This window comes from Centroberyx affinis, unplaced genomic scaffold (genome assembly GCF_046629955.1).
Source record: "Centroberyx affinis isolate AG114_WGS23_722 - 3 ecotype Tasmania unplaced genomic scaffold, CSIRO-AGI_Caff_v1 ptg000655l_1, whole genome shotgun sequence".
Classification (NCBI taxonomy): domain Eukaryota; kingdom Metazoa; phylum Chordata; class Actinopteri; order Beryciformes; family Berycidae; genus Centroberyx; species Centroberyx affinis.
In genome coordinates, this window is record NW_027279281.1 from 382,011 (window position 1) to 454,099 (window position 72,089).

Here is a 72,089-nt window from a genome sequence, read left to right on the forward strand (position 1 = left end):
TGTAAAGTATTATCCAAAGTCACATGTTCAAATCAATTCATGCACAGAATGCATAAAAGAAACTTACTGCTCTCTACCTCTAAGCTGTAAGGGCCCACAGTCTGCTTTATAAATGTTCATTGCATTCTGTAGTGAGAACACATTCAAACATACAGGCTCCAGACCAGGATGATCAACACGCATGTAGGTGGATCCTGAAGCTGCTTCATTCTTCTGGTAACCTAAGGAATGAGAAAGGGTAACTGTTACTGAATTTTGCAAGCTTTATACGAACATTACACTGACAATTACGTTTATCTATATTATATGTTTATTAGCACAGACAATTTAGAGTAGATGTGAGCACTACAACCTAATGTACAGGACAAACAAAGGTGTCAACTCTAAAAGAGGTAAGGTGTTATGTACAGGGGGAATGACCAGCAGGCCTCCATGAGATGCAGTTTTTGAATATTTCAGCTATAGTTCTAAAACTGTTGAGCTAGCGTTATAGCTGAGTAACACTGGCATAAATTACGACAGTCATATGTCCAAATGGTAGATAGCATGGGACATAACCATATGTTTGCCGGTGTCGTGACAATATTTGTATGCACTGCAGATGACTTCTTTTGCGTAACGTAATAACTACATAATGTCTGGTGTGGATTTGTTTCCTATCGCTAGCCAGTACAACGGCAATTGGAAGACACTCCATGGAACAACATTACAGCAGCTATCCAAGTAGCCAGCTAAAAGCTACCGACACCTACTGTGTTGACGAGCTTACTAGACAGCCTCAAACCACCGGCACCGGTGAACGTCAGGCTAAAAACGAATCAAACAGACCATACGGTATAGTTACAGTGCGAGACACTCCGGCAGGTAACGTTAGACATCGTTTTTATGGGATACAAATTTGTCCGCTATGGCTATCCAGAAAGACCACATAACGTTAGCCGACGCAACCACATACACACACACGGTGAGAAAGTAGGAAAACAGTGAAATTTCAACCTACCAGTCAGAGACATCCTGCTGTAACCGTGTCTGTAAAACTTCGGCAGTTGCATCCTCTTGTTCGGTTGACAGATTCCGCCTCAAAACTGTAGGTTTTACATGTTCTGTCACGGAGTTTTCTTCTACAAGCAGCTGCCATGTTGGTCTTGGAGTTTTTCCGCGTCTGCACCAAGGAGGTTCTGCACCCTCCCCCCTCACCCAGCCGATCAGGCGGCCAATCAGAGCAGCGCCTCATTACCAGAGCATCCCCGCCCACTCAGAACAGTGCATAGTTAATGAGGGGAGAAACTGAGAGGATGGAGAGGCCCCATAGAGCCTGGATTTGGGTGTTTTTTTGCAACAGAATTCATAACCTTATTTTAAAGACCACTGAGAAATGTTTTAAACAGCTAAAAAGAGCATAATATGGGACCTTTAACGTGTGCAACGGAATTATTATTAACGGTTGGAATTATTCAGCGTTCCATGCAGCAGTGATATTACGATGGTAGTGAGAACAAGCTACTCACATTTTCTTCATGGACACTCATGGACACTCATGGTCTGATGTTTGAAGCAGCCGAGTGGTGTAGTTGGTAAGTTACCGGACGTCAGTTCCGACAGCCAATAAAAAATAACAATAACGTTGCGGCGAAAATTAGCGTGTGCACCAAGCCCCCAGGAACAGCTCTGGGCTGTGCGGCGATTTTGGCGTAGTGGCCAAGCTCGGTATTGCAAGTCACGTGATGCCATGGGGCCCAAAAATACTTTTTCCCATAGAGATACATGGGGAAAGAAACACAAAACTCCAGAAAAAAAATTCTGGGTATCGCACATAGTCAAAATGGAGTCTTTGAATTATCAATTTTTAAATCATTGGGTCCATTTTTCTTTGGAAGCCACCAAGAGCCATATAAAGCAGTATTTTCTGGAGCTCCGTGAACGCGCCTCCAGGCCACGGGAACACTCCATGCGTATTCACCGCTTCTACTTCCACCGTTGACAAGCTATACAGCTAGCTGGTTGTTAGCAGAGGCTAGCTGTATGTGATCAAACTAGATCACATTAAACTCAACCTACAAGTCCGCCGACACTTAGGTTTAACAGGCAAGACTTAAGAGTAATAACGGATGGTTTCTAATTTGTTTTTGTTTCTCTCTTGAATAGGTGGCTTGCAAGCTAGCTAACGTTATAACATTGCCGTAGTTAACCAGCTACATGTAGCATATGCAGTTCTATGCACCTAGTTACTATTGTATATTTATTTACATCAAGAAATTCTCCGTTTACAGACTATGCCTATGTACTTTTCTTTATCCTATTAAAGTTATGAATATATTTGGGCTTTGATGGTTGTTCTAATTTCTTTTACTGTCTGTAAATGTATATTTAGATGTCTAATTTGAGTTAACCTGCTTGAGTTACTGATAATGTCTATTATGTAAATGGCATTGAGTCTTCTTCCAACCACTGCATAGGGAGATCAAGCTTATAGAAATTTTGCTATGACAGAGTCTAGATAGTGTAACACTTGCAAACTCAAGTAAACATTGGTGTGACACAACAAACCTAGAATATTCCCAATGATAATAATTTAACTGCTTTTTTTGTCACTAGCAAACCTTACATCTAAGTTGCATAATGCAAACCTATCTTCATACACTGTTTATATAGGACTGTGTTTGATAAGAGTACCAATATTTATGTCATGACTAAATGTTGTGAGGTGACCCACCTTTGATCCAGTGTAGTCCAGTCCCATGGATTAAATCAATACATGCAGCAGAATAATGGCTACAAGTAATACTATCTCTACATTGAGGCAACAGCATGTTGGTTAACTTGCACTATGTGGTCTAGATGTGTGGCTTTAGACAATATTGTCAGAAATTACTCACACTGTTAATAACATAATATTGATATATGTGACTAGAAAAACATAATGCTGATAAAATGTAATAACCAAGGTAAGATGGAGATGGAAAAGTAATTTGAGGGCAATGGACTACAGAGTGATGACAACTAAGACTTATTTAAGAGATGATTCAAGACAAACTGTTATATGTAAAGTAAAGATTTATTTCAAAATACGTTCCATTCTACATGTTAAATACATGAAAAGTTGAGCTAAGCTAACGTCGGTAATAACGGTTAGCATAACGAGACGGAGTCAGCTAACACATCCAGAGGTTAACATCAGGCAAGTTAACTCAGTTAAAGATAGAAATGTTCGTTAGATCATAGACTAAACTTTACATTTGTGATTTATGCTCCACTCGTGTTGCTCCACTTGTTGTGTTGAATGTTATCTTGTGTTTCTCACAGGGAGGCAAGTTCATGCCACACATCGCTAGCCAGGTCCATGTCAAGGGTTTACTTACTTAACCAGGTGAGGAGATTTATTTTGAACTTAAAGACTCTATAGACAACTTTTTTGCTTTAACTTATCATTATGAAGTAAATGATGATTGCACAGTGTAATGGCTATAGAATAATGACACCATCGGCGTTTAGAGTGGTTCCCTATAAGCCTCGCTTTCACTATGCAATTCTGTCTGCCACCGGGTACGATCTCCCGGGACAAGGAAGGCTCGACTTACGGCACAAAGGAAGTGCGTCATCCATTGCGCAACCAACAGAGGTCTCCCCAGTAAGAAAGAAAAAAAAAAAAAAAAGTAGCTATCCCCAGTAGCGGAAATGGCGGACGGTGGAACAACCGCAGTGACAGTGGAAACACTACCTTCTATAATCACACTGAGATCGGGGTTTCTAGTTCAAATTGGGATTGTTTCTTACTTTGGACAGTAGTAGTTTGGACAGTAGCAGGCTGCTGGTGGTAGCGTTAGCCATGTTGCAAACGTTTCTGGCTGCTAGCGGTAGCGCTAGCAGCCAGAAAACGAACCAGGAGCTACCAGCCCCCAGGCGGCAGGTCTAAGCCTTGCAGCCAATTTGACATGGTGGCCAACGGTGGTACTGCAGCCTAAAATTCACCTGCGGCCCAAAAAGCGTTTTTCCCATAGACGGCCATTGTAAAAGACAGTCCTCTAAAACTGTTCAGAAGATACCTACAACACCACACAAGACCTTAAAACACTCTTTCAATTATGTATTTTTTAATCATGAAGGCCGATTTTTTTTTAAATCACTCAGAGCCGTTTAAAAGGCTGTTTTTTGTGTGTGACGTCACCCCAGGGTACGAGCTAAGCACGCGCCTCTGAGCTCTGCATCGGGGACGAGCGTCCTGCTTCCTCTGCTGCTCCGTCTGTCAGCTGTGTTCCTACAGTCCGGCTTCGCTTTTATTAAGATATTAAGTATTTTACATCAGTAGCCCACCGGTATTTAATATATACAGATAACAACTGATCACCGAAAACTGAGGTTTGGGATTAGGTGTGTTTTCTGTGCTTGTTCATGACATGGAGATGTAGACAGCAAGCTAACTGTTAGCCTTGTTTTTAGCCTAGGCTACTTGACATGTACTCCACAGTCTGTCGGGCGAACCCAGCTAGTCTGACATTACATGCTATTCATCACTTTTGTATTTCGTTGTGAATTAACGTTATGTTATTTTAATTTTTTTTTAAATGAACGATTTTAAATAACTTGCCCTGCACGTGATTTCTAATTCAGTTTCATGACAGTATTGTATGGTGCTGTGTGGTGAACCTGCTGCATGGTAGTGACTGTGAGTCTAGCTGCCAGTCAGAGTTACACTGTGTTTCTAAACAGAAGCGTTTGTGGCTGCTGTGTAGGGAAGTGAACCAGGTCCACATTTAGTTTTGACAGATAAACTAACTGTATGATGACATCTTGTCAAACTACCATGGCAAAGTGCTGTAAATGTTTGTACAAGGATAACTTACAGGGCCAACTCGTGATTTTCATTACCTAGTTCTGCTAAGTAACTAAAATAGCAAGGAACTGAAGCTGCATTTAAATGTCAGAATGTAATGTATTTTCGATTGGATTGGATGCCTGTTTGAGTCGAAGATAACAACTCCATCTTGTATATAATTTTCTAAATCCTCTTACAAAAATTGAATAGGTTATTTAAACTAAATTAGATCTACATGTTGAAGCTGAATGAACATTAAGTATTGAGGGGCAGACGAATATGAACTTTAGGAGATTCCTTCTCTCTCTCTCTCTGCTCTCTCAGCCGCCCCTCCCCCACCAAACTGTCCGTTCCCACGCTCCCACCTGCACCTGCTCGCTCCAAGGAGGTTCTATATTGCTCGCTCCCGACCTGCTCACTTGATTACGAGAGCGCGACTGGGCTCGCTCGTGGGCCCGCTACTTCTGGCGGGAATACGTAAGCAGACACTACTGCGCAAGTTCCGTGGGCCGCACATCACGGAAGTAAACCAGGAAGAAAAAAACTTTTTTGGCGTATGCGCTGGGTGAGCAGCTTACGTTCAAATGAATGGGCGGCCATTTTTCCGTTCAGCCTCCAGTTAATATAGAACCTCCTTGGGAGCTACAAGGAAGCCAGGACCAGCCAGAAACAAACATCTATGTTTGTTTCTAGAACAAAAGAAACAAACATCTAACTATGTTTGTTTCTGGCTGCTAGCGTTAGCTATCGTAGCTAGCGTTAGCAACGTTAGCCATGTTGCTAACGCTAGCTAACGCTAACGCTAGCAGCCAGAAACAAACAAATGATCCATTGTCCGTTTGATAATCTAAACAAAGAACACGTTTTCTTGCAGTGGCCTTTCTAAAATGAGCAGTGGTGAAAGTTACTATATTGTGTTATGATCAAGGAGTTGATAAGCAGACAGATGGTTTGTTCTATTGCACAGAGCTAGGCTCTAACAGAAAGAGATCCGGTTGTCTTTGCAACAGCAGCGCAAACAACAATACCTCTTGGAAACACTAGAGGGGGACAACGGGGGGAAAGTTGAAAAGTTGTCTGTATCCACTTTAATTTAGAGCATTTTCGATGTGAGATGGTTCACATCGGTCACAGATAGTAATGACTTGGTAGCACCTTTTTCACCTCTACTGGAGCCAGTGCTTCACAAATGAAGTACTTTTCACCCAGTGCTGTAATCATCATCATGATGTATGCTAACTTTTCTATCAGACACTGAGTCACAGATACTTACTGCAGTTTCTTCTTTTACAGAAACTCCTACTCTTCAAGAGCCACTGACACTTCTCTGGAAAATACTCCCAAAGAAATTAACTTATTTATGATGTGTTCTGGCCTTTTCACTAGTTTCTTTCTTAGATTTCTTAACCCCTTGCTTTTACTGAATCTCACCTTGTACTGACATATTACAGCTGCCCTCTGTGGACCGGGGCTGTCTAAATATCCACCTGTTATAAACTAGTGTTCCAGTTCAAAGATGATTTTTTTTCCTCTTGTAATGCTTGATACTCCTGAGAATGTTTCACCCATATAAAATGGAACATCTAGAATGGAACTTTACTTACTTTACATATAACAGCTTGTAACACTTTTCTCCATCTTACCTTGGTTATCACATTTTATGAGCATTATGTTTTTATAGTCACAAATATCAATATTGTGTTACTAACAGTGTTTTTATTTATACAAGTCTTACAGAATATACACTGATAATTTTTTTTAATGTCTCTTCCTTGTGAGTAATTTCTGTCAATATTGACTAAAGCCACACATCTAGACCACATAGTCCAAGTTAACCAACATGCTGTTGCCTCAATGTAGAGATAGTATTACTTGTAGCCATTATTATTATCATCCCCGAAGAGCCGAGTCTCCAACTTTCATTGGAATGAATGGGCCGCCATCTTTATCAGTGTATCAGTGTATATTCTGTAAGACTTGTATAAATAAAAACACTGTTAGTAACACAATATTGATATTTGTGACTATAAAAACATAATGCTCATAAAATGTGATAACCAAGGTAAGATGGAGAAAAGTGTTACGAGCTGTTATATGTAAAGTAAGTAAAGTTCCATTCTACATGTTCCATTTTATATGGGTGAAACATTCTCAGGAGTATCAAGCATTACAAGAGGGAAAAAAATCATCTTTGAACTGGAACACTAGTTAATAACAGGTGGATATTTAGACAGCCCCGGTCCACAGAGGGCAGCTGTAATATGTCAGTACAAGGTGAGATTCAGTAAAAGCAAGGGGTTGAAATCTAAGAAAGAAACTAGTGAAAAGGCCAGAACACATCATAAATAAGTTCATTTCTTTGGGAGCATTTTCCAGAGAAGTGTCAGTGGTTCTTGAAGAGCAGGAGTTTCTGTAACAGAAGAAACTGCAGTAAGTATCTGTGGCTCAGTGTCTGACAGAAAACAGTTAGCATACATCATGATGATGATTACAGCACTGGGTGAAAAGTACTTCATTTGTGAAGCACTGGCTCCAGTACAGGTGAAAAAGCTACCAAGTCATTACTATCTGTGACCGATGTGAACCATCTCACATCGAAAATGCTCTAAATTAAGTTCAAAATAAATCTCCTCACCTGGTTAAGCGAGTAAACCCTTCATGGACCTGGCTAGCGATGTGTGGCATGAACTTGCCTCCCTGTGAGAAACACAAGATAATGTTCAACACAAGTGGAGCAACATGAGTGGAGCATAAATCACAAATGCAAAGTTTAGTCTATAATCTAACCAACATTTCTATCTTTAACTGAGTTAACTTGCCTGACGTTAACCCATAGATGTGTTAGCTGACTCCGTCTCATTATGCTAACCGTTATTACCGACGTTAGCTTAGCTCAACTTTATCCAGACTGAATCACTTCACATCGGATGTAAGATTTATACAAATAAAGCAAATGTTCTGTGATTGAATAAATGATAGAGTCATACCTGGACGATGAAGAGCCGAGTCTGCAGCAGCAACAGTCAATCAGAACCTCAACCTAGAAAGCTGCTTGGTGTTTTAAAAATAAAATGTTAAGTTGGATGAGAAGTGAACTGTAGATCAGTCAGGTGAAGCTGGAGCCTTCACTCTGTTATTTTGGCCACACAGTATCTGTGTTTCAATTCAATTCAAACTTTATTTATAAAGCCCACTTCATCTGACCGGTCAAATTCAGCATGCTTTCCACTGGTGGAGAATCGTTATAAAGAGTCAGCAGGAGGCTTGGAGTCTGACTGGAGAGATTTGAACACTGATATCCTACACTACCTGATACTTTGAACCTTCAAAATAAAAGCACAATCCAAAAAGACAAAAAAAAAAACCCCAAAAAAACAAACAGCAACAACATCATGAAAAAACAAACAAACCTGAACTCTAAAGCCAAAAAACTAAAATCAGCTGAGATCAATAAAATGTAAATATCTAAACCATTTCAGAAATAAAAGCTCACATTCAGTTTTCAGTTACATTATCATCCAGTTTTAGTGTCACATGATGGTCAAAATGTTTCAGAGGCTTTTCCCTCTGGAGAAACACTGAATATTTATATTTTGTGGATTTTTTTTATTTTTATATTGAACTGGTCAAAATATTAGCTGTCAGCAGCTTCTGTTTGGCAGTGAGTAAACCTGTGTGTCTGTGTGTGTGTGGGTGGGGGGTGGGTTAGTTGTCTTGAGACAGTACCCTGCCGTTGGGACAGAGACACTCACCATGACAGGGAGACAGTTTCAAAACTAACCACACCAGCTTCCTCTTTCTGCCATCTGTCATTTTGGCTGATGTGTTTTGGATTGTGCTTTTATTTTGAAGGTTCAAAGTATCAGGTAGTGTAGGATATCAGTGTTTTCTTTAGATTTTTTTCTTCAGTACCCACCTTGTTTGTGTGACTCACCTTGTCTGAAGCCTTACATTAGATATCTGAACTGCATAATCTGCAAATAATAATTCACAGAATCTGGGAATATTGTGAGTTGAATGAAGTGGGGAACGAAATTCATTTCATCCTATACTGTCCTTTATATCATGATTTATGACAAATATTGTTTGAAAAAGTTCATGTTCCTGATTTAGATTTGACAGGTATTGAGAATGGAGCTTTAATTGAATACCTTTTTGATAATGTTTTTGCATTCTCTGAATATCTCTCTAAAGCATGGGATAGGAGGAGAAAAGTCACATATGGTAGATAAATTCCTCATACTCTATTCTATATGGATTGCAAACTATTGGTTTATGAACTGGATCAAATATACAGTGTTTGGCACTAATGGATGCAGATGCAGATTTTGTCCTGTTTGGATTTGTGTATTGTGTCTTGTGCTTAGGGGCTGTGTTTGTATGTTTGTATATTTGCTGTTTTTCCATTGTGGGATATCTCCTGGAGCATTATTTGTGGGAGGTTTATGTTTATGTTTGGATGATGTTTATGTTTTTGTTTATGTTTGTATTTATGTTTGGATGATAACTATGTATTGTGCTGTTAGATGATGGAGGGTTAACATGCCGGAATGTTTGGTTTGTTGTTAGTTAATGTGTCTGAATAATTCCATGAGGGATGGGTCATGTAAATGACCAGACACGAAAATAAAATATTCATTCATTCATTCATTCATTCATTCATTCATATGTGTGAGTGTGTGTACTGTGAGGTGAGTTTATGCTATGGGAATGAGTCTGGTCATACATGTATCTAAGCTGTAGTCTGTGTGTGTGTGTGTGTGTGTGTGTGTGTGTGTGTATGCATTTTCCATTTGGCTAGTCGGGCCAGTAGGTCAGAGCTCTACTTGCCTCTAGTCTATTTTTGCTGCCGCAGTAGACAAACCACATTTAAAATAAAATAACCACATTTTTGTTGTAAGCGGTAAGTTGTTTCATAACTAATTCATTACTATAAAATGAACTAGGAGAAACTGAGACAGTCTGCACTGTCTATACCAACTATCATGCACCACATCTGCTTTACATTGATACAGTACTGCTTGCACTGTTATGTCTTCAGTATAAACATTGCCTGAATTGGACCAAAAAAGGTGCCAGTACCCTAATTCAGCAGTCACATGACATGAGCATCGCATGTGTCTTGTGTCATATTTATATTTATACGCATATCTTGGTAATATATCCCACTTCAAATGTATTTTTGTATGCATTTCATTACATACAAATATAATATTGCATATATGCTACAATAAAACCAACTGAAAATGAAACAAGACTGCAGTCAGGTTAGCTGCAAAACAACTAGTCCTAACCTACCTTGCCATTTAAAGAAAATCAACACAGAAAAATGTGCTGGGTTAGTGCTGTAATAATATCAGAGAAAGATTACATCAGAGAAAGATTACATACTTACAAGCATACAGAAGACTGATGCAAATAGACAGAGGCCAATATTGTCTTTATATAACTGACGGACAGAGCTGTCTGTGCTTTTTGGAGGTAGTGGCAACAAAGCAACATTGACCTGTTGTTGTTGACAGTCATGATAAAAGAAAACTAGCATTATGTAACTTTTTACATACATTTATTCCTCCTTGGTGCAATAACATACCTTTAATTTGTGCTTGCACATCCTCTACCTTCTTTTCTCTCTCTATTGGCACCTGACCAGTAGTGTTGATTGGACATATTGGCGTTTGATTACCATGAATTTCTTCATGATTGACACTTTAACGGCCCTGTGCTCCACTGACTGCTCTGCTCCATCAGATCAAGTGAAGAGGCATCACTCTGCTCACAATATAAATGTATTTATTTTTTCTACACAATTAAAATCATTCCATTGTCGTTTTGCCCACAAAGTCCTGCATCAGAATGTAAGCCATTATAGTCTTTACAATCTGCCTTTGCGGGGCAAAAAGTCAGTAGAATGGTTTTAATAGTGCAGAACACGTAATTACAAGAGGCTATTTAATTTAGGGACAGAGTGACACCTCTTCACTTGATCTATGCAGCTTTGTTTTCGGCTGCAGTTTGACTCACCGTGTGCGAGCGGAGCGCTGCCTTCAGTCTGTAGGATGCTGTCTGCTTAAATGAAGCCCTGTCAAGTCTATGGCGCACTTTTTTCATACAGAGATACTCTCTTCATTCAACTAAGGCGTACCAGGAGGTAGCGGTACGGTAAGAAGTAAGGGTACTCATATGGACAAAAATCAGAAGTGCTGGTACTCAGTACCGGTGAATACCGGCCCATTTCAGGCACTGGAATGTACAAAATATGTTCTGATCATGAGCGTGTGAGTGTCCATACTTTTTTCACATTTTTATTCACACATTTCTACTTACCAGTTTGAGTGTTGAAACTGTCCATTGCATATGTATACACAGACCCCACTTGCTCTATTGTTCTTTATATCCTATTGTTCTTTGATGTATCCTATAACTACTTACTGCTGCAGGTCTAAAAATATTAATGATCTGTTTGATTTGAACTGAAATGAAATGCATAGATTGGTGATCGTTTGGCTTCTGATCATCGATTTATGCTTCTAAGTGTTGCCCTGCTGCGTAGCTGTAGGCTGAAGCACTCAATTGGTAAGTCACCTAAAACTATGAGGTGTGTGTGTGTGTGTGTGTGTGTGCATGTTGCACTCTATAAGTAAACCTAGCAGTCTAGAAGTTAAAACATGTAGTACTGACAACAGGACAACTCTGACTTTGTTTTTTGAATGAATGGGTTTATTTTTGAAGGGGAGAACTCTTTCATTCATTCATTTTCTTTTACGTTTATTCCGTCTCAGGGTTAACGGTCTATACTGACTTTTTAGGAGTTTGGCCCATTGGTCACCTTAAGCTGGGGACGCATTAAAAGATGTTTCCATTGAGCCGTGCACATTTAACAACTGAAATTTGCAGGTGTCCGGTCTCTTGTGATGCAAATCAAAAGACCATAGGCCGTATACAAAAGAAGTGGTACACCTGCACTGGCGAGAATGTATTTTTAGCCCAGTGACAGCAGGGGCTGTATGGATCGCACTATCGGTCGGTCGGTCGCTCTGTTCACCACTTTATGGTCACGTGGGTGAAAGTGTGCCCCAGTGAGTTACACTGCAGACTCTCGGTCGGGAGACCCGAGTTCCATTTTCCTAACGAGAATTCAACGTCGCTAGACTGTTAGACTCTTAGTTTTGTTCTGCAAACAACTAGCAAACAAACATGCAGCCCATATGGCTCGCAGCAGTTATGGTTTGTGCTGCAATTTGCATGGAAAAAAAGACTGAAAACACGTTCAGGTTTCTTTTACTATCCCGGCTCAGCTCGTGCACGTGGGATCTTGTGTTTACACTTATGTATTTTTTCCCTCTTGCTTCGTCTGTCGCGATCTCCATTTTAATCGGCTGTTGAAAATTGCCGTTAAGATGCGAGTCTTTGACGAGCACAAACCACGTGATCATGCGAAGACGAGCCCCGATAAAATCAAACACGTTTGATCTAATTGCGACGTTGCGGATTGGGATCATATAGGAGAGATTTGACACACACATAACGGTTACAGGTGCGACTAAACGACGACTACCCTGGACGACCACTGACTCTACCTGATCTCAAATTGTTGCCAAATCGGTCTTCAAAAATGTGTCGTGTGTCCCAGCCTTTAACATGTGACAAGAGGCGGGGTCCTGGAGGCTGTTTTAGCTTTTAGATCTATGGGCAATTTAGAGTTTCCAATCAACCTGACCTGCATGTCTTTGGACTGTGGGAGGAAACCGGAGTACCCGGAGGAAACCCACACAAACATGGGGAGAACATGCAAACTCCACACAGAGAGGAACTGTCCCTGCTGTGCGGCCACAGTGCTAACCACTGAGCCTCCATGTTGCCCGCAAAAAGAACTATGAAGGTTTTTAGCAAAACTCCTGAGAACTTGCATGATGGATTTTACACTCAGAAAATATGCAGCCACCTGTGTTCTTAATCTGAAGTCACAGAAAAGATTGATTTGTCCAGTTTTGAATCACACATTTCCAATGAAGACCGCCATCATTCATTGGAAATGTGGAATGTGCTTAATATTAGGCTATATATAATATTAGGCTTGTTTTCTGCTGTCTGTGTGATACCAGGGGTAAGTTCCCTTATTAGTCTTCAGCTCAGTTGATGTAACATTTATTCTCCCAACATTAGCAGTTATGGGCTTGAACCCTGACATTGCTGAAGCTTGTAGCTATATTTCAAATACTGATCTTTTCTGTGACTTATGAGTGTTTTCTGAGTGTAAAATCCACCATGCAAGTTCTCAGGTGTGTAGCTAAAAAACCTTCATAGTGCACCTTACTCCACATCTTTGTCCTTGGACGCGAAGCATCGGCGAAGTGCCTTCATCATACCAGAGAAGAAGCGGCGGATTCCCTTCTTCTTCTTCTTCTTCTTCTCCTCCTTCTTGGGCTCGCTGACCTCTGAAAATCAAAAGAGCACAGTCAATGCCTCAGTTAACCTTAATTCAATTAACTTCAGTGTGGAAGGACTGGACAATTCAGACACAAGTTGAGGTGAATGTCTCCTACCAGATGTGGAGTGCATGGACTCTTTGTTGTCCAGGTGGTCCATCTGGTTCATCTGGTTCAGAGCAGCGGCTTCACTGCTCAGGTGAACCGATGCGGTGTCCACAGCGGCAGAGTCCACAGCTGGAATAGCTGGAACTCCGACCTGAGAGGAAGTTGTTATTATTAACAATAATCCCATTCATTATCGGTCGAGTCCATTTCTCTACAGTACCATATTGCTAATATATGAATCACGCTCAGCAAGCGGTGATTCCTACCTCTGTGGCGTTCAGTGAGGGAGTCGCTTCAGTGAGCGACTCCGACCTGAGAGGCACGGCAGCAGCCATGGCGGGTTCACTGAGAGACACGTCAGCGGCCATGTCAGCATCGGTGACAGACTCCAACTTGAGAGCCATGGTGTTCACCGTCTCCGGACAGCTGGAGGTCTCGTTCAGAACAGCCCCGTCCTCCTGCATGCTGTTGATGGAGGACGCAGGCTGAACCAAGATCACACGTGGCTGTGGCGTAGTGGAAGTTCCACATGGTTCCGTGCTGGTGAATGAAGACACATGCAGTTAACATATACTGCTCCCTCAAATTTGCTGTTCAGCTAAATTCTGCAATAGATTCAGCAACATCAAAAGGTTTGAATCTGAACCTTGCCACTGAACAAAGTATCATCACAGACAGTGCCTGCTGTACACTTACTGAGAGCTGTGGCTGGAGCTGTTGAGGTTGCCCATCGTGATGAAGGGATGGGCGAGGATTTGAGCGGGGGTAATCCTCTTCCCTGCGTCAATTTGAAGCATCTCCTTCATCAAATCCACAAACTCCCTTCTATCATCATCCGTGTTCTCCGTGTGCTCATCCGGGCACCCCTAAATGTGGAAACGATAGGAAAAATCCAACCAAAAATCAGACAAATCATCATCCTGACAGATGAAAAGGGAGTCAGTGAAAGTCATGAATTCAGTCAATGCTATCTCTTCACTTTTCAGCAGCTTCCACCTGCTTGACCACCTACCTCCTTCATTTCATCCAGAGAGTGGAGTTTGTGGCACCTGATGTCTTCGGATGGTCTGCCATACTCCTCTGGAGTCTGAAAGAACATGCAGTCTATTTGAGATACCTCTTAATCACTTTAGTGTATTTACTGTTTTATACTTCAAACAAATAATATTAAACTGAGGAAAAAATGCTCAAGAGAAAATGATAGCCCAAGAAGGGGTGTTGTGGTACCAGGAGCCTCCAGCGTTGACGCAGAACATAGAAAGGAGTTTTGTGGAAAAACTTCTTTGTGTACAGCCCAGCGTCCAGGAGATGGTCTGCAGGCTGACCCAGCATCTCAACGAACAATCGCATCTGGAAACAAAACATAGCATCATCTTTCTAGACTATCAAGACTCCATACACTTTTGGTGATTTGTCTGTTGTGATCATCACCTGCTGCTCTTATGATAGCTACTGTAATCGGTCATCTTTTACATAGTGAACTGAGCAGGGCCTTTCAGGAAGAGTGTATGTGGATGCAGCAGTACTAGATGTATTAGGAATAGTGTCCAGCTATAGTAAGGTACTGACCATGCCATAATCACCCATCCCGGAGAAGAGTGGATTGGCGAGATACAAGTCGAACATCACGCAGCCCAGCGACCATATATCAATGGCCTCAGAAATCGGCAGGCCCAAAATGATTTCTGGAGACCTGAGTGTGGAAGAACAGCAACACACAACATGAGAAACATTGTCATGTTCTAAAGAAAAGGAATACAACATGGGAGATGGCAGAAATCCCTCACAAACAAGAATGCACAGCATCACTACAAGGTTGTCACAGCAGCTGAGAATTATGGAGCCCTGAATTCATCATTTGTCCTAACAAGTATGGAGAGGAAACACACACTCTGCTACTTATTTACAGTAGAACTGAGAAACTATAAGCACACTCCAGTAGAGGAGTGATCCATGTTTCTATAGACCTCACCTCCAGTGACTGGTCTGATGATTAGAGCCAGTCTCTGCTTCACTCTTCTGAATGGAACAGCCGAAGTCAATGAGCTTGACCTTGAAGGGCTTTGTCAGACGATCCACCAGCATTATGTTGTCTGGTTTCAGATCTGCGTGGATCATTCCGATACGCTTCAGGGCGTCGAATGCTATGGCCAGCTGCAAGTACAAAGTCGGTCATAAAATATACAGCATGTGCTACAACTGAACGTTTGAATTTGGCTTTCTATCTGATAGTATCTGTACCTGTTGGACGATGACTCTAATGTCAGTCAAAGGCAGAGGGAGAAATTGTCTGTGGGTCAGGTAATCATACAGACTGATGTCCATGATCTCAAACACCAGACTAGTGGCACAGCTCGTGTGAAAGAACTCGTGAAATCTCACGATGTGACACTTGTCTGGGTCCAAACCTCTAAGCCTCTGCAGCATTGCCACCTGGGAAAAACGTGACGAGAAGTTTAACATGCTTATGTTATCAAAAGATAGTGCAAGTGTTACACAGCAAATGAATGGCTAAGGCAAAATCTGACCAGCTAAGCAAATGCAACAAAATCTTTTGTAAGTGTAAACATTCAAATCAATAAAGTGGCCCACCTCTTTTAGGGCGGTGATTTGTCCATCTGCACATTCGATGGTCTTCACAGCCACAGTCTCGCCAGTGTCCTTTTTCAAACATCGGGCCACTCTTCCAAAGCCCCCCACTCCCAGCACGTTCAGTTCTTCATAGTTGCTGGACCGGCAGCCGCCGCTGGAGTCCGGGAGGGGAGGAGGGGCCAGGAGGTGACCCGGAGCTGAATTCTCTTTCACGTCGTTTAGTAAGTGTTTTTGCATAGCAAACTGGAGGAAAATACAGAAAAAAGAGAGAAAATAGGTTGCTTTCAATCATTCAATCATTAATTAGACTATCTATCTATCTATCTATCTATCCATCTATCCATCCATCTATCTATCTATCTATCTATCTATCTATCTATCTATCTATCTATCTATCTATCTATCTACCAGCCCTAATTGCATAGGAGCAAACATTTACATTGCATTTTTGAAGCATTTTCAATGACTGAAATAATTTAATTAGTGTTTTGGGAGTCTGGAGTGTAGTTTTAAGTTTAGGAAGCACTTGTCTAAACAGCCTAGTAGGCTACATACAACTTAGTAGCTATATAGTAGTAGTAGCTATATTCTCTCTCTGACCTCCGATCAGCAAGCGGCTACTATAAACTGAATCAATAACTCTTCCTTTCTTCAAGTTGGAGGTTGGAGTTGAATATACTTGTCTAGAAAATTGTTCAAGTCAAATTAATATCATAATTGACTGAAAATGTGAATTTCATGACTTACCTTAATTGGTTGCAACAGTAAACTGAGAAAAATCCACATTTGCACACCCTTTTATTGATGCATTAGTTCCACAACAGTTTATGATGAAATAATCTAAGAATTCCGTTTTGATTCCGCAATGAAAATTGGTTCCAAGCAGTAGGCTAAGACAGTATTCTCACACCTAGATCACATTTAGCCCAATAATAATATAGTAAATCATGTACTGTTAGATAAATTAAGCAGAAATAACTTTTCATTCTAATAGAATTGAGAAGAAATGCACAAAGTGGGTGGGGTGGGGCAGGGCATGAATACTTTTTCTTGCCATTATACTTGATGAATGTTCACTATATTGAATAATATCCATAAAGTGAGCCCTTTATCCGCCGCTTGTGGATTTGAAATTAATATAAGGAAAAGTCAATCATTGACTAGTACATTTTTTTTCAATAACATAAACATAACGTAACATTTCATGGAACATTTCAGTCATTGAAATGTAATAAAGCACCATGCAAGTGTAGAGTGTGTGTGTGGGATTATATATTTTTTTTCCCTTTACACACCCATGTAAATTAATGTGAAACCAATAAGTAACCACAACACTGACTGTTCATACAGAATAAAATTATTTTATTATAGAAAAGGCATAAAAAAGGCACATTTCAAAACATAACAATGTTTGTGCAGGACCATACTGGGGTGCTGTTATGTTACAAAATCTAGATTGTGTGTGTGTACACAGAGGAGTGTTCCACTGTAGCAGTTACTGCAGTGTAGTAAAGTAGTGCAGTATCAATCACAAAAATGATTTATAATGTTTTGTTTTTAGCTATCTGTTATGTATTTATGGAACACACCCAACTACAACCTGACCTCATGTCAGTTAACCAACACAAAGGAAGAAGAGATGAAGTATTCAAATGAAATTTCTAGGTTGCAGGGTCAGAGTAGTGATACCAGTGTGTGTGGTGCTGTACTGTACCCGGCTACATCGGGTTCAGACTGCCTCTTGATTGAACTGAGACACAAAGCCGCAATGACATGACAATGACATGGCCTGTCAGGCTGGGCGCACGGGTCTTCTGGGACGGGGATCTTCAAAACCTGGCTCGCATAAGGTGCAGGGTCCTGGAAGACTTGATCAAAGATGAGGTCCATCAACTCATGGACGTAATCTGTGGAGTAACAGAAACACAGAAATCATCAGTTGTTCCATTACAAAAGAATGTACATCGCATACTACTGTGGCCTGACACTGGCAAGCAGCAACATGTGCAATTTTGATTTATAAATGATTTTATACTATAGTTTATACTTTGTTATGACATTTGTATATTTATTTTTATATTTACGTTTTGTGTTTGCAGTAAAAATGTGTGTTGGTAAACATACTGAAAGTTGACTCAGGGGGTCGGCTCAGCTGACCCAGGGTCCTCCTCATCCTCATCTTCATCCTCATCCTCATCATCCTCCGTTAGGTCAAGACGGGTCTCCTGGATGGTCTCTTGATAGGTGGGGAGGTCAGGCTAGGTTGTGGAGTAACTAACGAGACAGTTGACCTTGTATGCACAGAAGCAGATTTTGAAAATCCTGTCAGTGACATCAGAATTTAACCGTTTTTTCATGTCTGAGCTGCACTGAGTCATTCCTGTAAAAAAGTCTGAAGACAATAACTGGAGAGAAAAGAAATGTTTAATGCAACCAATTATCTCAAATGTTTTTTTAGGATATTGCATCACGAATAATACATCTTACAATATACTGCAATCCAATACTACATTACCGCAAACTACAGCCTCAATAATTATGTAGTTGATTTTAAATGTCTCCAACACAGTCTCAAGGAAAATAGACATCATAACCTCCAGAAAGGTAGCATTTATTGTAGTCTCAGTGTTCAGGTTTTCTAGTTATTTTTTGCCACAACCCCAGCTGACAGTTTACAAGACTAGAGTTACTAGGCTAGGTGCAAAGACATAATGTGAAATGTCCTTTTCATTCATTTGGCGTTAGAAGTGAAATGTTCATGGTGACAAAAGTCCCCGATAAACAAAGCACTGTTCGAGTTTTGCCGTGTTACAGGTGAGGTTGTCTCGTTTAAGGAGACGTGTCCGTAAAGTGAGCCAGAGGAGCTAACCATAGCTAACGCTAATGGTAGATTGGCTTGCTGCTTGCGGCACTAGCCCCTAACCTTGATGATAGTAGGTTTGTCCTTTCGGCACCGCGTTAAAAAATTTAACAAACCGTGGGTGAGAAATGAGAGTGTTGCTATCCCGGTGGCGAACAAAGCAGAAGTTCACTGGAGCTGACCCTAGCAGGACCTGTTGGGTTGCCAGTTGTCATGTTGCCCCATTTAATCGTAAATATCTCTGAAACCTTGTGACACATCTCTTAGAAAAATACAAGCGCTCGCCCGACGTAGAACGCTTGATGTGTGATATGTCTATGTAACGTAAAAACTGTAGACGAAGAAAGTGCGCAAATGTGAATCAATTTGAAATGTATGATTTCCAAGTCAAAGGAAAAATCGGCCCTTGTTGCACTTACTGAATTTGTGGATGGAGCCTCATAACGAACTGATTGAAGCTTTTCTGTTAAAGTACCCATCAAGTTTTTTGTTCCACAGTGAAAATTGATGAGGCTGGTAAGTCTCTATTCATCCATCTTGCCAATACATTAATCAGACCTGATGAGGTTCTGTCAGCTAGCCGCTTTGCCAACATACTGGCTAGGTGCTGCCGGCTGTTGTCACGGGCATGGAGTGTGTGTTTGCAGTAATTATCGGTGCCTTTAAAAGCGAGCCAGCTCGATGTGACTCGCTCTGAAATCGCCCAACAACCAGGGGTTAAAGTGGGCCGGAACCTTCCATTAATAAGTAAATAAATGAGTTCACAGGGCTGCCAGCTCTCACGCATCGACCGAGAGACTCACGCAATTGACATTTATCACACGCTCTCACACCACAAGTCCATTTTCTCACGCAGTGAAAAACAAATTTATAAACATCACGGCGCAAAGACAGAGCAGCACTGTGCAGCAGAGAGTTATTCAGACCATCTGAATAGTGAGAAATATACACAAATGTATTATATTGTCATTTATTCCCATGCATGCTGCTCAGAGTAATCTCAGTCAGCGGCTCTTGTCTCTCCCTCTCCTCTCGCGCCGTGCGCACGCAGGCAGGAGTGAGAGTGAGTTGCTATGGTTACGGGGACGCTCTGTGTCTCTGTCGCTCTGAAACGTTCTCATGGTTCCCAATAATAGGTTTTTAGGTTAGTATGCCTATGCAAAATCATGGTGGTGTAGTAGAAATGCAGGAAATTTGTTTCAAAGTACTATTTTTTTCTAACAATTTGTGTGTGAGTGTATGACTGTGTCGTGTGTGTCTAGTCAGACATGCAGCCTGTTCTGTGTGTGTGTTTGCATGTGTGTACACTCGTAAGTCAGCGCACACTCTCATCATTCCTGTGCATGCAGAAACTCTAACCTGTGTGTGTGTGTGTGTGTGTGTGTGTGTTGTACTGTGTTCAGTCAGGTGTGTGTGTGGGTTCAGGCCTGGTTGAACGACTCCAGTACGGCAGCCTGCTGGCCAAACTGGGCTTCCACAGAGATAAGAAAGAGAGAAATGGGCCATTTTCGGCCCATTGAAATGAATGGAGAATCGGGAAAAAAAACGCAGAAATTCATCAAACCGGCCCCTCTTTGGAGCCATGCCACTTGGTCATACTTTGTCGCAGAAACATGATTAAAAGTTTACACGGGTCACAAGACTTTGAACTCTGTTGGTCTAAAGAAACTTTTCAATAGCTACTACGGTTTTTACGCAATCGCAGTTCACGTTTTATAAGATTTTTGGACAGTTTCAGATTTTATAATGGGTGTGTATTGCGCGGAATGTTCAGACCTAGAGCACGTGATGTCATCACACACTCTAGCGCCACGCCTTCAAGTTTTATCAGAAATCTTCCAAACATTATCATCTTAGTCCCACAGCTTCCACTCTACAAGCAAGATTTATACACCAAATTGTAGGCATTTTTGGCCTCTCTCACCCAATGTTACTTCCATTGAAATAGGACCCACGGTTTTTGAATAAATCGCCCAAAAGGGCAGGGAGTGCTGTCCAACACTCCCATCTGCTTCAATGTAATTTGACCGCTCAAACCCAGAGTGAGAAGAAGAAAAGAAGGTGATTTATATTTTATCACAGCTCCTTTTTTTTAAATCGTACAGACACATGTCATACATCAGTGTCGCCAGTGAAGTCTTGGGACGCTCAAAGTGAAAAAACATTTTTGATGCGAGCTTTACTTTTCGAGATACAGGGATTTGTTCGGGGACAGTCTTGGCTTATTGTGAGAGCTAATGAAACATTAGTTCAAAGTTTCTCGCCTCAGTGTGCCTGCTTTGCAATGCAAAAGACACTCATATTCTTTGTCATACTGTTTGTGTTTGTGTGTGTGCGAGGGATGGAGATGCGCACCAAGCAGCAGGCACACTCAAAATTTCCTGAAATTTTCTATTCACCTTATTCCGCCCGCCCACTTTTAATAGCATAACATAACATCTGGTCAACTTTCGGTAGCTAGCTAGTCAGAAGAATTATACATCATTACGGAGCTAGAATCTAAAATGACAGCTACATCAAATGTGTCATGGGAGCACACAGAAAACAATATAAAAAGGTCGGATGGTCTCATATTGTCCCATCCGTCGTCAGTTATAACGTGGGTGGACGATATGAAGAAGTGGCCAGAGGTAAATTACGGTGACATATTTAATTATTTCGTCCTGTCTCAAGGAGTTGATGGCGCGGCTATGCGAAATTATAAAAGTACCGAAGCCTACCAGTATTTACACAGCGGGAAAGTGGGTCGTGTACTGTTACACACAGAGGGCGATTTCATCTTTTTGAAGGCAGATGTGAACCCTAGCCAGTCGAGCTGCCCGAACCACTCGGCGTGGGTGCTAGTTACCAACCTGGGATCTGTGGAGACTACTGGATGTTCATGCATCGCTGGCTTGGGAAGGTCATGCAGTCACGCAGCCTCAATATTGTGGAAGGTAAGACTCATACCTATCACGCACATTATTATTATTATTATTATTATTATTATTATTATTATCATGATTATTATTATGTATATTGTACTTAAAGTTTCATGATAATTCATATCTTGCAAAGTTCGTTTGTGTTGTTAACATAAGTATATAAACATAAGTATATTAACATGTGTTTGTTGACATATACACAGCTGCTGAACTGATGACCATCTGTAGGCTAAGTATCTTGTCAAATCTCTTAATGGTACAGTGGAGCAAGGTAAGTGAATGGAGTCCAGGTAAGTATATGCAAAAGGTAAGGTAAAGGTAAGGTACGGTAGGTAAACATTACGTGTAATATTAAGTCAAATCACTCTTTATCACCTGATATGAGAAATATGCAAAAGGTAGGTAAACATCAAGTGTAATATTAATGATTATATGATTTTGGATAAAGACAACTGTGAAAGTTTTGAATTATTGTCTTTTATCTTTTGAGTATATAAACTCATCCACTTGTCATTCATCATATGTCATACACTTACCTGCACTATTTATGCTCTCACATACCAATACATATTTATACTACTGTCCATACTGTATATATCTGACCTAAGTGTATTCGTATCTATACTACTGTCTATACTGTATATATCTTGTCCATAGTGTATAGACCGTATTCATATCATACCTCCAGCTGTTTATTCTGTATATAATGTCTACTAGTAGCATTACTTGTACTTACACCTGCACTATATATTTTATGCTTATGCTTATACCTGCAGTGCTTACTGTAACTGCTGCACATGCTCATACTGTATATATCTCATATACAGTCTCTATATCTCTCAGCTCATCCTGTTTCTTAGTATATTCACTTCACACTGTACAGTCTGTCAATACTGTTCATACTGTATATATCTTAGTGTATTCATATTTACCCCTCACTGTTATTTATATATTACCTCTATACATATGTACATACTCTGCACTTTACTGCTTTTTGCACTTCTGGTCAGATGCTAAACTGCATTTCATTGTCTCAGTACTTGTACTCTGTGCAAGGACAATAAAGTTGAATCTAAATATCTAATAATCTAAATATGTTTGGTCTCAGGTCGAAAATGCAGTGTCCAGTGGGCTTACTGGCATTGCCTGCACCGATGAGCAGCGGCTCTGGAATGTGGGGACCCAGAAGAACCTTGCCCCGAAGCGGTTGATGAACATCACCTTTTCCCACCACCGAGCCACTGATGTGCTGCTGACGCCCGAGATAAGGCCCATCCATGTACCTCTGCCTCCCACTCCTACATTTTACACCCAGGATGAGCTGAGAGAGGGTCTCAAACATCTTAAACTGCCTGTGTCAAGCCTTCTGCACAAATGTCTGAATGCTGCACAGGGACAGGAGCCAGAACAGCCTGCATCCTCACCACATGCTGACCACGATGGCACCAACATCTGCCAGAGGTGTATGTTGTTTTACGACACTTTTGTGGCCATTGCTCCCAACAAATGTACAGCATTGGAGCGTGTAACCCTCGAGCAGAGTGCCTCTCACTTGTGGCATGACTCTCGTAAGGTAAGAATCACTGCGAGCACAGCAAAGAAGGTCCCCATCAGAGGCAACCCTCAAAACTACATCAGAGAGCACCTCTACCCCAGGTTCCATGGGAATGCGGCAACTCACCATGGTACAGAAAGCGAGGCATCGGCCTCCCAGTGGCTAGAGGGTTGTGGGTATGCAGTCAGCCGCAGAGGCACAGTCGTGTGTGCAAGTGAGCCCTGGCTGTCAGCAAGCCCTGATGGAGTTTTGAACTCGGAGGAACTGCTGGAGATCAAATGTCCTCTCCTTAAGAGCAATGAGTCTCTGGAGGACCTGATCAGAAGCCAGAGGTACGACGTAAAGATGGTGGAGGGGACGCCTCAGCTGCAGCCAAATGGTCCACGGGGCTTCTACATGCAAGTGCAGCTTGGCATGTTCTGCACAGGGCTGAGGGCCTGTAAGCTGCTCATCTGGGCTCCATCACAGCAAGTTTTGCTACAAGTCCCATACAATGAGCAATTCTGTGCCAAGAGTGTAGCTAGACTTAAAGCCTTTTATTTTAAGTATATGCTCCCTCATGTGTCAGATGAGTTTCAGGCAGGCCGCCTGTTGCTTTCCGGAAGATACTTGCAGCTTTGTAAAGAGTGAATATTTGTTGTCACCTCCTGAACTGTCTCTTTTCTCTCTCAGGAGTCAACAGGCAAGAACAGGCATCTCATTTCAACATATTGTTGTGCCCTGTTTCCCCTGCCCCCTTGTGTCCGTCTACATGTATGTATGTATGTATGTATGTATGTGCATTACGTCCCCCCCTCCCCTCTGTGTCTTGTCATATGTCAATCAATGTTTGATGTTTTTTTGACTGGGGCGGGAATAATTAGGACTTAGGATAGGATAATAGGTAACCATTTTAAATCAGTTGTGATGAGAGTTGAACAAGAGATACGTTTGTGATGCGTTTTTTAGTAAATGTTAGTTGTATAATATGTTGTAAGAAGGGAAGTGTGTTTTCGGGAGCCTCCTACCAACCTTCATGTACAGATTACTATTAAATTCTTATTATACTGCATGTAATAAACCAAGATGGAATTAATTTGCAAACTTGTTGACATGACTTATTTCTTCAAATCACAAGAGTTTATTCCTCTAAATCACAAGGGTAATCAACAGAGCTCACATTGTATAGGTTTGTAAAAAACAAAAAACAATTTCCAAACAGGTAATATCTTGTCGCATTGTACAGATTGTAAAAAAAGAACCATATCCAAACCGGTATATATCTTGTCACATTGTATAAGTTGTAGAAAAGAACTATTTCTAAACAGGTAATATCTTGTCACATTGTATAGGTTTGAAAAAAATAACTATTTACACTATTTAGCAAAAACACACCAACATGTATGGACAGAAGTGAAGCGCGCCTTAACGGCAAATTTACACTCTTATTAATCTTCTACATCAGAAATGATATCACCACGAAGGTTACACAGGGCTGCACAAATTCTCAAAATTTTGTCAATTTTAGGGGCGAGGTTAATTGGAACTGTTTGAGAAATGATTTTGAAGTTTTTCAGCTGGCATATGACCCGCTCAACATGGACCCGTACATTGGCGATGCGCCTAGTGTTGGTGGTGTCTTCTTCAGAGAGTTGCATGCCTCTCTTGGTGAACGCTGGAATGACAAGTTTCACCTTCCTTTCATAGAGGAGATCTTTGATGGTGAAGCCTCTGTCGGCCATGACTTCATCACCTGGACGGAGGTATTCCAGGAACCCTGAATTTGCAGTTATGAATTTATCACTACACCTTCCTCCATATGCTGGTGAGATGAACATGATCAGTCCACATGGTGCAGTTGAGACAAGGTATTTGATGGTATTCTGGCCGTAGTAATGGCTGTAGGACTCACCTCTCGAGTCAAGGTTACGTGGCTTTTGAAGGGGTGTCTCTGAACAGTCGATCACACACGTTGTGTTTGGGTAATGTTCTCTGAAACTTACAACAGATTGAGAGACGCCAAACCTTTCAGCAAGGTCCCCCTGCATTAAATTCAGATGCAGCTTCATCAGGGTCATCAGGAGCTGATCCCAGGGGTGTAGCTGGAAGCTGTTGTTGTACCCTTTGGTAAGGTCCTCGGCCACGGAATGGAATGCATCCAATGACAACCCTGTGTAGAGCTGACAAAGGTGGTTGTTCCTCAGCAGAGTTATGTACAACGCAGCTGGCACAACGCACTGTGTTCCCATATCAGAGGTAGGGGGCCTCAGGTGGAGTGGTGTTTTTGTAGTGTAGTTGTGGTCAGAGACAGATGGATCCTCCCATTGTGTTTCTGCATCACAGTGTGTAGGCATGTTGACGTGGTCATCCTCACAGTTCTCCACTGCATCGCTGACGGCCGTTGATGTATCTGTGGAAATAATATAAACCATAAATATATTTTCACAGTAGAACCTCAACCAAGTGGTCCCACTAGTCAAGTGAGTGTTTTTTAAGGTCCATCATCATAAGAATTAATATATTATAGGATGGCAACCACAATTATGCAAAACAGTGTGAGAGAGATGAATGCAAAAAAGGAGACAATATACACACACAATATTGTAATCACCAAGATGAAGGTCAATATCAATATCTGAGTGAGAGACACTTAACGTTACTGATCGTGAAATGTATTCAGAGCACGGATTTCACCTGCGTTAGCTAACAAGCAATTGAATATAGCTAGCTAGCTTACCTGTATCTGACAACCTCCTCATCACCCGATGTGACTTCTTTAACGGAGCATCGTAGCCGAGCCATTTCTCGGGGTAAGGGTGTTCATCTGTCGGCTTCCCGTCCACGAAATGGTAAGAGCACACATATGGGCGCTTCGGTGGGTGCTTCAAGTTTAGCGCCTTCAGCCATAGCCTCAAGTGCTCCTCACCTTTAGGGGGTGGGTGCAGGTTGTAAAATGCCCCACAACACTCCGACCTCTTCACTTTATGGTCATAACACTGTTGTTGTAACTGCTCTCTCCTCTTTATCCAATTGTTATGGCACCCCCTAACTGCACATAATACACTTGACATCGTTTTTGTTTGTCGTCGGCTAGCTAGCGCTCTCTCAGCCGGAAGTGAGATGACAAAAACGAACGCGATGACGTCACCGTGGAAAATAAGGTGAATAGAATGTAACCAATTATTATAATTATTAGATTAGACTCCAGAGTGTGTCTCTCTCTCTCTCTCTGTAACATTATACTGGATCATTTCTGCAATGTCCATTCCCACATGGAGCAGCTTTGGCTGAGGAGACAAACTCTTTGTTCTTTGTCTGGTCAGTCAGGAGCCCAATGTCGACGTTTTCCTCTTGGCCTTGACCTGTACATCAGACAATAACAAGTGAGGACACACACAAATTCTATTTATAAAATGTTTCAAACTAGGAAAAGCAAATACCTTGTTGTTTGGTTGGGCAACAACGCTGACGAGTGAATGCTACTAGAGCTGCTAGAGCTGCTGCCACAACTCCGAAGAGACCAAACCGTCCATGTTGTCTCTGCTCTGGATCCTCTGGTAGATCTGGGGCAGATCCCATTTTCCCTGGAAAATAAAACACGAGTATCCTGATCACACAGGATGTGTTTTTAGCAGCAGAGGACGGCCTTTTTCTTTTTCCAGCGTGAGTGAAGCTTTTTGTGCGCTGCTTTTGTGTTGCTTGGAGTCTTGCAGTTTTCCACTTTTGGTGCCTTTTTTGGAAGAGCTCATTCAGCGCCCCAAGTTGAAAAAACAGTCATTTGGTCAGAATGGTGGAATGACATTCACAGCATACAAAATTGAAAAATCACATAAAATGATCAAATATGAAAAAAAATATAAAAAATATAATTAGTGATAATCTATATACTACATATCTAAAACCAGAGCTTACAAAATGGAAAAGTGCATAATAAGGAAGTGCAATATTTGCATGAGTTCAAAAGTGATTAAACAACAACAAAAAAAAACCCACCACAAGATTAAAAGTGGGAAATCAAAAACAATATTAAAAGCATGTCAATAAAGTGCTTTTGATTGGCCCACAGTTCCTTATCCACAGACTGACTCAGTGCAAGTCATACGGAAGAGGATTAGGGCCACATGTGAAAAATTTATTTGAGTTCTGAGTTTAAAGTCAGAATTCTGAGAATAAAGTCAGAATTCTGACTTTAATCTCAGAATTCTGACATTAAAGTCAGAATTCTGACTTCTGACTTTAAAGTCAGAATTCTAAATTTTTCACATGTGGCCCTAATCCTCTTCCGTAAAGTCAACACATCTCAACTGTTCAGTTAGCATGTTGACCAGGTGGCTCCCTGCTCATATCTACATACTGCACAGAACATATTACATAGGTAACATGTTAGCATGATGGAGCATGATGTTAGCATGGCAGAACTTTGTTTGGGACCCCCGTACCCCCCACACTGTAATAAAGGCTCCAAGTATACAAATGGTGATAAAAGAGATTCGGTATGTGCAGTAATAGAATTTCAAACAGTAATCTATAGACATTAAATACTGAGGGAGATATGAATAACAGCACACTGAACAAAATAAAGCAAGGTAAAATAATACAATGGAACATAAATATGAAATTAACATGTAAGAAAAAAGAAACTCAACAATGGTGCCCCACTACACAACTGCATAGTCAGCATATAGGGAAAGCTTATGGCTAAAGTTTTGTCCAGTTACATCACAAACCAAAAATCGATTATTGCAAAATATGACAAAGTGCTAAAATAAGAAAGGCAAATATATCAGATTTTCATCCAAAATCATGGTCTTTCTTTCATCTTTAACAGATTTCCCTGTGAATATGGAGGCAAAGAGGAGGAGGTTGTTCCGCTCTCTGAACACAGAGTCTCTGCTCAAACAAGCTGGAACAGTTTACAGTTACAAGCTGTGACAGCTGACTTAGTTACTTTGAAGCTATGACAATTTACAGTTTACAGTGTACTGACTATATAGATTAACATGAAATTTCCCACTCAAGGCAATAAGGTCTTATCTACATAAAGTCAAGTACAGAAACCTCCAGTCTACTTTGACAGTGAAGTGAACACCATGACCTCAACACATGTAGGGGATAAAGAACTACAAGTCCCAGACTTCAACTCTACCGACACCTGAAACATCTGAACTACAGCAGGTTGGGAGCCGGTGAGTTCAAAGGCATGACATCATCTGTTCTATATAAACAGCTGTTTACAGTCACACATCCTCTTTAGACTGCGGCCCAGCTGTGATCACCAAACTGTTTCTGCAGAAATCCCAGGACAACAGACCATGAGAACCAGGTCCTGATCAAGGTCCAACTGTTCTCTAACCCAGTCTGTAACATCTGTCCAGTCTTCACCAACCTGAAGGAACAGAACACCAATACAGCTGCAACCTGCAGAACGTGAGGCGACCGGCTTCAATAAACATCAACAAGCATCAACAAACTCTGAATTGTGACTAGGAACATGTGCATGTACCTTAGTAAGTGACGGGTTCTGTGAAATGTTTCTCTGAGTGTTTCATAGTGAATGAGTTGTGGTCAGCAGTTAGCTGTGCGGGTGAAGCAGGTTTGGCACACAGAAAGCCAAAGATGCCACTTTTTCCCCAAACAGTGGAGATTTCATTTGAGCAGTCTCCTCATGCAGAGTGGATCGCATTGTGAGGAAAAGTGCGGCAACAAAAGCACCAATCCAGCAAAGAGAGCAGTCACTCCCCGGCTCTGCGGCTCAGTTTTCTCAGCTGTGGACTGAAGCCTGGCTGCTGTTCAGAGATCAGACAAATACTGAGTCATTAATGTGAAGAGGAAACATTTTACTGTAACAATCTGACAAGAGAACAGAAGAACCACAGCAGATCAGTCAGGGGAGCGAGTCCCTCTTCACTTACAAATAGTTTTACTGAGTTCTACTAACCAGTGATGTTGAGTGAGCATTCACCGAAGTTCCCTCCATAATCAGTGAACACTTCACACAGGTAAACACCTGAGTCATTAGTCCTGAGTCTGGACAGATGGAGCCTGATGGTTCCTTCTCTGAGTCTGGGTTCGTCACATCGCACTCGTCCTGTAAACTGCTCATGTTGAGATTCTGGGTCTTCAACACCATTTTGTAGAAGATATAAAGTCTTTTCGTCAGTAAGATACACCAGTGCACAAACGATGCTGAGTGAGGAGAGAGACATGTTGGGTTTGGGTGGGAAGATCCATTCCATCGGCACATTTCCGTTCTCCTCTGCCTGATAGGAGATCTGCTTCACATTCACAATGAATGTTCCTGTTGGAGAAAGAGAGGAAAGTGAGGAACAGAGAGACTGAGAGTGTTTACATGCTCACCAATACTCTGATATTAATCTGATTAAGGAAACACTCTGTCTATATAGGTTTTGTTGGAGAGTTGTAGTGTCCATGATGGTCTAAATGCTGTTTCAGAGGCTTTTCCACCTGACAAGAAGAAAACTCTGGAGGAAACATCACAATATCAGCTGATTTACTGACAGTAATTGGAGTATTGGTGTGCATGTAAACATACTCAGTGTGGCACAAAGTCTACAGTCCAGTGTCAGAGTCTCTGGTGCCTTGTGGTATCATCATGTTGTCTCCATCTATCTACATATCTGTCTAGAGACACGATTAGAAGATGAACTTCATTGATCCTGAAGAGGAAATTGGGTCGCTACAGAAACAAAGAATAGAGGAGTAGGCTGGAGAGTAAAACAGTACTAAAGTATATGAATGAAAATGTAATGCATGATACCAGTAATAAGTACAATGAAATTAAAGCAATAATTAAAGATAGAGCGTTGTCGTAATAATACGTTTCTACTTGCTTATGTCATTTACATCCCTCTCTCTGACAAAACCCCTCTACTGTTTTATCTGTGCTATCTGTACTTCCTGTTTCAGCTGAGTCAGTTATTAAAATGCAGGTGTCGGTTTTAGACTCTGGCATGATTCTGGTTGGGCAGGTTCTTTGTTTTCTCTATTGTTCCTATAACTGAAAACGGGAAATGGGCTGAATGAAACCCTGGTAACCTGGCAACCAGTTTTTTTTTTGCATACAGAAAGGTTGCTTTGCCTACAGTTGCAGATCTGTATGCTCCTTTCTCCACCAGCTGCCTGTATGGACTGTAGGAGAAATCCTGTTTTTTTCTGGATGTATTGGATCTACTGGAAATACAAACATTATTCACCTAAATGTAATCTTTCTTGATCCATTCCTTGGCCATTTCATTCATGTAGGTTAAAACTTTATATGGAGTTTTGCCTTCTGGTAGATAAACAGACTGCAGGCAGGTGCCTTGTTCCTCCTTATTAGTTTGGATTGTGTGAGTAAGTTTTATTTATTTATTCAAGGATGATGACTTCTGTTTAGTAAATATATGGTTTGTTTCTTTGTATATAATGGCCATTTATTCCTGATAATTGTTTGTTTAATTAGAATGTTTGATCATGACTCAGGTTGGCAGGGCTGTATATATGGATCCTGCTGAATTAATGATCCAATGTAAAAAGGAATATTTAATGTTGATGTTGAAATTCCTTGAAATTGTGAACAGCCTTTTGTTACCAGCCAACCAATCCAAGCTAATGTAAAATGGTGGAACGGATCGTCTTTGCCAGGTGCTCATCTGTCCTAATAGACAGCCCACGGTCCGGAGTCAGCAACAAGTGGAAATACACTCATCATTCCAGCCGTAATATTTTACAATCATAAGATATTCATATTGGACATGGTTAGTTAAAAATTGGCTGGCTGACAGACCCGATGAGAGAAGAGAACCAAACTCCATTCAAAAAGTTTAATGTTTCCTTATTTATCATCAAATGATGCACACATCGTAGATCATCACTTGAGACCTTTTTTGTATCTTTAGGAGCCGCTGGACAATTCGGCAATAAGTGATTCACCAAGCAGAACTTAATTTCTATAAAATCTCAATTTCTCTATTTGGTTCACCTGCTGTTCCCACATTCTTCTTCCACCAGCACATCATGGAGCATCATAGAGGAATTACTGCTGTGCCAATTTTAACTTCAATTTCAATAAATATTCATTCTATTTTGATGTTGAGCTGTAAGTTATTTAATGCAGCTGAGCTCGTGACTTGAAAAAATCCCTTAATTACGAGTGTCTCTGTGAATCAACCCATGAATAAATCCCTTATAAACCCATGATACTAACCTTACTTTTTTAAAGCTATATGTTATTTTTAATGGATAATTAATGTTTATGTAATGAGAAATTAAGGACATTTCAGAGATAAAATTAAGGGGCTTGGTTTTGTACCCATAGACCTTCAACTCTCTGCAGTCTGCACTTCAACTCCCGTTGTTTTGAGTTTCTAGTCACATTACCTGGCGCCATCTCGTGGTAAACAGAGAAACAACGGAGGTTAGAAACTTGGAAGATTTTTACAATATTGCTTTGAATTTATTCAGAGAGAACCAAACCAAACTTTCTACAAAAAAATTCTGCAGGAATTTATTTGTGGAGGTTCTGTCCTGCAGAATCCTGTAGGAGCGACCAGATCCTATAGGAAGCAGCTGCAGGATTCCTACAGGACTGTGACCTGTCCTGAAGGAACTCTTTAAGCCCTGTGCAGGTAATTCCTGCTGGAGTCCTGAAGGACCATGACCTGCAGGATCTTAAATTCCTGCATGATTTAAATAAATTCCAGCAGGAATCACTCAAGGAAAACCATGAAATGATCACGAAAAAAGTATCAGTGTAATAATCAGGATAAAGTACAGGGAGCAAGTACTTCTTCCACTCTCAGCTCCAGCAGGTGAATCAGACCCAGACTTCATATCTCACATGGCTCAGTGTCTGCTGTTGGTCCACAGGACAGCTGGAGGTGTGAAGGGATCTGAGAGGCTCTACTGCCTGAGATGACTTAGGTTTCATCACATGTTCATGACTCCTCCCCCTCTGTCCTCTGCTCTCACAGGGAGAAGATGATCTGGATCCTGCTGCTGCTCTTCCTCACATCCTGTGTCTCCGGTCAGCTTCCACCTTCAATTCATTATCCAGAAATATAAAGATATTTTCAGCCTCAGTAACAGATTTTCTGACTTCATTACCCTCACAGCCTCTTTGTCTTTTTAATACAACTGTATGTTTACATGCACCCCTATACTCCAATTACTGTCAGTAAATCAGCTGATATTGTGATGTTTCCTCCAGAGTTTTCTTCTTGTCAGGGTGGAAAAGCCTCTGAAACAGCATTTAGACCATCATGGACACTAAAACTCTCCAACAAAACCTATATAGACAGAGTGTTTCCTTAATCAGGTTAATATCAGAGTATTGGTGAGCATGTAAACACTCTCAGTCTCTCTGTTCCTCACTTTCCTCTCTCTCTCCCACAGGAACATTCATTGTGAATGTGAAGCAGATCTCCTATCAGGCAGAGGAGAACGGTAACGTGACGATGGAATGGATCTTCCCACCCAAACCCAACATGTCTGTCTCCTCACTCAGCATCCATTGTTCACTGGTGTCTCCTACTGAAGAAAAGACTTTATATTTTCTACGAAATGGTGTTGAAGAACCAGAATCTCAACATGAGCAGTTTGCAGGACGAGTGCGATGTGACGAACACAGACTCAGAGAAGGAACCATCAGGTTTCATCTGTCCAGACTCAGGACTAACGACTCAGGAACGTACTTGTGTGAAGTGTTCACTGATTATGGAGGGAACTTCCATGCATGTTCACTCAATGTCACTGGTGAGTAGAACTCAGTAGAACTCAGTAGAACTTTCCTCACTAGACTCATTTCAGCAGCTTCTTTAGTTAAAACAAAAACTACTGCAGGGTGGGACTGTTACCAGTAGCACTGGGCGGTATACCTTATTTTAATGTATACCGATATGAATTCATGTAAAAGTATGAATTTACAGTGCTGTCGGATTTGCAAAACCAGGAAATAAACAACTGTCCAGCAACAGCTGGTGACCCGAATACCTGAACTGACCTCCCTGTTTTTTATTTTCTTCAATCAGTGAAGGACACTTTGAACTTCTATTTTTAAAATAACTAAATTACAGATTTTTTACAAACATTATTTAACATTGAAATAAACACACACAGTTATCTACTGTGGCCGGATGAGCCAAACCTGTAATGAACAACTAAAGACAACAAATGATCTAAAACAAATTAAATATTGTCTGAATATAATACTTAGCTTCAGTCAAATTTATTTGACCTCTGAGAGCCAGATCCTTCTGTGGCAGAGTTCTGACTCTCACAGGTCAATAGATTCTGAGATTAATCTCAGAACTCAAATAAACTTCCTGTTGGCATTTGGTTCACACAACTTCACAGCTTCAAGTTGGCTGTCTCACCTTTGTCATTTTAGCTAAATCCAAAATATTCCCAAAAGCAGACAGACATGTTTTCCTTTCTTACAAGTTAATCACTGGACATTTTCTTTCTTGCTACAAGGCCTTTCACAGTTCAGTGGTGATGTAGGTGCCTCATTGGTTGAAGTAGACTTTTTTTTCAACTTGGGGCGCTCAAGGAGCTCTTCCAAAAAATGCACCAAAAGTGGAAAATTGAAAGGCTCCAAGCAACACAAAAGCAGCTCACAAAAAGCTTCACTCACGCTGGAAAAAGAAAAAGGGCATTCTCTGCTGCTAAAAACACATCCTGTGTGATCAGGATACTTGTGCTTTATTTTCCAGGGAAAATGGGAACTGCCCCAGATCTACCAGAGGATCCAGAGCAGAGAGAACATGGACGGTTTGGTCTCTTCGGAGTTGTGGCAGCAGCTGTAGTAGCTCTAGCAGCTCTAGTAGCATTCGCTCATCAGTGCTGTTGCCCAAGCAAACAACAAGGTATTTGCTTTTCCTAGTTTGAAACATTTTATAAATAGAATTTGTGTGTGTGTGTCCTCACTTGTTATTGTCTGATGTATAGGTCAAGGCCAAGAGGAAAACGTCAGCACTGAGCTCCTGACTGACCAGACAAAGAACAAATAGCTTGTCTCCTCAACCCAAGCTGCTCCATGTGGGAATGGACAGAGAGAGAGAGAAAGAGAGAGGGAAACAGAGGGTGATGGGCGGACAGCAGCGCAGGCCTTTGCCTGAGTGAGTTGGATGAAACTGAAACTGAAACTGAAGTCATAAGTTGAATGAAAGTGAGGAGGAAAAGAGTTCTGCTCGTGCTACAAAGACTCTGGAGTCCAGTCTAATTAATGGCAGAGACTGTAAAGGGGAATAACACAAAGTTTCCTCAGCAGTGCGGCGCTTTTGGGCCTGAGCCAGATGTCCTGGAGTTTGGAGAATTCATGCAGAATTTCATTGATGGGAGTCATGTGAAGGAAGAGGGAAGCCGGCCGCCTCACGTTCTGCAGGTTGCAGCTGTATTGGTGTTCTGTTCCTTCAGGTTGGTGAAGACTGGACAGATGTTATAGACTGGGTTAGAGAACAGTTGGACCTTGACCAGGACCAGTGGTCTGTTGTCCTGTTATAAACAGCTGTTTATATAGAGCAGATGATGTCACGCCTTTGAACTCACCAGCTCCCAACCTGCTGTAGTTCAGATGTTTCAGGTGGCTGTCCTGAGACGCCATTTTGAGAGAGGTGAAGGCTGGGACTTGTAGTTCTTTGGTCCCTACATGTGTTGAGGTCATGGTGTTCACTTCACCCTGTCAAAATAAACCGGAGGTAAGACGTGGAATTCCGTCTGCACGGTTCTTTTCTGTGCTTGATTTTATGCACGTCAGACTCCATTGCCTTGAATGGGAAATGTATTTCATATAGTCAGTACACTGTAAACTGTAAATTGTCATTGCCTGTAAGTTACTGTTATACACTTGTAAGTAACTGTAAACTGCTCCAGCTTGTTTGATGAGAGACTCTAGGTACGTTCCATTTGGTCCTCTCCTCCATCCTCGCGGCCTCGTCTCCAGCATCCAAATATTTGCCGCCATCATCAAGGATGTTCCAGCTGGTTAAAAAACACATGGAGGATCCTTCCTGTCTCCTCACTTCTGTCCTCCAATGAGGCATGGTCAGGGGATACTCAGGTGTTTCCTCAATACGGAAATAAAGACTGAAGATGATTCATGTGCCTGTTAGCCTGTAGGCTAAACCCAGCTCCATACCGTCAGAAAAGTGTAGGAAAAATTACAGATAAAATCCACAGTTGTAAGTAGCCTTGATTTGTCTCTCATTCAGTATTCATCTTTTTATGAATTGTGTTTGTGTGTGTGTTGCCATGGAGTTTCTCTTTGCTGAGAATACATTCCCACTAAACCTCATTAACAGCATTTCATTGTCTATGTTGCACATTATGTTCTTACAGCTAGATCTATGGTCAGTTAGGGGAATAAAAAAAAGAGTAAAACTTTGTTTCATTGCTGTGAGCTGTGAGCTACATGATCATTGCCTAACCCAAGTCGGAAAGATATAAAAGTGCGACGATAAAGCACAGAAGACACGTCAGCTTAAGACATTTTTTTTAGGTGTTCTGCCTCCATGAGGATGTGGCTCATTAGGGTCGGACAGAGATGAATTACACATTAATGTTAACTTTGTGAAACGTTTCTATGTGGATAAAACTAAACAGCTGCCATCCTTGGAGGGGAACGAGATACTGTGTGCGAGGAGCCTCAAACGCCACACTTCAAACGTCACTTCAATGTGGCGCATGTGAGGACTTTCCAACTGACAGGACATGGTTCACTCGCTTCCTCTTCTCTTGTTAAATATGGCATTAACTTACTTGTTAATGCCATATTTGTGTTCCATCGTGCATTACTGTTTGAAATTCTATTACTGCAAATATTGAAACTATTTTATCACCATTTGTATACTTGGAACCTTTATTACAGTGTGGGGGGTACGGGGGTCCCAAACAAAGTTCTGCCTCGGCCCCCTGTAGTGTAGAGCCGGCCCTGCCATCTAAAGCCTTAAGCACTGAGCTGATATATCTGTCTGTCAGTCAGTGTGTCATCCTGTGTTCATGTACAATGTGGCATCATGCTAACATGTTACCTATGTAATATGTTCTGTGCAGTATGTAGATATGAGCAGGGAGCCACCTGGTCAACATGCTAACTGAACAGTTGAGATGTGTTGACTTGCACTGAGTCAGTCTGTGGATAAGGAACAGTGGGCCAATCAAAAGCACTTTATTGACATGCTTTTAATATTGTTTTTGATTTCCCACTTTTAATCTTGTGGTGATTTTTTAAATTTATTTTTAATCACATTTGAACTCTTGCAAGTATTGCGTTTCCTTCTTATTCTGCACCATTTTGTAAGCTTTGGTTTTAGATATGTACTATATAGATTATCGCTAATTATATTTTGTATCATATTGTTTAATTTTATATGCTTTTAGTGATTTATTTTACTTCAATTGTATATGCTGTGAATGTCATTCTGACAAACTATCAAATTAAAGCTCATTCCAGATCCAGTCTCTTCGTATTTATAATTAAAGGATATTAAAGAACAGGAATAGGCTACAACTAGCCTATTTGTTAGTCTTTTCTAAACATTTCACATCAGGACCGAAGTTCCTCTGATAGTTTGGTGACTTATGGCTGCTAGTTTATCACTTTGACCAAATACTGATGAGGTACTAATAATAAACTTTATTTATACAGCGTGTGTGTGTGTGTGTGTGTATGTGATTATAGCACCACTTGCTGGACATTGTGTGTAGTTGTATCCAAGCTGTTCTCCACTGTGTGTTTATTAGAGTTTACTAGAATCTGGAATAAAAACCTGACTTCTATTTACAGGAAAGTTTTTTTAACAACTTTAATCATTGTGTGTATGTCAGCTCTTCTCTACTGTGGTTAAAGCAGAGTCACTTTGGAATACAATCTCATTTCTATTTAAGCTTCAAAACACAAAAGTCATGAAAACAGAAAGGATTGTGATAACGTTATTAATAAAATACAGGTTTCATGTGTTCAGGTCATTTTCCTCAGAGGTTTCCTGGTGGAAAACTGAAGTGTTGCTCAGTTCACTACAAACCCTGAACTCATATTTTTTGCACTGTATATTCTTATTTATTGACAGAACTCTTTGCTTTGTAATTTGCTCACTTCTTATTTAAATGTGAAGAAGACAGAAAGCTGCTGAGAGAAGAACAGATGGAAAACAAACTGATCTGCTCTTCTGACCAGAAGAGGAGAGCAGATGAGACATTTCTGTCCTGCAGCAGATCAAACTGCAGTCTGACTGATCTGAGAGCAGCAGCTCTGAAACACACTGCACATGTTGTTACAGTTCAGTCTGAAGAGCCTGACGCTGTTTCCAACACATCTGCATCACTAATGTTGTTATAGTCATGTGACTGACAGCTGACTGCAGGTGGACCTGCTTCACATACTGAAAAATACATGACATCATTATAGAAATATACTGTAAATAAATACACATACATAGACTAAATATACTTTAGATTAATAGGCTCATTGTCTGTCCATAAAATAAACCACAAGACAGAAAAAGGTAATAAATGATAAAGTATTGATTGATCCTGAGGAGTCAGATTGATTTGATCATAACTCATGTAGTCAAGCTGTTCTGGTTGAATCACAGCAGTTAAAATCACTCCGCAGCGACAGATCACCAGTGTTTTATTTCTCATTCATTTTAACGGAGCGGTCGGTCTGAGTTCATCTCATGACGTCACACCGCCCTCTGCTGGAGAAAACACGAAATGGATTTTCAGGCTCACTGGACCAAATGCAGCACACAATATTACATTTTAATATCTAATTATTTACAGGTTTTTATGTTTTACACATTTGGAGAACATTTACATTCAGAAGCTTTTCCTGATGGGCAAACAAAACTGATCAAAATGTTTAAAATAAATGTGTCCTGCACTACACAATGCACAAACATACACACACACACACACAGGCTGAACATCAGAGGAATGAAACAAGAAACACGTCAACTTGATTCAATCACCACGTGAAATAATGCGGGTGAGTGAATGAGTGAGTGAACGAGTGAGTGAGTGAGTGAGAGAGACTCCACACACCCACACTACATAAACACAATACTATAGGGTAGATAATGCATTTATGTATTAAATAATTTAATCAGATTTTGTTTATTTTTCTTATTTCTTCACTTGTAATAATTTATTTTATTGTCATTAACATTGTTATTGTTATTGTTATTAACATTCTCTTTCTAGCCTATTTTCTCCTCTATGCTTTGGCAACACAAGTGTATTTACATGTCAATAATTTAAATTGTGAGAGGTTGTGTGTGTGTGTGTGTGTGTGTGTGTGTGTGTGTGTGTGTGAGAGAGAGAGAGAGAGAGAGAGAGTGAGTGAGTGAGAGAGCGAGAGAGAGAGAGAGAGAGAGAGCTGTCAGCTGCAAGAAACGTTATATCCCGCTAAAACTACACGCTCCGCCTGAGAAGCTCCGCCCAACAATACAAACTTCATCTGCACCGCCCATTCATAGTTTTCAGTCAGTTTTCCGCTCCGCTCACAGCCTGTCTGTCTGTCTGTATGATCTCTGCTCCTTCTCTTTCTGTGCGGACGGCAGGAGAAATCTCGTCTCTCTGGATGTTTGTCACTGGAAATACAGACAGTGTTCACCTGAAGGTAAGAGACTCTTTCCTGGTCTCACTTCCCAGCTGATCCAATGCTTGGTCTTCTTATTCAACTATAGGTTAAAACTTTACCTGTTCACTGTGTGTTTTGGTTTGTTTCCATTGTATGCCATGTTAACAGGCACCGCTGTAAAAGAGACCTAGGTCTCAGTTGGGCTTTCCCTGTATAAATAAAGGATAAATGAAAATGGTGAAAAAATGAAGGAATCAGGTTTTTATTGTCCTGGATCTGTCAGCGCGACTTCTCTGCTGTTGTCTTCTGATGAGTTGCAGCTTGAACTTTCACTGATCAAACGTTTAAAAAAATGTAACACAGTGCACACAGCCAAACTGTTACAGAGTTCTTCTTCTCACTCGTCAATACTGTCAACAATTCACACGGATGGAATTATAATATCATCTGCATATTATAGGGTGTAGATAGACTATACAGGTGGACCTGTGCAAAAACGCGCGCAGAAACGAGCATATGCATAGTACAGAAAGACAAAGTCAGAAACAACAGGAACAACCAAACAGGAATCAATACTGGCCTTCGGACCTTTAACAGTTTAAAGGTCCAAAGTGTTGATTCCTGTTTGTGTCCCGCCAGTTTAATAATAAGACTTCCGGTCTGATTTTTTCAGAATAAAAGCAGATTTTCTACAAATCCACAACACCCAAATAATGACTAAAAAATATATATTTTTTGCACATAAAACAAATAAATAAGCAACAAAATGCAACTATACAATGTCTACAATGATTTTACATGATAGGAATTGTTGTAATCATTTAGTTGAAAGTTCCCCTCTACATTTAAAAAGAGATTTGACATTTTTGGACTACAGCCATACTCTAATACTGTGACATTTGTAGAATAAAGTGGACACTGTAGAGTTTACCTTGCATTGTAACAGCACAAGTTCTGTGTATGTCTATGTTCTATGTCTGTCTATGGCTGACTTTGAGTACCTGCCATGCTTTAAACAGCTTGGACTTTTAGTGTGTAGTGAAAGTACAGGTCTGCAGGAGTGTTTTGACATAGAACTTGTGCTGTTACAATGAAAGGTGAACTTAGTGTCCAATTTAGTCAGAAAATGTCAGAAGCTGATGAGGACGCTCTCTATGGTTCCTCTGTAGAACATAGTTAAGATGGGTGGGGGGGGGGGGTCAGGAAGTGGAGACGCTGCTACATTTTCTTGGCTGTGGAGGAGGTGTTGAGGGACCAGCTGAGGTTGTCAGCAGAGGGGTGAGGTCAGCGCGGACTCTCCTGAAGTCAACGATTATCTTTTCATGCCTTTTGTGCATGGTTTACAGGGTTATGAAGTTAACAGAAAGGTTTAAGGTGATTTTGCATGTATTAAGAATGAATGTAAATGTAAGGTTATTTTAAGGGATCACTTGTTCGTAGAGTCACTGTTCAGTATTTATCATAAGATATTCATATTGGATGTGGTTAATTAAAACTTGGCAGGCTGACAGACCCGAGGAGTTCTGCTCTTTTGGAGGGAACGTGTCGCCAAACTCCATTTAGGAATCTAACTATACTAAAAACTACTACTAATACTAAAAATTAAATCATTTAAATGAATATTTGGTGTCAAATGAAACATGTGTTTGGTAAGCAGCAGTGTAATAATCGGGATAAAGTACAAGGAGCCTGTAATTCTTCCACTCTCAGCTCCAGCAGGTGAATCAGACCCAGACTTCATATCTCACATGGCTCAGTGTCTGCTGTCGGTCCACAGGACGGCTGGAGGTGTGAAGGGATCTGAGAGGCTCTACTGCCTGAGATGACTTAGATTTCATCACATGTTCATGACTCCTCCCCCTCTGTCCTCTGCTCTCACAGGGAGAAGATGATCTGGATCCTGCTGCTGCTCTTCCTCACATCCTGTGTCTGCGGTCAGCTTCCGCCTTCAATTCATTATCCAGAAATATAAAGATATTTTCAGCCTCACTAACAGATTTTCTGCCTCTTTGTCTTTCTCTCTGCCAATAGCAATACAGTCACAATTCTTTTTAGCAAGTAGAAACTCCTTATTAGGATTACAAAGACATAATTGCTTTGATTTTATTGTATTTTATTTGTATCATGTATTACCATTTTATCCATATTTTAGTACTGTTTTAGACTTTGTTCATCAACCTACACCTCAATTGTTTGTTGCTGTAATGACACAGTTTTCCCATCAGGGTCAAATAAGCATTCAGGGTCAATGCTTATCGTGTCTCTCTACATCAGGACGTAGACAACATGTGAAATCAGCTGCTGTATGGTTGGAATGAAAACCTGCAGACTGTTGGTTCTTACAGACACATAATTGCCTGTCCCAGCTCCAGACAGATATGTAGATAGATGGAGACAACATGATGACACCACAAGGTGGCACTAGAGACACTGATACTGGACTGTAGATTGTGAACCACACTTGGTGGTGGAAAAGCCTCTGAAACAGCAGTTAGACCATCATGGACACTAAAACTCTCCAACAAAACCTATATAGACAGAGTGTTTCCTTAATCAGGTTAATATCAGAGTATTGGTGAGCATGTAAACACTCTCAGTCTCTCTGTTCCTCACTTTCCTCTCTCTCTCCCACAGGAACATTCATTGTGAATGTGAAGCAGATCCTCCTATCAGGCAGAGGTGAACGGGAACGTGACGATGGAATGGATCTTCCCACCCAAACCCGACATGTTTCTCTCCTCACTCGGCATCCTTTGTTCACTGGTGTCTCCTACTGAAGAAAAGACTTTATATCTTCTACGAAACGGTGTTGAAGAACCAGAATCTCAACATGAGCAGTTTGCAGGACGAGTGCGATGTGATGAACACAGACTCAGAGAAGGAACCATCAGGTTTCACCTGTCCAGACTCAGGACTAACGACTCGGGTGTTTACCTGTGTGAAGTGTCCACTGATTATGGAGGGAACTATGGCGAATGTTCGCTCAACGTCACTGGTAAGTTGACTCAGTAGAACTCAGTAGAACTTTCCTCACTAAGTTCATTCAGCAGCTTATGATAAAAGAAAAGAGTGATGTTCTACCATGGCTACCTCTATAGCACTACAGTTACCATGGATACCATTGTAGTACTACTGTTACCATGGTTCCCACTGTAGTACTGCAGGTCAGGTGGGGTATAAAGTCTGTTTTGTTGTTTTACTTGTAAGTGAAGAGAAGCTCGCTCCCCTGTCTGATCTGCTGTGGTTCTTCTGTTCTCTTGTCAGATTGTTACAGCAAAATGTTTCCTCTTCACATTAATGACTCAGTATTTGTCTGATCTCTGAACAGCATCCAGGCTTCAGTCCACAGCTGAGAAAACCAAGCCGCTGAGCCGGGGAGCCGCTCTCTTCGCTGGATTGATGTTTTTGTTGCCGCACTTTTCCTCATAATGCGATCCACTCTGCATGAAAAGACAGCAGCTAAAACGAAATCGCCACCGCTTAGGAAAAAAGTGTGATCGACTGTAGGCACACTTTCCAACCTTGAGACCTCAAAAATAGGGAGGATTTCGAAACCAAAGTGGGGGTCTGTGGGTCCTCCCCCAGAAAAATCAGAGTTTCAGAAACTTTGTTTCCTGCATTCTGGTGACTTTTAAAGAATGAAGAAACTTGTTACCATGTTATTGGACTGCTGATATCAGGGATGTTTGTACTTGGATTTAAATGATTAATGTTGCAGCACTTTTTGTTTTCCTGGCACTTTAAATTATCTGGCAGCTCATCCTGTTGATGCTGGAAGAATGTTTATATATTTCCACTAATTGCAATAGTTTGCACTAATTTTAAGTCACTCTGAATAACAGCTCACATAATTATAAGATATTAGATAAGATATAAGGATAAGAATTTACTATTTTCCTTCCCTAAATCACTCAGTCAACAGTCACTGACAAATCTGTACGGTTTGTGCGATATGGCAGATTTGGAAACAATTCTGATGTTATTGTGAATACTGATGCTCTTACATGACTTAGTGTGAAGTTTAATCCCTCATGTTTTTATGACAGCTCACTGGGAATCAGACCTGTTTATCTGTAGCATAATGTTAATGATAATGTTATATATAATGTTAATATAATGTTAGTATAAATATATAAATATAATGTTAGTATGTTTATAAGGTATTATTCTTCCCATGTCACTGTTAATAAAATTGAAAATTTTGCTTCAATTACATTACAGTCAGGAGAAATTATAACATTTCATTTCAACACTTGTTGGTAAATATCCTACATTATAACTTGAGCTGATGTTTGTTTTATTTCTGTAATGAGGGGAATTTATTTTGCAGTAATTAAACCAATTACACTTCAGTCAAGTCATGGTCGCATGACCACATCCTCTGTTCCTGTATAGGTCAATGAAACTGTTACTGTGTGGTTCATAAATATCTGACTCAGTGCTCTCACATGACAAATTCCTGTAAAAGGCTAAATAAATGAAATCTGAAATGTATAGGCTTTTAATAACTTTTAACGTTAATCTGCCTGTTTACTGTAAACAGAAGTCAGGTTTTTATTCCAGATTCTAGTAAACTCTAATAAACACACAGTGGAGAACAGCTTGGATACAACTACACACAATGTCCAGCAGGTGGTGCTATAATCACATACACACACACATGCTGTATAAATAAAGTTTATTATTAGTACCTAATCAGTATTTGGTCAAAGTGATAAACTAGCAGCCATAAGTCATCAAACTATCAGAGGAACATCGGTCCTGATGTGAAATGTTTAGAAAAGACTAACAAATAGGCTAGTTGTAGCCTATTCCTGTTCTTTGATATCCTTTAATTATAAATACTAAGAGACTGGATCTGGACTCAGGATTCAGGTTTGGCTGAATCCTTGTTAAATCCACCTGGCTGTGTAAAGTCAAACTGACTCTGGGTCCGACTTTATTTGGATCGTCCAGTGTTGATCCTCAACTATCAGGAGACAGACAGTCTGTTCAACAAAGAGTCTCTACAGACTGAGACTCTAAACCTGATCTGTTTCTGGTCCTGATCCGGGAGAACAGGCAGCTGAGTTTGACATTAAAATGCAGATGTCAACTATAGACAGTTGGTGCTGATGTCATATTATAGAGATGAAGCCTTTAAACTGTTTGCAGCAGTTGTGTTAGCATGTTGCTAACACAGGAGGAGTTCCACTTCTTTCCTCCCTCTGGTCTGCTGGCAGGGTGAAGTGAACACCATGACCTCAACACATGTAGGGACCAAAGAACTACAAGTCCCAGCCTTCACCTCTCTCAAAATGGTGTCTCAGGACAGCCACTGGAAACATCTGAACTACAGCAGGTTGGGAGCCGGTGAGTTCAAAGGCGTGACGTCATCTGCTCTATATAAACAGCTGTTTATAACAGGACAACAGACCACTGGTCCTGATCAAGGTCCAGCTGTTCTCTAACCCAGTCTGTAACATCTGTCCAGTCTTCACCAACCTGAAGGAACAGAACACCAATACAGCTGCAACCTGCAGAACGTGAGGCGACCGGCTTCCCTCTTCCAACAAATAGAATAGAATAGAAAGAATAGAAAATACGAACAAATTTTTTCCTGTTCTTTGATCTCCTTTAATGATAAATACTAAAAGACTGAATCTGGACTCAGGATTCAGGTTTGGCTGAATCCTTGTTAAATCCACCTGGCTGTGTAAAGTCAAACAGACTCTGGGTCAGACTTTATTTGGATCGTCCAGTGTTGATCCTCAACTATCAGGAGACAGACAGTCTGTTCAACAAAGACTCTCTACAGACTGAGACACTAAACCTGATCTGTTTCTGACATTAACTCTCAGATTAACTCTATCCCAGACACTGAAGATCTACAGAGACTTTCCACTCTGTTCTGAGTCTCAGCTGAAACTCTGCAGACTTTTTAGTGACACATTATAATCTCTTGATAAGAAGCTGAGTATCAGCATTGGCCTGTTAGGTGTTTCAGTGTTGGTGATACTCACAGTCTGTCTACTGCCACAACAACACATCGTTTCAGAGGGCATTACATTAAAAAATATTTTATTTATTATACAACCACTCAGAATACCAAATCAATTTTAAGTCTTCTTGAAGAAAGGATTCACAGTTTCTACAAAATAAACGCATCATAAAATACTTCCAGAAGATAATTTCTATGATGGAAAACATGATCATCTCACATAGTTTATCTATTGTTACGTGACACATGTCCATAGGAACAGACAAAACAGGGCTGCATCTCAAAACTTATGGAAATCCAAATGTTAGTGTTGTATTGTTAAAAAAGTTAAAAAGTTTACATACAATACAAATACAATACAAAAATATTTTCTACACAAGTTCAATACAAATGACAAAATACTCAAAAGTAGGCTAATTAAAGAGAGTACAACAGTCCAGCTGAGTTTGTTATTAAAATGCACATCAGGTCAGGTCAGGTTTAGACGTCATAATACACAGATGAAGCTTTTACACAGAGTACCAACACTGGCCTGTTAGGTGTGTTTCAGTGTTGGTGATACACACAGTGCTAACACAGTTAGATGTGTTAGCATGTCTGCTAACAGGCTACGGAAGCTGCTTTGCTCAATTCTGATTGGTCAGCATTCCCTTTGTTTTCTCCGCCCCTTCTGAGAGAAATGGGGAATCACAGAGCGTCACTCCATTCTTAAAACAGTTTGTCGCCTGCAATGAAACCTGGTAAAGTTTGTTTTTGTTGCTCCGCTCACAGCAGGACTGTATAATCTCTGCACATTTCTCCTCACACTGTCAATACAGACTACAGCAGGAGAAATGTTGTGTTCTGTGGATGTTCACCATTGGAAATACAGACATTATTCAGTGTTTTCTACAGGTTCACAAATATTAGCATTATAATATTTAATGTAGTATACAATGTAGGCCTACTTGTGTTGGTGGTTGTTTAGGATGAATTACTTGTCTTTACCTACAGTGAGAGCGGTGAGTCCAGAGGAATCCAACTGGTGATCAATGGAAAAAAAGAGGGTTGACCGGTGGCAGAAATCTCCTTTTAAAAAGTGTCATGTTACTGTTTACAAATCCCGTTACTAACACGGGTAAGTTTGGAGCAAACTGTGGAATGTTAAGTTTCACTTTATTAAATATTGAAAATATTGGTTAGTGGAGAGAGAAAACTGATGTTGAAGTTAGTCAACTGGAAATGGAGCAATTATGGTTTGAGAGGAGTAATTCCATTTTCATACCAGGGCTTGAAAAAGAAGGTTTTGCCATTAATTCTGAAATATGGGTTATGCCAGATAGGGGACATGGTGCATGTTAACTTTGGACCAGGCCTCAGTCACTAAAGAAATAACTCCTGAAGAAACAAGTCTTTCTTGATAGACTGCAGAAGTAGAAGGTGATTAAGCCTGAAGAGTTAGAGGGAATTTGGATGCCAAGATATTTAATGGAAGAAGTCGTCCATCTGAAGGGAAAGTCCTGTGCTATAGCATCCCATTAAAATCATGGCTGATTTTTTTCCAAACGGTGGAGATTTCATTCTAGCAGCAGTCTCTTCATGCAGAGTGGAGCGCATTATGAGGAAAAATGTGGCAACAAAAACACCAATCCAGCGAAGAGAGCGGTCACTCCCCGGCTCGGCGGCTTGGTTTTCTCAGCTGTGGACTGAAGCCTGGCTGCTGTTCAGAGATCAGACAAATATTGAGTCATTAATGTGAAGAGGAAACATTTTACTGTAACAATCTGACAAAAGAACAGAAGAACCACAGCAGATCAGACAGGGGAGCGAGCCTCTCTTCACTTACAAGTAAAACAACAAAACAGACTTTATACCCCACCTGACCTGCAGTACTACAGTGGGAACCATGGTAACAGTAGTACTACAATGGTATCCATGGTAACTGTAGTGCTATAGAGGTAGCCACGGTAGAACACCACTGTTTTCTTTTAAACCAAATAAGCTGCTGAAATGAACTTAGTGAGGAAAGTTCTACTGAGTCAACTTACTAGTGACAGTGAGGGAACATTGATGGAAGTTCCCTCCATAATCAGTGAACACTTCACACAGGTAAACACCCGAGTCGTTAGTCCTGAGACGGTTCCAGTTCCACCTGTAGTCAGCTGTCAGTCACATGACTATAACAACATTAGTGATGCAGATGTGTTGGAAACAGCGTCAGGCTCTTCAGACTGAACTGTAACAACATGTCCAGTGTGTTTCAGAGCTGCTGCTCTCAGATCAGTCAGACTGCAGTTTGATCTGCTGCAGGACAGAAATGTCTCATCTGCTCTCCTCTTCTGGTCAGAAGAGCAGATCAGTTTGTTTTCCATCTGTTCTTCTCTCAGCAACTTTCTGTCTTCTTCACATTTAAATAAGAAGTGAGCAAATTACAAAGCAAAGAGTTCTGTCAATAAATAAGAATATACAGTGCAAAAAATATGAGTTCAGGGTTTGTAGTGAACTGAGCAACACTTCAGTTTTCCACCAGGAAACCTCTGAGGAAAATGACCTGAACACATGAAACCTGTATTTTATTAATAAAGTTATCACAATCCTTTCTGTTTTCATGACTTTTGTGTTTTGAAGCTTTCGCATGAATATAAATGAGATTGTATTTGAAAGAGACTCTCCTTTAACTACAGTAGATAATAGCTGGCACGCACACATACACACACACACACACACACACACACAATTAATAAAGTTGTTGAAAAAACTTTGATCTGCCTGTTTACTGTAAATAGAAGTCAGCTTTTCATTCCAGATTCTAGTAAACTCTGATAAACACACAGTAGAGAACAGCAGCTTCGATACAACTACACACCATGTCCAGCAGGAGGTGCTATAATGACATAAACACACACACACACACACACACACACACACACACACACACACACACACACACGCTGTATAAATAAAGTTTATTATTAGTACCTAATCAGTATTTGGTCAAAGTGATAAACTAGCAGCCATAAGTCATCAGAGGAACATTGGTCCTGATGTGAAATGTTTAGAAAATACTAACAATTTTTTTCCCCCTGTTCTTTGATCTCCTTCCTTTAGAGACTGAATCTGGACTCAGGATTCAGGTTTGGCTGAATCCTTGTTAAATCCACTTGTAAAGTGGAAAGTAAAACAGACTCTGGGTCAGACTTTATTTGGATGGTCTAGTGTTGATCCTCAACTATTAGGAGACAGACAGTCTGTTCAACAAAGAGTCTCTACAGACTGAGACCTAAACCTGATCTGTTTCTGGTCCTGATCCGGGAGAACAGGCAGCTGAGTTTGATGTAATACAACCACTCAGAATACCAAAGAAATCCCAGAATTAATGAGATTCATAGTTTCTGCAAAATAAATCCATCATAAAATAGGCTACTTCCAGAAGATAATCTGTCCGATTGAAACCATAATTATGTCACATAGTTTAGCTAATGTTATCTAAAAACGCCTCATGTTTGGTTCCATGTTTGACAGTCACAGCTGTCTTGCACACAATGGTTAAATTAAAAACAGTCGTGCTTTTTTCATAAACAAAATCGCATTATAAAGGCAGCAGAAACCACTTTAACCGTTGGTTCTAAATACATAAAGTTGCTAAGTGGAGCCAAGATGGCGGCCACACGGTCCCTCTCTGTGACAAAACCCCTACTGTTTTATCTGTGTGATATTAAACTTCCTGTTTCAGCTGAGTCTGTTATTAAAATGCTGTCAGCTTCAGACTCTGGCAGCCTCCAGTTTGTGTTTACATGTAACTGCAAGTCCGTTAACGGTCGGGAAGTCAGGGGGCGTCACTCTATTGCTCCTATAACTGAAAACGGGAAATGGGCTGAATGAAACCCTGGTAACCCATGTGGTAACCAGGTAACCAGTTTTTTTTGCGTAGGCCTACAGAAAGGCTGCTTTGCCTACAGCTGCAGATCTGTGTCTCTGCTTCTTTCTCCACCTGTATGGACTCCAGGAGAAATCCTGTTTTCTGGATGTATTGGATCTATTGGAAATACATTATTCACCTAAAGGTAATGTTTCTTGATCCATTCCTTGGCCATCTCATTCATGTAGGTTAAAACTTTATATGGACTTTTGCCTTCTGGTAGATAAACAGACTTGTTCCTCCTTATTAGTTTGGATTGTGTGAAAATGCAGTAAGTTTGATTTATTTATTCAAGGATGATTACTTCTGTTTAGTAAATGTATGGTTTGTTTCTTTGTATATAATGGCCATTTATTCCTGATAATTGTTATTGTTTGTTTAATTAGAATGTTTGATCATGACTCAGGTTGGCAGGGCTGTATATATGGATCCTGCTGAATTAATGATCCAATGTAAAAAGGAATATTTAATGTTGATGTTGAAATACCTTGAAATTGTGAACAGCCTATTGTTTTATTACCAGCCAACCAATCCAAGCTAAAATAAAATGGTGGAACGGATCGTCTTTGTCAGGTGCTCATCTGTCCTAATAGACAGCCCACGGTCCGGAGTAAGCAGCAAGTGGAAATACACTCATCATTCCAGCCGTAATATTTTACAATCATAAGATATTCATATTGCACATGGTTAGTTAAAATTTGGCTGGCTGACGGACCCGATGAGTGAAGAGACCGTGTCGCCAAACTCCATTCATAAAGTTTCATGTTTCCTTATTTATCATCAAACGATGCACACATCGTAGATCATCACTTGAGACCTTTTTCGTATCACTAGGAGCCGCTGGACAATTCGGCAGTAAGTGATTCACCAAACAGAACCTAACTTCTATAAAATCTCAATCTGGTTCACCTGCTGTTCCCACATTCTTCTTCCACCAGCACATCATGGAGCATCACAGAGGAATTACTGCTGTGCCAATTTTAACTCCAATTTCAATAAATATTCATCTGATTTTGATGTTGAGCTGTAAGTTATTTAATGCAGCTGAGCTCGTGACATCCAGCAACGCATTTTGAATGTCGCCCCTAAATAAATAAATAAATAAATAAATAAATAAATAAATAAATAAATCGTGCTCTCCGCCTAATATTTTGGGGGGAAGGTTCTGTGAAGAAAGTGGAGGCATTCTGTCTGTTATTTCTGTTTCACATTTGTTCATGTAATTAAACTCCCCTTAATCTTGACTCCTTACTGTAATGAAAAATGCAGGGAAACAGGAACTTTTCCATTAATTTCCTCTTAATAACCCTGTAAACCTGCATAAAAGGCATAAAAAAATCCCTTAATTTAGTGCCTCTGTGAATCAATCCATGAATAAATCCCTTATAAACCCATGATACAAACGTTACTTTTTTAAAGCTGTTATTTTTAATGGATAATTATGTTTATGTAATGAGAAATTAAAGACATTTCAGGGATAAATTAAGGGGCTTGTTTCGTCACCCGCTTCGGGTGTTATCAGCCGATTAAATGGCCGTTATCAGTCGTTATCAGGATCTTGACAGTCACGTGACGTGGACGCAGATCAACGTAGCCAGTCTCTGCGGTGATCCAGTTTACCAATCCATGATAATAGCCTACTGAGCCAACTAGGAGGTAGAGTAGGGCCATCCCTGCTAAAAAAAAAAAAGGCTGGCTGGCACAGTGGTCGCTGATGGTGTTGAACAGTCTGATGACCGCTGACAAAAAGGAAGGCCTGAGGCGGTCCGCCGCAGCGTGGGGGGGAAGGAGCCTGTGGCTGAAGCTGCACCTCAGCCTCGGCTCGTCGTAGAGAGGGTGAGAGGGGTTCTTCATGGATGAAGCTGATCTTTCCCCTTATCCTCCTCTCTGTCACTGCCTCCAGACTGTCCAGCTGGAGTCCCACCACAGAGCTGGCCTTCCTCACCAGCTTGTTGGTTTCCCCTGCCTTGAGAAAAACAAAAAGGAAACTCTCACTAACAGTAGTAATAATAATAAAAAATAATAATAATTCACCGAACACATCAACATCAATTATCATTATTTTTAATTTTGGGCACCTTTGAGAGAGCACTGTAGTCTCAACCACCCCGACCTGTAACGTAAAAGAGAGAATGGGTACATTATATTCATTGTTATTTATACACACACACGCATAAGAGCTGGGTGATACAGGCCAAATCAAAATGGTAAATGGACTGCATTTATATAGCGCTTTTATCCAAAGCGCTTTACAATATGCCTACATTCACCCATTCAAATCAAATATCACAATATTTGTGAACAAATGCCTCTATATTGATGTCACAATATTTTGTGAATTAGGCTACTACTGGTTTTTCCATAAGATATTTATACAGAAGAAAATCTGAGAAATAATCATTAGTAATGTGGATATGATGAACAAACTGGTAGAGATGCATTATTAATTTCACTTAACTCAGTTTAATAAATTCATAAAATGTTATCACTTTAATGTAATGCAGCCTTTAAGGACAGGAAAAGGCAATATTTAAGCTATATCACCATATTACTATAAACAAAATCCCAGACCAAATCTAGTCTCATATTGATGGTGGGAGTAGTGCTGAGGCAACCAAGGAGCCAAGACCCGGGAGGTGGGTTCACAAGAATTTATTACAACAACTAATAAATACAATCTGTTAAAACTATAAACAGTGGTTGTTTAAATAAAAATATTTAGAAGTCTTTTCGGTTTCTGGAAAGAGGAGAGTCACGTCCTTGGAGACCCAAGGGGATTCCTGGCCGTAGGCAGTGGCGGCTGGTGAAAAATATTCTAGGTGGGGCTGTGCCATATTCAGTCAGTTTCAGTAACCATAACATTACAATGTAACACAAACTGCAGGATACCAGTGCTCTGTGAAATAGTCAGTAATTATTTAATGCCAATATTAAAAACTTGAGGCATTCTCACACAAAAACATAAAAAGCATATTGCACAAACATATTGCTGGATGACTTATGCTAAGGTCAACTACAATATATACAAAGAAAAATGGGGTCAGGTGAACTGGTTATCAAAAGGCATTCTGGGAAGTGTAGGAAATCACTAACTGAACTAGAAGTAGACAAGGCAGGTTGAGGGAAAGTGGGTACACCAGTGGTTCTCAATGTGGGGTCCGGGGACCACCAGGGGTCCTTGAGGGTGTTCCAGGGGGTCCTCAGCATATTGATGAATTGTTAAGTTGTAAACTTCACCATTCTTTCATTTACAAGAAGTTAACACAATTAGAGTATGTAGAAGAAAAGATTTTGATCATAGTTTCTCTGTTATCTCTCTACCTACAATACAGATAGTCATGGGATCCTGGACAAAATCATATCTAGCAATAAAAATATTCTCAGATTTGGGTCCGAGAGACAAAATCTCATCAAATGGGGGTCCGTGGCCTTATTGTGGACTAAACTAGGGGTCCTTGATATGGAAAAGGTTGAGAATCTCTGGGGTACACCAAAAAAGTTAATTAAAACACTTCATCACAAAATAATTCCTGGAATGCATTGAACATAAATATCTACAAATATACATATGATATATAACAGGATTGGATTTTTCCTTTAACACCGCGTGCGCTCTCTGTTGTGCAAAGAACCCTCATAACAGCTTTTTATCTGTTTGTGCTCTCTGACTGCACTCTGTCTTATAGACCTACAATATGCATACTAACACACTGTTGACTGTCATTAGGCTTGTGAGGTGTTGCATTAAGATTTCATGACTACATTAAGGTTTTATGTAACAAGCTCAACTATTGCCCTGTATACGAAGGCTGACACAGATAGGTTATTGATAGGTTATTAGACTGTGTGTGTGTGTGTGTGTGTCTGACATCTTATTTGTACAGGAATTTTGCCCTTCTGTCCTTCTGAGTGGCAAACCTCTCAATGACCCTGTTATTGAAGTCAGGAATGTTTCTGATCAGTTTCTTTTCCATGGAGAGCATAGCCAGAGCATTCAGGCGATCCTGTGTCATGGTGTTCCTCAGGAAGGTCTTGATCCTCTTTAAAGTAGAGAAGCACCTCTCTGATTCTCCTGTTGTCATGGGTGTGGTGATGAGAATCCTGAGAAGACTGACAGTCTCAGTGAACGTGCCCTGAAGGTTGTTCTCCATGAAAAACTGGAACAGAGTCAGTGCACCACTGCAAGCCTTGAACTCGTTGTTCTCATAGATCAGGGTTAGTTCTGTTTTGAGCTTGGCCTTGTTCAGCATGGGGTAGGCCTCCACTGTGGTTTCCAGCGCTGAATCCGGGAACTTTACGGTGTGTTCCAGGAACAAGTCTCCTTGCAACAGAGTGGCACTGATGAGGTGCTTGGTGAAAGAGAACCGCTCCTTGGCATGACTCAAAATGGTATCACATACCTATGAAATGATACATCATTTTTAAAAAACAGGGCAGGACACATAGTAAACAGCAGAATTAAATTTTCACATCTCTCAGTCTAAATAATGTCATCAGTATCCTCTTACAAGATGAGCATGTTATTTTGTGACAAGCAAGGACCGCTTACTGCTTAATATCAGGAATGTGAAATAACCACATCTAAACACTTCAGTGTCAGCCTTCCTCAGTAGCTGTGTGGTGAATGGAACACCATCACATGGCAGAATAAAAAAAATATATAAAGGCCCATTCACACTTAGAGCGACAACTATAAAGATAACTATAAACTATAACGATATGCTGTTGCTCAAGCGTTCACACTACAACAATATTGGCACCGAATATTCCGAGAAAAAATGGAGCGTGATGACTTTACTGACGTGCTTTTATTTTACTCGCTCTCTAAAGTAAATAACAACAGAGCCGAAGGATTTGGGTTGCTGCAAAAGAGAGAGGAGATGGCAGATAATAATGCTCTTTTATGGCGCTTTCATAACATTATTGTGCTTTGTTTGTATGAGAGCTAATGGTACTAATGGTCACCAAGTGAAGCTATTCATTTCTTTACCAGTAGGTGACACTGCACACCACATCTACTGTAGATCAAAGAGTAAAGTGTCCTGTAGCCCATGTTGTGAGAAACACCTGAACGTCACCGTGGCTAAACGGGTTTCAACAGGATACTGGAGACACATGTTGCTCCCTCCCGGTCATATTGAAAACAGGATGATATCGCATTTGCGGTCAGGTTGGCCAAGAGATTATGCTATTTTCTTAGCATCATGCTAGCAAAAGGTAGCAATTTAGCTAGCTTCCAGGTCAATAAACTGCCTTACCGCTAATCCCAAGAGTTGTTCCGATCCCGACCGGTATGTCACATTTCTTTTCAACATTTTTAGAGCCGATGGTCTTTGCTTCCTCTGGAGTTCTGTCATCAGCTCCTCCGCAGCAGCTCCATCACTGCAGTGAACTAATGAACTCTCCCACCCCTTCTTTGTAGAACTTTAGTTTGATTTTTGTAGTGATTTAAATCTTTTTATAGCTAGTTATAGTTATCTTTCTAGATGTGAATGGGCCTTATTATTACACAGGAATTGAAGAAGGCAGACAGTGAAAGATAGCAAAGGGTAATTTTACACATCTTTACACATTAATAAATAATAAAATAAGTAAAAACACCTAATTGAGTGTCTTGTGAACAGAACTATGTTACAGCTTACCTCTGTAGCCAACCGCTGTTGTTCTCCTTGTCCTAGTGTCCTCCGTTTCTTTGTGGGCTGCTGCTGCACAGATCCACTGTGTTCCTCATGCAGCGATGGAATGGAGTCCCTGATCCAAAACACAAGTTAACATCCACAATTACTGTTTCAGAAACTGACCTCCCGGAGACAAAAAATTAGTCTGTCATGGTGTACTGTGCTTAATAAACTGTATCTACATTATCATCCTAACTGGATTTCCTATTCACTGTCTTTAAAATGTTGAAACAAGTATTTGAGTTGCTCTAGTGTGTTCAGCCATGCACATTTATGTTTTTACAGACTGTTTAAGATTGAAACAGTTTTTTCATAATAAGAATTTTCTCAGCCAATGATAAATAATTATTTACCTGATCGTTTGCATGCTGTTGGTGAACCTCTGGATGATTCCTGTGATGTAGACAGAGTCGATGTTCCTCTTCTGCAGCTGGTTAAACAGCATGTCCACGTGTGGAATGATCTTGTGAAACAATGCCAGGAAAAAGCAGAAATCCTCATCTTCCAGCATTCTCACAAAGCCCCCGGCCTCTCTGACAGTTGGAGGATCAAAGTTACCCGAGTCTCTGATGGTCTGGAAACACCGTAGGAGGTCATCCTTGTGCTCATACACAGTGTTAACAGCACGACTGTGGAAGTTCCATCTTGTTGTCGACGTTCCGGGAAGTCTGCGTGCCACCACTTGATCAAGCACGGCGGTTCGCTTGAATGATCGGGAGAAGAATGCAGCAAATCCACCAAGGTCTGAAAAGAAAGTACTGATCCTGGGGATGTGTGATGTTGCCTGCTGCATGATGAGGTTCAACTGGTGCGCATAGCAGTGGACGTAGTGTGCATTTTCGTAGACATCCTTTACCTTACGCTGCACTCCACCTGTGGCTCCCCTCATCACGGCAGCCCCGTCATAGGCCTGGGCGATTAGTCTGCTCTCTTGTCCCTCAGGGAGGATCGTGCTGAGCCTCCCCAACAGCGCTGTGGCGATTGTGTCAGCGGTTGCATTCTGAAGAGGGATGAACTCGAAAAAACGCTCTTGGACGTTGTTATGGATGTCGATGTACCGTAGCACAAGCACCAACTGGCAGTGGGTGGAAATGTCAGTTGTCTCATCTGCCTGAATAGCAAGATAATCAGCATTTTTTACTTCCTCCAGAATGTAATCTTTAAGGACTGACAGCATGCAGTCCAAAAGTTCGTTCTGCACAGTCTTTAAAAACGGTAGCTGTCTTAAGGTGCTCATCCAACACACTGTCTAGCGAGGCGACAAGATCTACTAAACCCCTGAAAACACCAGGGTTGTCTGAGGATTCGGTCTCATTGTGGCCGCGCAAGGCCAGCTCAAAGGCCCCACAGAATTTAACACAGTCAATTATCTTTGATAAAATGTGCCTGTTCTTATCCACCTCTTCGTTGTGTTTCCTCACACCAATCCTGTGGCCTTCGTCCAGTTGCGTAGCGATGTTAACTCTGCCTAGCATGGCTAGCTTGACCGTATTCTCCATGTGTGCCCTCGTACACTCATGTTTCTTAATCTTTTCAGATAAATGTTTCATGTCCTTTACTCCTGTAACAGTCCATGTTGTATCTGTTCCCGCCGTTTTAAAAAGTAAGCATGGAAAGCAAAATACGGGATTTACATGACTGCATCCAGCTAGCCAAGCCTTTCTGTTGTACCAATTACAGGAGAAGCCTCGCATGTACGTTTTACCTTTTTCGCTAGCTTGTTGTCTGATTTTGATGTCAGGTTGATCTGGCCCAAGCTCTTTGACTTGAAGTTTCTCCACCAAAGTTCTCCTCTCAAATGGATTTTGGAGAAGAGATCGTATTGAATTTGGGGGCAGCTGAAATCCTGTGTCTTGAGATCCCGCGTTCGTCATTGTCAAAAACGTCAGGCGTCCCTACTCCACCACTGACTGACTCTGCTTAGGGCGATAAATTAATCGCACTTAGGCTCTTTCCCTCACTTTGCACGTGAGACTCTCATGAGTCAAATGCCATATGTGTGAATAAACCCTGCTAATAACATATGGACTTTGAATAATAAAGTTCCACAGTTGAATATGTTCTGACATTGTCACTTCACTGTAAAGTTAGTTAGTAACGAGAGATACCCCTTTACTAATATGTAACATAACAATCTTGTGTCTGGGATCATACCAGGGATGCAATAAGTTGACATGTTTTGTCCTCCACAGGGAAATCATAAGGATGATGAACGTGGAGGGTCAACTGACATCCACTCAAGTCTCAAAAAAATGGGACAACTTGAAGAGGAAATATAAGGTGAGATTTTGCATTTATTAAGAGCTCAGTTCACTTCCATATAAAGCATTTGTGATTTGTTGTTTAACATAATGCATCACATTCTAGTGGTTTCAGTGTGTCCACTGATAAATCCCTTGTTTGATATCTTCCAGGAGCTGAAAAATCCACCGAGGCCACGGCAGCCACTTGGCCGTGGTTTTCCCACATGCATGAGACCATCGGGAGGCGGCCCTCTATTGAGCCCCCAGTGCTAATCGACTCCTGTGACCCTGTGGCTGATGTGGCCTCCAGTGCTAGTGGCTCACCAGCACAACCTGGAGCTGGAGCTACATGTGGCCAGGCATGTGAGGAGGAGGACTCTGCACAGCCTGGCACAAGTAGCAGTAGCGGCACCACCACACAGGCAGGTGATGAGCCGTCCACCTCTACCTGTCCGCTACCCACCAAGAGACAATGTGCCTCCAGGGGGGCTTTAATGGCCTTCCTGAAGGAGGAGGCAGAGAAGGAGGACGAACGGTTCCATGCATTGCAAGCGAACACTAAAAGATATTTGGATTTGTTCGAAGAATTCTTCGAACAAATCCAAATCATTCCTATATCCTGTCATTTAAGTTTCAAGTTCTTAAACAATGTTCATTTATTTAATATTACAGTGATGCGTCAGACAGTTGGTAAACTGAATTTATGAGTTGTGGAGAACATTATTTATGCATTTCATGTTACAGTCATACGTCAGACAGTTAAAATAAATGTTGAAGTTGTGGAAAACAGTCTTGAATCTGTGTTCTTAAAATCCTGGGTTTAACAATATTCTTAGCCACATAATTAACAAAGGTCTCTTGTCACAAATTCCTTTCCCAGAGTAATGTTCAAAGGACAGGAGTGTGGCACAGCTCAAACTTAGACAACTTAGGAATATACATAACTAAAACAAAAAGGGTTTCAAGGCACATGGCTTATCATAAAGTGTGGTGGCCCATGTCCCAGGCTTTCATGTCCCCAAGGTCTACAGATAATCATGTTCCTGCAACTCCACAGGGTGCACACGTGGAGCAGAGAGCAGCCCTGCCAGTCGGTCTTGCTGGCCATGTCCGCTTCATTCCCCCCTCACCGGACGTGGTGGAACCACACCAATGTCCCCGGCATCCTCGACGGGCTCAAGGATGTCCCCCACTGTGAGGCAGATGTTGTGCAACACTGCACAGGCGGTGATGACTGAGGGGACAAAGGTGTGGTCGACCTCCAGAGCCCTGAAGAACAGCGATCTCCAACGCGTCTTCAACATGCCAAAGGCCCGCTCTATAATGGAACGGGCCTTAGCATGATGCTGGTTGAAGCGGCTCTGCACCCTCCCTTGCAGTGGTTCTCTATATGGGGTGATGATGGCCACAGGTCTTTCAATGCAGGGGTAGCCACCATCACCCACAATACAGTATCCTGCAGAGAGTGGGAAACCACTAATTGATATATTTGCAGTTATTGATGGATATTGATGTATTAAGAAGTTACTTTAGTCTCACCTGAGGGAGGATACAGAGCCTCTTTGTAGATCCTGCTGTTCTTCAGGACTCTGGTGTCATGGACAGAGCCAGGATACCCCACAAAGGTGTTGATGAAGAGGCCCTTCCCATCACATACTGCCTGCAGTTGTATGGATGGGAAGAGCTTTCTGTTGAGGTAATCCTGGCCATCGGGTCCTGGGGGGGGTCTTGATGCGGACATGGCAGCCATCGATGGCACCCACACACCCAGAGAACACTGGACTGTTGGCCAGTCGTGCAAATGCTTGGCCAACCTCATCCAGTGCTCCAGCGGTGGGCAGTCTGATGACCTCCTGGCGAAGGGCTGTAATTTTCTCCACTCCAGTGTGCACCAGTCTGGAGACTGTAGACTTGGGGACATGAAAGGCCCGGGACACCACACTGTATGACAAGCCGTGTGCCAACCAGTAGACGGTGATCAATAAATGCACCTCATGTGACCAGCCTTGTGTGTACTTTGATGGCAGTATCCTCATTAAGGCCTCCATGGACTGGCGCCCCAGCCCCATTTGTCTGAACCAACTGGACCATAAAATGTGTTTGACACAGACAACATATTCAAAGGCTATGGTGTATGCTTTCTTTACCAACTTATAGGTCCCGACAGCACGCAAATTTAAATATTTTTACTTATGTAGTTATTTATTTATTTGGATTTGGGTAAGCAAGCATCTCCATATTAATTAAACTATTTTTAATTTTGGCTTACATCAATAAACTTGGATTTACTAAACGGAGATTAGTTTTTAATTGTGCAACAGAGCTCTGCTTAATTTTAAATCTGGATTTACTCATTTTAAACCTAGTTTTGCTAAACTCGGATTAGAACTAATCTTAGATTAAATTAATCTTTGTTGGTGCAACCAATCATGAAGCATTAGATTTGTGTGATGCTTACCTCTAATAACAACTGGATGGCACGCTGCAGTTTTTTTCTCCTGCGTCTGGAATGCTCCTGTTGTTGCTGGAGCATGTCCCATGTGGCATGAGCACAAGCTATGTTTAGAGACATCTTCTAATCCTTGTGAAGGATTAGAAGATTTGGTCTAGCATTATCTGACACTTATATAGGCCTGGTACCTTCTTAATTAACTGATTGAGTTACAGCTGATCGTTTGTGAACACACCTAATTAGCCTACATTCAGCTGCTGAATTGCTGAATGACAGTGATTGAATTGAATAGAAATTATAGGATTTATTTCTGCCTGCAATCAATTATAGAAATTAATATTGTAAGCTATTTTAATTGAAGTTAAGTTGCCTCTTGGCTAAAGACTCTGAGGGAGTTTCCTTTGGTAAGCAGTTACGCGGTAGATCTAGGGCTTTTATTTTGAAGGGTAAGAACGGTGGTGAGTGTGTCTGGACTGTAATTGACTGGCCAGGAAGAAAATAAAGTGTTGACAGGTGTCTGTCTTGTTCACATGGCGGAGCCTCCATGTTTTTATTTTATAATAAGTACAGGCGCAATAACCCTCGGCTACAATATGTATAAATAGCCTATACAAATTCATATACATACATAGTTGGACATGAAACGGAGGCAGATACTTCAATACCTGCAGTCCAAGGTGTAGGCTGCAGCTACAATTTATAATGACAAAGCGGTAACATCAAAGAACAGAAACAATGAATCTGCTAATCACAGTGACAGAATAAATGGCATAACAAGGCAAAAGACTGTTCTTTCATTGCCATCAATGCGCAGGTAACGTTAGCCTATCAGTGCGGTAAACTAAACATCGAACAAAAAGTTCGGAAATTTGTGTTTGGTAGATTATTTCTCTGTTGTAACAATGCTTCTTGGCAATACATTTTATACCATTGGAAAGCCTGTTTATTTCCCTTTTAAATGGTGCCCCATTTGTAAGGAACATGCATTTGTGGGATGAGCAGCACAGCTGAGTATGTGGGTTGCGCTCATGTAAAATTTGCCAAATCTTCTCTGCCAATGCCAAACAGCTTATTCTGCTGTTGGTATTGACTCTTGTTTGGTGTTGTTTGGTGGATTGGATGATTGAAGTCTATCAGTAACAAGGAAGAAACAAGACATATTGGCAATTTTACAATTTATTCATTTAACAAACAGTCAGGAGCCTCAGTAGCGTGTGGAAGAACCATACACAGCCACAACAGCCTGGCACCTCCTCCTCATGCTGGTCACCAGCCTGGTCACACACTGCTGTGGGATGGCATTCCACTCCTCAACCAGGATTTGTCGCAAGACAGCCAACGTGGTTGTGTCGGTCACTCTAGCACGAACAGCACGCCCAAGCTGATCCCATAAGTGTTCAATTGGGTTGAGGTCAGGACTGTTGGCAGGCCATTCCATTCTCGCTACTCCCAAATTCTGGAGGTAGTCTCTGATAAACCCCGCTCTGTGGGGGCGAGCGTTGTCATCTTGGAGGATGGAGTTCGGTCCCAGACTGTGGAGATATGGGATTGCCACTGGTTGCGGAATCTCATCTCGATATCTCTCTGCATTGAGATTGCCTCTAATGATGACAAGCCTCGTTTTTCCAGTGATGGAGATGCCGCCCCACACCATCACACTGCCTCCACCAAAAGGTGTTACTCTATCGGTGCAGCAATCAGCATAGCGTTCTCCCCGTCTTCTCCACACTTTGACCCTACGATCCAACTTCCGTAGGCAGAATCTGGACTCATCGCTGAACATAACGTTCCTCCACATGTTCAGGTTCCAGTGCAGGTGCCAATCAGGTACCTGATTGTCAGCACCTGGGGGTACCGGAAGCTCAAAACAAGAGTCAATAGCAACAGCAGAATAAGCTGTTTGGCACTGGCAGAGAAGATTTGGCAAATTTTTCATGAGCGCAACCCACATCCTCAGCTGTGCTGCTCATCCCACAAATGCATGTTCCTTACAAATGGGGCACCATTTAAAAGGGAAATAAACAGGCTTTCCAACGGTATAAAATGTATTGCCAAGAAGCATTGTTACAACAGAGAAATAATCTACCAAACACAAATTTCCGAACTTTTTGTTCCATGTTTATATGGGGGCGGGGTGGGGCGGGGGACTGTGTCAGTGTGAGTATAACGGTAACGACAGATGCTGGCAGCAGATCCAGCTGTGCCGCCGTAAACAGAAATGGACGTCGTTTCACATGACGCTTCAGAGGAAAGGACGTCTCATTTCTCTAAACACATATTTCCTCGTTTCCTCTCCTGCCTTGGACTTGCCTGATCCCTGTCTCCGGCTTGTCTGTGTCCGCGCTTGGGTTCACCAGTTTTAGTTGCCACGTAACAAAGTCCCATGTTGGTGTTACAGGGCAGTCCAGCTCTATGGACTCTCTCTTTGATCTTCAGCACCACACTGTTGCACTTACTCATCTTGTATAGCTGTTCATTTGAGATCTTCTCAGGCCAGAAGATGCGGCAGGTTTTCCTGAGGCATCCATTGTGGAAGGCATCGATCTTTTTCATGTCACATGTTGTCACTCGCCAGCACTCTGAACCATACAACAACAGTCGGACCTTTGCTCTTAGGCTGTACTGCTTTGACTTCCAGATAGACTGGAGCCTAGCAAAGCCAAGCCTTGCTCTGATGTCCTTTTGTGTTGCATTGTCTTTACTGACGACTTCCAAGGTAGGTAAACTCCTCGACATAAGTCGAGTGTCCCCATTCACTGTGATTGGTGCATCTGGAGTGGCACTAATGCACATCACTTGGCTTTTGGAGGCATTGATGTTCAGGCCTGTCTGTTTGGCGAACTTGTTCAGTATGTCAGTTTTCTCCTAGTTATCAGTTCCTGTCTTGCAAATGCAGTATTAAGTGTGCAGCTAAAATTGTTTTTTATCCTGTTTTTCTTCTGTTTCAGAAACACCAAGGGCTCCAACTGGCCACAACATGGCTGTATTTCCAATGCCCATTTCCAGTAAGTAATTAACTTGTCTGGTGTACTAATATATTTGTACTATTATAGATATGCATAGAGCCTACTGTTGTGTATTTATCTGCATATGTTGAGACAACAGAATAAAGCACCTGTGCGAGCACAAACCAAAGTCCACTCAGCTTCTCCTCACTCTGTGCATGGTCTGAGCCAATAGCTTCATATGCACAAAAGGAATGTTACCAATATGAATATCATCTTCAGCCAGAAATCACTTGCTTTTTTCCCCCATTCATGCGGCCTGTTCTGAACAAACTGCTTTGCCAATGCTGATTGTGTTCACAAAGTGACAGGCGTGATGTGTGTGGGAATGATTAAAATGCAGGCCTTTGTAATGTGTGTATCATGCAGGTTCATAAAGTAATATATTAAAAGAAATGCATTGTGCAGACTTCAGGGGGAAATAATTCTGATAAAATGGAATTAATATTCTTGTCAAATGTTTTCATATCATTTTAGAATTCCAGAAGTGTGTACTTAAGAAGCTGGTGGAGATTATGCAGGAGGTCAAGCGCATTGGGAGTGCAGAACCCAGTGATTCAAGTTATCATGTCAGAAGAATGGAGAAGATGGAGGAAGTGGATAACTTGGAGGAGGAGCTTCAAAATAATGAAGAGACATGTGCAGTGTTGCCATAGGCTGCCACTGCGGTGCCACAGGCTGCCACTGAGATGCCACAAGCTGCCACTGCGGTGCCACTACCTGCCACAGGCTGCCACTGCAGTGCCACTACCTGCCACTGAGGTGCCACAGGCTGCCACTGCGGTGCCACTACCTGCCACTGAGATGCCACAGGCTGCCACTGAGGTGCCACAGGCTGCCACTGCGGTGCCACTACCTGCCACTGGCTGCCACTGAGATGCCACAGGCTGCCACTGAGATGCCACAGGCTGCCACTGCAGTGCCACTACCTGCCACTGAGATGCCACAGGCTGCCACTGCGGTGCCACTACCTGCCACTACCTGCCACTGAGATGCCACAGGCTGCCACTGAGGTGCCACAGGCTGCCACTGCGGTGCCGCTACCTGCCACTGAGATGCCACTGCGGTGCCACTACCTGCCACTGAGATGCCACAGGCTGCCACTGCGGTGCCACTACCTGCCGAGGTGCCACAGGCTGCCACTGAGATGCCACAGGCTGCCACTGAGATGCCACAGGCTGCCACTGCGGTGCCACTACCTGCCACTGAGATGCCACAGGCTGCCACTGCGGTGCCACTACCTGCCACTGAGATGCCACAGGCTGCCACTGCAGTGCCACTACCTGCCACTGAGATGCCACTGCGGTGCCACTACCTGCCACTGAGATGCCACAGGCTGCCACTGCGGTACCATTACCTGCCACTGCGTTGCCACTACCTGCCACTGAGATGCCACTGGCTGCCACTGCGGTGCCACAGGCTCCCACTGAGGTGCCACAGGCTGCCAGTGCCACTAGGAGGATCCTGGCCTCTCTCGATTTAACTACTTTAATAAGTGTCATCTTTACTGAAACAAGCACGACTTAGTTTTAGCTGGTAGCCGGTTTAGCTGACAAAACCACACTTACACACAATAAGATTTTCAACATTTTATTTGTAATTTACTTCGCTAAATGGATACTGCCTGAGTACATTTCAACCCGCTGTCTTCAATGCTTGGTTTGTTTATGAGCTGCTGGGCGCTTTCCAGTGCATCACAGGAATGTCCGGCACATTTTTTTGAAGCAATGATTTTTCGTTCAGTTGGAGGTGGTGGATACACAAAAGAATGTGATCAATAAATGTGTCACGGTTCTGTCATGTCTTGCCTTTGTGTTTTCCTTGTTTCCTGTCTGCCTTGTGTCTCCGCCTCCTGGTCTATCTCTCTTCACCTGTTCCCTCCTCCTGCTCCCACACACCTGTACCTCATCACTAATCACCCATCCCCACAGTATATCTACCCTGGTTCACTATCCACTCTTTGTCAGTTCGTCTGTTTTGCCTACCCGTTCTGTTTTGCTTCCTGTTTGTTACCTGCTCTGTTCCTGTTCCCGTGTCCCCTGCCTTGTCACCAGTTTTTGGACTTCTTGCTTTGTTGCCAGCCAGGTTGGGTTTTTGTATTCTTTGTTTGCCTTTTTGCCAGCCTGCTGTGTTTTTGGTTTTTGGTTTTGTACTTCTGCCTTAGTTCTTGATTAAAGTCCCTACTTTCGTTAATCCCTGCTTGCCTGTCTGCATTTGGGTCCTCACCACACCTAACCCTAACAAAATGTTTAATATTAAAAAAAATACGTTAAGATGTTCCCTATATAGTTCAGATGACAACACTATACTGTATAGTGACTAGTTAAAGAGTGAGCCATTTCGAACACAGCCTCAGTTAGCTAACTGTTAGTGACTAACGTTACAGATTATCACAAGCGTGCTAATAAAGTCACAGGGGTATTAGCTAGTTAGCTAACGTTAATGCATACAACATGGTAATGTTAACAAAGTTGTTCACCTCTCTCCCAGCCATGGACGTGGTATTTGAAGCTGAAGTTGATTTTTATTTGAAGTTGAAGGATTTTAGGTAATTATCTCATCTAACGTTACTGCAGATTTCAAAAGATGTCCATGCCTGCCACAGGCACTTCTTGGGGACAGCCCGCCAGACAGCACAGAGAACCGTGCATGCTGTTCGCGTATCCTGTGCGAGTCAGTCATTGGCAGAGCAGTCTGTCAATCCCACCTAACCCGGTAAATACGACATTTGATTGGATTGTACTTCAGCAGAGAGCAAACAATAGGTTAACAGCAAATGCCCCTGCCTAGACCATAAATACGGTATCAAAGTATGTTCTTTTCTGGTTAGAAGGTGACTTAATTTTCTGCTGTTCTACTATACATAATTCATGATTTTAATTATGAACATTGAATCTCTTATTTTTAAGGACCGTCTCTGCTGTTACCCAGGCCTATGGGAGAATAATGCAGCAGCTGGGGACAGAAGCCTGGAGCTCCGAGGACCAGACGGTTTTCACCAGGACTCTAGACATGTTCCACAGTCACACTGATTCCAAGAGCCAGGAGAGGACACTGTCTGCCTTCGTCACACCTGCAAGCCACGTACGCTCTAAAAAACGCTGGGTTGAAATTAACCCAATATGGGTTGTTTGTGTAACCCAGTGCTGGGTCACATATGGACTAACCCAGCGCTCGGTAGTTTTAGCCCAGTATGTTGGGTTGCAAATCTAACCCAGCATGTTGGGTTGACTATTTGACCCAACTCGGGGTAGTGTTGACCATTTTGCTGGGTTGAAACAACCCAATGTATTGGTAATGTATTTAACCCAACTCCTGGGTAATAGTGACCATTTTGCTGGGTTGAAACAACCCAATGTATTGGTAATGTATTTAATCCAGTATGTTGGGTAGGGCTTTTAACCTTGCTGCTGTTTATGTAAGCTTTATACATTTTTGCTTCCCATTATATCTGTATACCTGTGTCTTTAATGTATAAGGACACAGAAAAGGAGAACTTGCATTTAAAAATCATCGAAGTGTATTTTCTTTTGACAAAAATGTTACATGAATATTCACATATGTTAACATATAACAATGTAACAAAATGTACAGGGAAGGAATCTAACTTTCTTATCCATCAGTCAATATTCAACAGCCACTTTTTTTAATTTTACCAGCCAGATAGATTTTTAAAAGACAATAGGACTCAAAACAACAGTTGGAAGTAATAATGCACAACATTTTCATGTAAATAAATGTCAGTTTTCCTACTCTATCACTGATTGATATAACACAATAGTGACTCAGTGAGTCCAGTTCATGAAATCTTTTCCATTTTCTGTTCTAAACAGACAGTGTCTGATAGCTCTTTCCTGGGAAATATCCTTGCCACACAGTAAGTGATGCGTTTCACATTTCCGGTTTGTTTGGAATAAACAGAAGAAGTGGGTAGTTAGTATGAGCAGTGATAGCCACCATGGCTGAACAAAGAAAAGAGAAACAAACTGCATCAACAGAAAATCCAAGCTCCACCAACACTGTTTGACAGGTGATCTGTGGGAAGTGCAGTGCAGAAACACCATAGCAGTGAGGCTGAGCAACAAAGATGGAGACACAGTAGATGGAACAATGAACACGTACTTCACCCATTTCATGGGAGCCAATGACCAGCTGATTCTTTCCAGTGTGTTTCGTGGAGCAGTCCATGGGCCAGACCAGATATCGGTACCATCTGAGTGGGCAAAACCTATACTAAATTGCTTATAGGGTCATTAGAAGTAAATTAATTTCCACAGGAGCAGCTTTTCATATTTATTGGGCATTTTGTTATTTTCCCCTATTAGCGCCTGTATAGTATGTGTATAGTATATGTGTGTTATGTTTTGATATGATAGATCTTGCAGACTGGCAGCTTATTAGTGGTTATCCCCTCTTAAAGTATGGACTGCTGTCGTTCAAAACCGGGAAGTGCCTTCCCTTGAAATCATCTTTCTTTCATTATATCCTCTCTCTGGGGTGTGTCTGGACTACTGACTGTTAGTACTACATGTAGAAACATGTTCAACAGACATGTCTAGATATACTATACTACATAGTGTCCACTAAATTGGCACATCTCTCAGTCAAAGAGTTTTATTTGTGTTAATGTGTATATGAACCGCTGCATTCAAAATGTGTCCAGTCTTTCAGCACAATATTAGGACAATGCAATCTACCCTTCCTGAGACACCATGCCACCCACGACTGTGCAGCAGGCTCTTCCTCACGGTGTTGGTTGGCACAGGTTTGCAGTTTGCACAGGTTTGTGCACTTCAGGCCATTGTTGAGACATGTGCACTCTGGTGGTTTGCACGACCTCACACACTTGCAGGAGAACAACTGCAAGACGGCATCTGGTGCTGGGGAGCCGCGCATCCACTGGATTTCCAGCAGCCCCTCATCGTGCCTCATGGCACTGTCAGGTGTTTTCAGTTCATGGGGTCTGATGGTGGATGGCTTATTGGCACTGTCACAGAAGCCATAATCATAGCTGGTAATTCGATAATTCACCTGGTCTAAGGTTATCAGCTTCTGCGAGATGAGAGAACTGAGCACCAGTTTAGTCTCATACCCCCCCACCCCTTCCAGTATGTCATGCATGACATCAGGTGCTACATTGTCTGTCACATGGAAGTATTGCAGGTTGTTCAAAACGCTCTGTCTCTTGATACCCGTCACTGTTGGATTACTTATTACCAGATCCGAAACATAGTTCTCCCTATTCCTCAGTAGTGAACTGTCTTCCACCGTTTGTGCTTGCAAGGCTTGTTTCTTCACTTGGCACCAACGGCACACACTGTTCCCGGAGAAGCTCTCGGTGTAACCAAGGATTGCGTTCAGCCCCAAATTATCCCCACATAAGATAAGATAAAATAAGATAATCCTTTATTAATCCCACAACGTGGAAATTTATGGTGTCACAGCAGCAAAGGGGGATAGTGCAAAAGCAAGTAAGTAAAAACAAGGCATCAGTAAAAGCAACATATAATAAATAAATAAATAAGTAAACAATTATTATAATTAAGTAAACAATTATTAATCACAATATTGCAGGTAAGGAAATATTGATATTGCACAGTTGGTATACATTCAATATTGCACATGAGTGAAATTGTCAGTGTTGGTGTGTGTGTGGTCTACTGGGAGCAGTGTTGGTTGTAAAGTCTGACAGCAGCAGGAAGGAAGGACCTGCGGTACCTCTCCTTCACGCACCGCGGGTGAAGCAGCCTGTCGCTGAAGGAGCTGCCCAGTGCTGTCAGAGTGTCCTGCATGGGGTGGGACATGTTCTTCATCAGGGATGACAGCTTAGTCGTCATTCTCCTGTCCCCCACCACCTCCACTGGGTCAAGGGGGCACCCCAGGACAGAGCTGGCCTTCTTAACCACTTTGTTAAGTTTCTTCCTGTCGGCAGTTGAGATGCTGCTGCCCCAGCAGACCACTCCATAAAAGATGGCTGATGCCACCACAGAGTCAAAGAAGGTCCTTAGGAGTGCCCCCTGCACTGGTACTAAACTACCTCATCAAACCACCTCTCCGCCACATTTGATGATTAGTTTTGACCCAGTAAATGAGGTTGCCCTACGCAAAATTGTCTTAGGTATGAAACCCACCACTTGTTCTCTAGATCCTATTCCATCCACCCTTTTCAAGAACACCTATGACAAACTGTCCCTGTCTGTGCTCCAGATTGTCAACTCCTTGCTAGAATGTGGTATTTTCCCAACCCCTTTTAAGACTGCTATAGTTAGACCTGTACTAAAGAAACCAAACCTGGACTCTGTTGCTCTTAGTAATTACCGCCCCATCTCTAATCTACCCGTCTTTCTGAAAATGACATTCTAGAGACATTTCAATCAGGTTGTGGAAAAAGTTAAGGGGGATGGAAACTTAAGCAAGGCACTGTATATATTTTCATGCAACTCACCTTCAAACTGGGGTGCCAAAACATCCAGGTTCCATTCTCTAAGTTTTCCCTTGACAAAGTCATCCATTGATGTGCTTGTAGTCTCTCTAAAGGCAGACTGACAAACAAGCAGAGATGTCAGTATTCATGATGCATCTAAATGCATAATAAAAAGTGGGCAAAATGTCTGTATCATAAACACATGCATATATGTGTGAATACACACACAAACTATTCAGTAATTAATAGAGTTAAGGCAAAAAAAAATGCATTATATACAATCAGTGTTAACACTTACGCTTGATTAACCTCACCAATAACAACTCCTAGATGCTAGTCACAGAGCTTTACTCACTTTCCATTAATAATAAAGCTACCTATGGATTGTTCTATATAAACATGCCATACATCTACAGCATTATAAAAACTCTCGGTAACAATAATAGCTACAGCAAGACAACGGCTATCTGAAGGATCTGTGAACGGACTTAGCGTGACCGTGTAATGCAACTGACCATGGCGTGGTCCTGGTCAATAAAACATCGCCGGTCTCCCCTCGCCTCGATTTCTCTCTTCCCGCACTGCTTGTGTGGATAGCTAAAGTGTCGTGCTCCTTCGGCCCCTTAAAGAACTGGAGCCCCATTACCGATACTGAGAAACACTAGAGAAGTACCTGATTTGGGTCTAACATGTCTGGCTAGCTTACCCACTCTGAGAGTGTGTAAAAGCGGGACCTCCTCCTCCGCTCCCCGCACTCAGCCAAAGAAATGGAGGAGGATGGCGAGTCATCAACTTTTAAGTTTGGAGCAAAACTTCCATCTCTGCTAGCAAGCCATGCATTAAGAGAAATAGGCTCTAGCATTAGTTTACCTAACTTGGCGGACATGAGCGTGGGAACTTCTTGGTTGGTGAAGTTTGCATTAGATGCAACAAAGCATTAATGCAGGAAAAAAAAAAACTTCATCTGCTTGTGTCTTTAGCCTGTCTGGTAGGAATGGCGATTTCGACTAAATTAATGACAATATGAAACAAATTAAACGACTAGCAGACATAGTCTACACAACACACACAGTACAACTGATGACTGTTCTGACAATATCGTTATATGCCAGCTCATTTGTAACCTAACGTTAGTTTATGTCCTTCTCTTTGTTGCCTTTAAGTTGTTCTCTGATTCAATAAACCTAGCTAACCTAACCTAACCTAACCTAACCGTTAGCAGCTAACGTTACTAACGAGCTATTACATCAGTTGTTCAAATCCCTCACTCCCAATAACGTTAGCGGCAACATGTATGTCATATCAATTAATGCTAAACTCAGTTACTTACTCAGACCTGACAATGTATGGTTGCCATGACAGGTGGAGACGGGCCCCCTTGCTAATACCCTTTGTCCCTTTACGCTAACATTAGCTTCCATGCATCTTCCTCTAAAGACCCAGATAGCATGCAGATGTGGGCTACTTCTGCAAAGATGTGGCGCACCAAGGCTATTCAAGGCCAGTTTTGGCTGGCTTGGAGTAGCCTGCACATGTAATTTAAATTTTTCTAAAAATCCAAGTATTGCCAATCTATACCCTACCTTGAAAACAGTATTTTCTCCATAGCAAGGGCGAGCATGATTTAAATCGGCGGAGTCCCTTCCTGAGAGAATGTTATTTTGATGTAACGTTAGCATTAATGTTAGACATCCGAGGTGTATTTTCCCGCTTATGCGAACAAAGAAAATAGGCCAGTGAAGACTAGTTAGCTAACGCTAGGTGGCCTAATTTATCTACATAACGTTATATTTTTTATGAAACGTTAATTCAAGTGAATCTTGTTGCTGGTAAATTGCTTAAAATCACGGGCATGACCATTTAATGCAACTGACCAAGGATTCCCATCGGTCTCAAAGTTTCAGAAAAAAATATAATGTCAGGTAATAGTTAAATTAGGCCACCTAGTTAGCTAATGTTAAGTTAACTAGCCTTGACTGACCTATTTTCTTCTCAGAGGCGGGAAAATACACCTCAGGCGCCACTTTCCTCACACAATTTCTAACCAACAATTTAGGCCAAACTAGTAGTTACACGAAAGTTTTATTGTCTAAATAGTGAGATTAACGCTAGCACATGCAATTGCTTTTACATGTAGTGATTAAAAATATATAATACTTATAGTTTTCTAGTTGTGGTTCTCTCCTCAGTCAGTGTAACGATACTGTCAGGGCGGGAAGCGCCCGGGAGGGAATGGCAGGCACGGAACGTAAATGTCCTCTTTCACGTCCGCATACACACACAACACTGAGAGGTTACTGCAAATAACCCAGTTTTATGTAGAACAACCCATTTATTCGGCCAGACATGCCTAACCTAGAGGTTGGGTTGACTAATCAACCCAGCAGTTTTTAGAGTGTAAGATGTGTTGTTGCCACTGTGGCTTTCTGGCTAGGTGTCCAGGTGCCAGATGTCCTGCCACTGGGGACCGGCCAGTGACATCTAATGTTGCTGGCAAGAAGTTGGACGCTGCGCCAGGGATGGCGGCCTGGGACACAACATCATGTACCTGTACCCAAGGTCCATCAATAAGACTTGAATTGATGGGAAAATGATTGAAATGCTGCAGCACATAGACAGTGGAATTTGCATACGGAAGTGTGTCTTCCAGTTTTTACATGTGACAGGAATGAGCAGAGACTTCACTAATATCTGTGAAGGGGTGGGTTGCTGCACAGTTTGCAACAGCAAACTAATGCAGTAAGAATGCAGTGGTTATGAGACCTCATCTAAATGGAGGCAGTATGTAAATATGTAAATATGTTCTTCAACATTTGCTTTGTTCAAATAGTTCTGTATTTTGATTTACTGTTGACAAATTATTAAATATCTTTTAATTTAAACTTTTTGTTATTCAAATTGCTGAATTGAGAATTATTGATAAAAATTCATAAATAAGTCATTAAATATGATCATGTTTCATGTTAAAGGCCAGAAACATCTACAGTATTTGTATAAATCTATGTACTGTATCTCTATCATCACAACGATTTTCTGTACTATTAATCAAACTCAATCATCGATATTAGACTTGACAGTCAAATGTTACGTAGGGACAGTAAGGACAGTAATTTGATTGTATCGGGTAGCCTACAGGTGGAAAAAACGATCATATGGGCGTGGAATGGTCTATACAAGTTTGGTAAATTTGTCACAGCTTTGTGGGTTTGTGAGGAGATAGGACAGGGATTAGACAGTGATTAGACAGCGATAGTGAGAGATAGAGATAGCGAGTGATAGCGTGACTGAGCGTTGATTGTGATAGAGTGATTGGCCTTAAGTGAGTGGGTGAGTAACTGAGGTGTGCTTGTGTGAATTTCTTTGTTCCTTGTATCTGCGGGTCTCTAGCAGTGTGTCTTGTGTGTATTTGTTATTTTGCTTGTGTGTCTTTGTTGTATTTATTCATTTGTTTTGTGCATGTATTTGTGGAGTTGTGAACTGGTAAAGGTAGGTAGATGTGCAGTAGTAGTAGAGGATATAGCATTGGATAGAGGTAGACAGGTGGAGGTAGGCTAAGAAAAGGGACAGTT

The 72,089-nt window shown here is 41.5% G+C and overlaps 3 protein-coding genes across 3 annotated transcripts; 1 reads left to right on the forward strand and 2 right to left on the reverse strand.

The window, feature by feature from the left end:
- Nucleotides 1–24,708: 24,708 nt before the first annotated feature.
- Nucleotides 24,709–26,331, reverse strand: LOC139643802 (uncharacterized). The gene is made up of 2 exons (XM_071519070.1): nt 25,998–26,331; nt 24,709–25,670 (listed from the first exon to the last, which is right to left on the reverse strand). The coding sequence occupies exons 1-2, from the start codon at nt 26,329–26,331 to the stop codon at nt 24,709–24,711; spliced, it is 1,296 nt and encodes a 431-aa protein (XP_071375171.1).
- Nucleotides 26,332–30,409: 4,078 nt separating this feature from the next.
- LOC139643814 (uncharacterized) lies at nt 30,410–35,555 on the forward strand. Its single transcript, XM_071519084.1, has 6 exons — nt 30,410–30,609; nt 32,233–32,285; nt 32,654–33,013; nt 33,973–34,125; nt 34,208–34,377; nt 34,530–35,555. The coding sequence occupies exons 2-5, from the start codon at nt 32,240–32,242 to the stop codon at nt 34,267–34,269; spliced, it is 621 nt and encodes a 206-aa protein (XP_071375185.1). The 5' UTR covers nt 30,410–30,609; nt 32,233–32,239; the 3' UTR covers nt 34,270–34,377; nt 34,530–35,555.
- Nucleotides 35,556–57,754: 22,199 nt separating this feature from the next.
- LOC139643798 (uncharacterized) lies at nt 57,755–58,708 on the reverse strand. Its single transcript, XM_071519068.1, is given in 3 exon segments — nt 57,755–58,095; nt 58,179–58,362; nt 58,364–58,708. Coding segments are annotated over 3 exon segments (870 nt in total).
- Between the last annotated feature and the right edge of the window lie 13,381 nt (nt 58,709–72,089).

Excerpts from the sequence above, each read along its gene's own strand:
- LOC139643814 (XM_071519084.1), top strand. The coding sequence starts at position 32,240 with ATGATCTGGATCCTGCTGCTGCTCTTCCTCACATCCTGTGTCTCCG. Across the intron at positions 33,014-33,972 it reads ATGTTCACTCAATGTCACTG|GGAAAATGGGAACTGCCCCA; the intron begins GTGAGTAGAACT and ends TTTATTTTCCAG. Across the intron at positions 34,126-34,207 it reads TTGCCCAAGCAAACAACAAG|GTCAAGGCCAAGAGGAAAAC; the intron begins GTATTTGCTTTT and ends TCTGATGTATAG.
- LOC139643802 (XM_071519070.1), bottom strand. The coding sequence starts at position 26,331 with ATGTCAAGTGTATTATGTGCAGTTAGGGGGTGCCATAACAATTGGATA. Across the intron at positions 25,671-25,997 it reads GAGGAGGTTGTCAGATACAG|ATACATCAACGGCCGTCAGC; the intron begins GTAAGCTAGCTA and ends TTATTTCCACAG.